The sequence below is a fragment of the Lonchura striata genome, chromosome W (genome assembly GCF_050655825.1).
Source record: "Lonchura striata isolate lonStrDom1 chromosome W, ASM5065582v1, whole genome shotgun sequence".
NCBI classification, from domain to species: Eukaryota; Metazoa; Chordata; class Aves; order Passeriformes; family Estrildidae; genus Lonchura; species Lonchura striata.
Genome location: NC_140743.1, coordinates 21,898,623 through 21,969,196, shown reverse-complemented (window position 1 = coordinate 21,969,196; position 70,574 = coordinate 21,898,623).

Sequence of the window (70,574 nt, the reverse complement as noted above, 5' to 3'; positions counted from 1 at the left end):
CAAACTGACATCAGGAACCTGGACTGCTGAGTTTTCTTTCCCAGGGAAAATGGAAAAAGGATGTGCCCAGGGGCCCCTGGCCCCGACTTCAAAGAATCCTTATATCGAAGGATGGACTCCACACCGAAGTTGTCCCCACCTCAAACTTGTGCTGCCCTGATACACACAAGGGAGCCCTACAAACTGACATCAGGAACCTGGACTGCTGAGTTTTCTTTCCCAGGGAAAATGGAAAAAGGATGTGCCCAGGGGCCCCTGGCCCCGACTTCAAAGAATCCTTATATCGAAGGATGGACCCCACACAGAAGTTGTCCCCACCTCAAACTTGTGCTGCCCTGATAGACTCAAGGGAGCCCTACAAACTGACATAAGCAACCTGGACTGCTGAGTTTTCTTTCCCAGGGAAAATGGAAAAAGGATGTGCCCAGGGGCCCCTGGCCCTCTGCTGAGACCTCACTGCAAAAAATCCGTATATCGAAGGATGGACCCCACACCGAAGTTGTCCCCACCTCAAACTTGTGCTGCCCTGATAGACCAAAGGGAGCCCTACAAACTGACATCAGGAACCTGGACTGCTGAGTTTTCTTTCCCAGGGAAAATGGAAAAAGGATGTGCCCAGGGGCTCCTGGCCCTGGGCTGAGACCTCACTGCAAAGAATCCTTATATCGAAGGATGGACCCCACACCGAAGTTGTCCCCACCTCAAACTTGTGCTGCCCTGATACACACAAGGGAGCCCTACAAACTGACATCAGGAACCTGGACTGCTGAGTTTTCTTTCCCAGGGAAAATGGAAAAAGGATGTGCCCAGGGGCCCCTGGCCCAGACTGCAAAGAATCCTTATATCTAAGGATGGACCCCACACCGAAATTGTCCCCACCTCAAACTTGTGCTGCCCTGATAGACTCAAGGGAGCCCTACAAACTGACATCAGCAACCTGGACTGCTGAGTTTTCTTTCCCAGGGAAAATGGAAAAAGGATGTGCCCAGGGGCCCCTTGCCCTCTGCTGAGACCTCACTGCAAAAAATCCTTATATTGAAGGATGGACCCCACACCGAAGTTGTCCCCACCTCAAACTTGTGCTGCCCTGATAGACCCAAGGGAGCCCTACAAACTGACATCAGGAACCTGGACTGCTGAGTTTTCTTTCCCAGGAAAAATGGAAAAGGGATGTGCCCGGGCGCCCCTGGCCCTGGGAACGGACCTCACTGCAAAAAATCCTTATATCGAAGGCTGGACCCCACACCGAAGTTGTCCCCACCTCAAACTTCTGCTGCACTGATAGACCCAAGGGTGCCCTACAAACTGACATCAGGAACCTGGACTGCTGAGTTTTCTTTCCCAGGGAAAATGGAAAAAGGATGTGCCCAGGGGCCCGAGGACTTGGGCTGGGACCTCACTGCAAAAAATCCTTATATCAAAGGATGGACCCCACACCGAAGTTGTCCCCACCTCAAACTTGTGCTGCCCTGATAGACCCAGGGGAGCCCTACAAACTGACATCAGGAACCTGGACTGCTGAGTTTTCTTTCCCAGGGAAAATGGAAAAAGGATGTGCCCAGGGGCCCCTGGCCAAGACTGCAAAGAATCCTTATATCGAAGGATGGACCCCACACCGAAATTGTCCCCACCTCAAACTTGTGCTGCCCTGATAGACCCAGGGGAGCCCTACAAACTGACATCAGGAACCTGTACTGCTGAGTTTTCTTTCCCAGGGAAAATGGAAAAAGGATGTGCCCAGGGGCCCCTGGCCCCGACTTCAAAGAATCCTTATATCGAAGGATGGACCCCACACCGAAGTTGTCCCCACCTCAAACTTGTGCTGCCCTGATAGACTCAAGGGAGCCCTACAAACTGACATCAGGAACCTGGACTGCTGAGTTTTCTTTCCCAGGGAAAATGGAAAAAGGATGTGCCCAGGGGCCCCTGGCCCTCTGCTGAGACCTCACTGCAAAAAATCCTTATATCGAAGGATGGACCCCACACCGAAGTTGTCCCCACCTCAGACTTGTGCTGCCCTGATACACCCAAGGGAGCCCTGCAAACTGACATCAGGAACCTGGACTGCTGAGTTTTCTTTCACAGGGAAAATGGAAAAAGGATGTGCCCGGGGGCCCCTGGCCCTGGGAACGGACCTCACTGCAAAAAATCCTTATATCGAAGGCTGGACCCCACACCGAAGTTGTCCCCACCTCAAACTTGTGCTGCCCTGATACACCCAAGGGAGCCCTACAAACTGACATCAGGAACCTGGACTGCTGAGTTTTCTTTCCCAGGGAAAATGGAAAAAGGATGTGCCCATGGGCCCCTAGCCGTGGGCTGGGACCTCACTGCAAAAAATCCTTATATAGAAGGATGGACCCCACACCGAAGTTGTCCCCACCTCAAACTTGTGCTGCCCTGATAGGCCCAAGGGAGCCCTACAAACTGACATCAGGAACCTGGACTGCTGAGTTTTCTTTCCCAGGGAAAATGGAAAAAGGATGTGCCCAGGGGCCCCTGGCCCAGACTGCAAAGAATCCTTATATCGAAGGATGGACCCCACACCGAAGTTGTCCCCACCTCAAACTTGTGCTGCCCTGATAGACCCAGGGGAGCCCTACAAACTGACATCAGGAACCTGGACTGCTGAGTTTTCTTTCCCAGGGAAAATGGAAAAAGGATGTGCCCAGGGGCCCCTGGCCCCGACTTCAAAGAATCCTTATATCGAAGGATGGACCCCACACCGAAGTTGTCCCCACCTCAAACTTGTGCTGCCCTGATAGACTCAAGGGAGCCCTACAAACTGACATCAGGAACCTGGACTGCTGAGTTTTCTTTCCCAGGGAAAATGGAAAAAGGATGTGCCCAGGGGCCCCTGGACCTCTGCTGAGACCTCACTGCAAAAAATCCTTATATCGAAGGATGGACCCCACACCGAAGTTGTCCCCACCTCAGACTTGTGCTGCCCTGATAGACCCAAGGGAGCCCTACAAACTGACATCAGGAACCTGGACTGCTGAGTTTTCTTTCACAGGGAAAATGGAAAAAGGATGTGCCCGGGGGCCCCTGGCCCTGGGAACGGATCTCACTGCAAAAAATCCTTATATCGAAGGCTGGACCCCACACCGAAGTTGTCCCCACCTCAAACTTCTGCTGCACTGATAGACCCAAGGGAGCCCTACAAACTGACATCAGGAACCTGGACTGCTGAGTTTTCGTTCCCAGGGAAAATGGAAAAAGGATGTGCCCAGGGGCTCCTGGCCCTGGGCTGAGACCTCACTGCAAAAAATCCATATATCGAAGGATGGACCCCACACCGAAGTTGTCCCCACCTCAAACTTGTGCTGCCCTGATACACCCAAGGGAGCCCTACAAACTGACATCAGGAACCTGGACTGCTGAGTTTTCTTTCCCAGGGAAAATGGAAAAAGGATGTGCCCGGGGGCCCCTGGCCCTGGGAACGGACGTCACTGCAAAAAATGCTTATATCGAAGGCTGGACCCCACACCGAAGTTGTCCCCACCTCAAACTCCTGCTGCACTGATAGACCCAGGGGAGACCTACAAACTGACATCAGGAACCTGGACTGCTGAGTTTTCTTTCCCAGGGAAAATGGAAAAAGGATGTGCCCAGGGGCCCCTGGCCCCGACTTCAAAGAATCCTTATATCGAAGGATGGACCCCACACAGAAGTTGTCCCCACCTCAAACTTGTGCTGCCCTGATAGACTCAAGGGAGCCCTACAAACTGACATAAGCAACCTGGACTGCTGAGTTTTCTTTCCCAGGGAAAATGGAAAAAGGATGTGCCCAGGGGCCCCTGGCCCTGGGCTGAGACCTCACTGCAAAAAATCCGTATATCGAAGGATGGACCCCACACCGAAGTTGTCCCCACCTCAAACTTGTGCTGCCCTGATACACACAAGGGAGCCCTCACAAACTGACATCAGGAACCTGGACTGCTGAGTTTTCTTTCCCAGGGAAAATGGAAAAAGTTTGTGCCCGGGGGCCCCTCACCCTGGGCTGGGACCTCACTGCAAAAAATACTTATATCGAAGGATGGACCCCACACCGAAGTTGTCCCCACCTCAAACTTGTGCTGCCCTGATAGACCAAAGGGAGCCCTACAAACTGACATCAGGAACCTGGACTGCTGAGTTTTCTTTCCCAGGGAAAATGGAAAAAGGATGTGCCCAGGGGCCCCTGGCCCAGACTGCAAAGAATCCTTATATCGAAGGATGGACCCCACACCGAAGTTGTCCCCACCTCAAACTTGTGCTGCCCTGATAGACCCAAGGGAGCCCTACAAACTGACATCAGGAACCTGGACTGCTGAGTTTTCTTTCCCAGGGAAAATGGAAAAAGGATGTGCCCAGGGGCCCCTGGCCCTCTGCTGAGACCTCACTGCAAAAAATCCTTATATCGAAGGATGGACCCCACACCGAAGTTGTCCCCACCTCAAATTTGTGCTGCCCTGATAGACCCAAGGGAGCCCTACAAACTGACATCAGGAACCTGGACTGCTGAGTTTTCTTTCCCAGGAAAAATGGAAAAGGGATGTGCCCGGGCGCCCCTGGCCCTTGGAACGGACCTCACTGCAAAAAATCCTTATATCGAAGGCTGGACCCCACACCGAAGTTGTCCCCACCTCAAACTTCTGCTGCACTGATAGACCCAAGGGTGCCCTACAAACTGACATCAGGAACCTGGACTGCTGAGTTTTCTTTCCCAGGGAAAATGGAAAAAGGATGTGCCCAGGGGCCCCAGGCCTTGGGCTGGGACCTCACTGCAAAAAATCCTTATATCGAAGGATGGACCCCACACCGAAGTTGTCCCCACCTAAAACTTGTGCTGCCCTGATAGACCCAAGGGAGCCCTACAAACTGACATCAGGAATCTGGACTGCTGAGTTTTCTTTCCCAGGGAAAATGGAAAAAGGATGTGCCCAGGGGCCCCTGGTCCAGACTGCAAAGAATCCTTATATCGAAGGATGGACCCCACACCGAAGTTGTCCTCACCTCAAACTTGTGCTGCCCTGATAGACTCAAGGGAGCCCTACAAACTGACATCAGGAACCTGGACTGCTGAGTTTTCTTTCCCAGGGAAAATGGAAAAAGGATGTGCCCAGGGGCCCCTGGCCCTCTGCTGAGACCTCACTGCAAAAAATCCTTATATCGAAGGATGGACCCCACACCGAAGTTGTCCCCACCTCAAACTTGTGCAGCCCTGATAGACCCAAGGGAGCCCTACAAACTGACATCAGGAACCTGGACTGCTGAGTTTTCTTTCCCAGGGGAAATGGCCAAATGATGTGCCCAGTGGCCCGTGGCCGTGGGCTGGGACATCGCTACAAAAAATCCTTATATCGAAGGATGGAGCCCACACCGAAGTTGTCCCATCCTCAAACTTGTGCTGCCCTGATACACCCAAGGGAGCCCTACAAACTGACATCAGGAACCTGGACTGCTGAGTTTTCTTTCCCAGGGAAAATGGAAAAAGGATGTGCCCATGGGCCCCTAGCCCTGGGCTGGGACCTCACTGCAAAAAATCCTTATATCGAAGGATGGACCCCACACCGAAGTTGTCCCCACCTCAAACTTGTGCTGCCCTGATAGACCCAAGGGAGTCCTACAAACTGACATCAGGAACCTGGACTGCTGAGTTTTCTTTCCCAGGGAAAATGGAAAAAGGTTGTGCCCAGGGGCCCCTGGCCCAAACTGCAAAGAATCCTTATATCGAAGGATGGACCCCACACCGAAGTTATCCCCACCTCAAACTTGTGCTGCCCTGATAGACCCAGGGGAGCCCTACAAACTGACATCAGGAACCTGGACTGCTGAGTTTTCTTTCCCAGGGAAAATGGAAAAAGGATGTGCCCAGGGGCCCCTGGCCCAGACTTCAAAGAATCCTTATATCGAAGGATGGACCCCACACCGAAGTTGTCCCCACCTCAAACTTGTGCTGCCCTGATAGACTCAAGGGAGCCCTACGAACTGACATCAGGAACCTGGATTGCTGAGTTTTCTTTCCCAGGGAAAATGGAAAAAGGATGTGCCCAGGGGCCCCTGGCCCTCTGCTGAGACCTCACTGCAAAAAATCCTTATATCGAAGGATGGACCCCACACCGAAGTTGTCCCCACCTCAAACTTGTGCTGCCCTGATAGACCCAAGGGAGCCCTACAAACTGACATCAGGAACCTGGACTGCTGAGTTTTCTTTCACAGGGAAAATGGAAAAAGGATGTGCCCGGGGGCCCCTGGCCCTGGGAACGGACCTCACTGCAAAAAATCCTTATATCGAAGGCTGGACCCCACACCGAAGTTGTCCCCACCTCAAACTTGTGCTGCCCTGATACACCCAAGGGAGCCCTACAAACTGACATCAGGAACCTGGACTGCTGAGTTTTCTTTCCCAGGGAAAATGGAAAAGGGATGTGCCCAGGGGCCCGTGGCCTAGACTGCAAAGAATCCTTATATCGAAGGATGGACCCCACACCGAAGTTGTCCCCACCTCAAACTTCTGCTGCCCTGATACTCTCAAGGGAGCCCTACAAACTGACATCAGGAACCTGGACTGCTGAGTTTTCTTTCCCAGGGAAAATGGAAAAAGGATGTGCCCAGGGGCCCCTGGCCCTGACTGCAAAAAATCCTTATATCGAAGGATGGAGCCCAGACCGAAGTTTTCCCCACCTCAAACTTGTGCTGCCCTGATAGACCCAAGGGAGCCCTACAAACTGACATCAGCAACCTGGACTGCTGAGTTTTCTTTCCCAGGAAAAATGGAAAAGGGATGTGCCCGGGCGCCCCTGGCCCTGGGAACGGACCTCACTGCAAAAAATCCTTATATCGAAGGATGGACCCCACACCGAAGTTGTCCCAACCTCAAACTTCTGCTGCCCTGATACACCCAAGGGAGCCCTACAAACTGACATCAGGAAGCTGGACTGCTGAGTTTTCTTTCCCAGGGAAAATGGCCAAATGATGTGCCTAGGGGCCCCTGGCCCTGGGCTGGGTCCTCACTACAAAAAATCCTTATATCGAAGGATGGACCCCACACCGAAGTTGTCCCCACCTCAAACCTGTGCTGCCCTGATAGACCCAAGGGAGCCCTACAAACTGACATCAGGAACCTGGACTGCTGAGTTTTCTTTCCCAGGGAAAATGGAAAAAGGATGTGCCCAGGGGCCCCTGGCCTAGACTGCAAAGAATCCTTATATCGAAGGATGGACCCCACACCGAAGTTGTCCCCACCTCAAACTTCTGCTGCCCTGATACACACAAGGGAGCCCTACAAACTGACATCAGGAACCTGGACTGCTGAGTTTTCTTTCCCAGGGAAAATGGAAAAAGGATGTGCCCAGGGGCCCCTGGCCCTGACTGCAAAAAATCCTTATATCGAAGGATGGAGCCCAGACCGAAGTTTTCCCCACCTCAAACTTGTGCTGCCCTGATAGACCCAAGGGAGCCCTACAAACTGACATCAGGAACCTGGACTGCTGAGTTTTCTTTCCCAGGAAAAATGGAAAAGGGATGTGCCCGGGCACCCCTGGCCCTGGGAACGGACCTCACTGCAAAAAATCCTTATATCGAAGGATGGAGCCCAGACCGAAGTTTTCCCCACCTCAAACTTGTGCTGCCCTGATACACCCAAGGGAGCCCTACAAACTGACATCAGGAACCTGGACTGCTGAGTTTTCTTTCCCAGGGAAAATGGAAAAAGGATGTGCCCGGGGGCCCCTGGCCCTGAGTGAAAAAAATCCTTATATCGAAGGATGCCCCCGGGCACATCCTTTGGCCAATTTCCCTGGGAAAGAAAACTCACCAGTCCAGGTTCCTGATGCCAGTTTGTAGGGCTTCCTTGGGTCTATCAGGGCAGCTGAAATTTGAGGTGGGGACAACTTCGGTCTGGGGTGCATCCTTTGATATAAGGATTTTTTGGAGACAGGTCCCAGCCCAGGGCCAGGGACCCATGGGAACATCCTTTTTCCATTTTCCCTGGGAAAGAAAATTCACCAGTCCAGGTTCCTGATGTCAATTTGTAGGGCTCCCTTGGGACGATCAGGGCATTACAAATTTGAGATGGGGACAACTTTGGTCTGGGGTCCATCCTTCGATATAAGGATTTTTTGCAGTCAGGTCGCAGCCCATGGCTTGGGGCCCCTGGGCACACCCTTTGGCCATTTTCCCTGTGAAAGAAAACTCACCAGTCCAGGTTCCTGATGTCAGTTTGTAGGGCTCCTTTGGCTCTATCAGGGCAGCACAAGTTTGATGTGGGGACAACTTCGGTCTGGGCTCCATCTTTCAATATAATGATTTTTTGCAGTCAGGACCAGCTGAGTATGGGGGGCCCCTGGGCACATCCTTTGGCCATTTTCCCTGGGAAAGAAAACTCACCAGTCCAGGTTCCTGATGTCAGTTTGTAGGGTTCCCTGGGGTCTATCAGGGCATTACAAATTTGAGGTGGGGACATCTTCGGTCTGGCCTCTATCCTTCGATATAAGGATTTTTTGCAGTCAGGTCCCAGCCCAGTGTGCGGCGCCCCTGGGCACTTTATTTGTCCCTTTTCCCTGGGAAAGAAAACTCACCAGTCCAGGTTCATGATGTCAGGTTGTAGGGCTCGCTTGGGGCTGTCAGGGCAGCAGAATTTTGAGGAGTGGGCAATTTCGGTCTGGAATCCATCCTTCGATATAAGGGTTTTTTGCAGTCAGGTCCCAGCCGAGGGCCAGGGGCCCCTGGGCACATCCCTTGGCCATTTTCCCTGGGAAAGAAAACTCACCAGTCCAGGGTCCTGATGTCAGTTTGTAGGGCTCCCTTGGGTCTATCAGGGCAGCACAAATTTGAGGTGGGGACAATTTCGGTCTGGGCTCCATCCTTCGATATAGTGATTTTTTGCAGTCAGGCGCAGCTGAGTGTGGGGGGGCCCCTGGGCACATCCTTTGGCCAATTTCCCTGGGAAAGAAAGCTCACCAGTCCAGGTTCCTGATGCCAGTTTGTAGGGCCCCCTTGGGTCTATCAGGGCAGCACAGATTTGAGGTGGGGACAACTTTGGTCTGGGGCCCATCTTTTGATATAGGATTTTTTGCAGTCAGGCCCAGCCCAGGGCCAGGGGCCCCTGGGCACATCCCTTGGCCCTTTTCCCTGGGAAAGAAAACTCACCAGTCCGGGTTCCTGTTGTCAGTTTGTAGGGATCCCTTGGGGCTGTCAGGGCAGCAGAATTTTGAGGAGTGGGCAATTTCGGTCTGGAATCCATCCTTTGATATAAGGATTTTTTGCAGTCAGGTCCCAGCCGAGGGCCAGGGGCCCCTGGGCACATCCCTTGGCCATTTTCCCTGGGAAAGAAAACTCACCAGTCCAGGGTCCTGATGTCAGTTTGTAGGGCTCCCTTGCGTCTATCAGGGCAGCACAAATTTGAGGTGGGGACAACTTCGGTCTGGCCTCCATCCTTCAAAATAAAGATTTTTTGCAGTCAGGTACCAGCCGATTGCCAGGGGCCCATGGGCACATTCTTTGGCCATTTTCCCTTGGAAAGAAAACTCACCAGTCCAGGTTCCGGATGTCAGTTTGTAGGGCTCCCTTGGGACTATCAGGACAGCACAGGTCTGATGTGGGGACAACTTCGGTCTGGGGTCCATGCTTCGATATATGGATTTTTTGCAGTGAGGTCCCAGCCCAGGGCCAGGGGCCCCTGGGCACATCCTTTGGCCATTTTCCCTGTGAAAGAAAACTCAGCAGTCCAGGTTCCTTATGTCAGTTTGTAGGGCTCCTTTGGGTCTTTCAGGGCAGCACAAGTTTGATGTGGGGACAACTTCGGTCTGGGCTCCATCCTTCAATATAATGATTTTTTGCAGTCAGGACCAGCTGAGTATGGGGGGCCCCTGGGCACATCCTTTGGCCATTTTCCCTGGGAAAGAAAACTCACCAGTCCAGGTTCCAGATGCCAGTTTGTAGGGCTTCCTTGGGTCTATCAGGGCAGCTGAAATTTGAGGTGGGGACAAATTCGGTCTGGGGTGCATCCTTTGATATAAGGATTTTTTGGAGACAGGTCCCAGCCCAGGGCCAGGGACCCATTGGGACATCCTCTGGCCTTTTTCCCTGGGAAAGAAAACTCACCAGTCCATGTTCCTGATGTCAGTTTGTAGGGCTCCCTTGGGACGATCAGGGCAGTACAAATTTGAGGTGGGGACAACTTTGGTCTTGGGTCCATCCTTCGATATAAGGATTTTTTGCAGTCCGGTCGCAGCCCATGGCTTGGGGCCCCTGGGCACATCCTTTGGCCATTTTCCCTGGGAAAGAAAACTCACCAGTCCAGGTCCCTGATGTCAGTTTGTAGGGCTTCCTTGGGTCTATCAGGGCAGCAGAGGTTTGAGGTGGGGACAACTTCGGTCCGGGGTCCATCCTTCGATACAAGGATTTTTTGCAGTCAGGTCCCAGCCCAGTGTGCGGCGCCCCTGGGCACATCCTTTGGCCTTTTTCCCTGGGAAAGAAAACTCACCAGTCCAGGTTCCTGATGTCAGTTTGTAGGGCTCCCTGGGGTCTATCAGGGCAGCACAAGTTTGAGGTGGGGAAAACTTCGGTCTGGGGTCCTTCCTGCTATATAAGGATTTTTTGCAGTCAGGTCCCAGCCATGGCCGGGGGTACCTAGGCACATCCTTTGGCCATTTTCCCTGGGAAAGAAAACTCCCCAGTCCAGGTTCCTGATGTCAGTTTGTAGGGCTCCCTTGGGTCTATCAGGGCTGCAAAAGTTTGAGGTGGGGACAACTTCAGTGTGGGGTCCATCCTTCGATATAAGGATTTTTTGCAGTCAGGCTCCTGCCCAGGGCCAGGGGCCCCTGGGCACACCCTTTTTTCATTTTCCCTGGGAAAGAAAACTCAGCAGTCCAGGTTCCTGATGTGACTTTGTAGGGCTCCCTTGGGTCTATCAGGGCAGCACAAGTTTGAGGTGGGGACAACTTCGGTGTGGGGTCCATCCTTCGATATAAGGATATTTTGCAGTCAGGGCCAGGGGCCCCTGGGCACATCCTTGGCCATTTTCCCTGGTAAAGAAAACTCAGCAGTCCAGGTTCCTGATGTCAGTTTGTAGGGCTCCCTAGGGTCTATCAGGGCAGCACAAGTTTGAGGTGGGGACAACTTCAGTGTGGGGTCCATCCTTCGATATAAGGATTTTTTGCAGTCAGGTCGCAGCCCATGGCTTGGGGCCCCTGGGCACATACTTTTTCCATTTTCCCTGGGAAAGAAAACTCACCAGTCCAGGTTCCTGATGTCAGTTTGTAGGGCTCCCTTGGGTGTATCAGGGCAGCACAAGTTTGAGGTGGGGACAACTTCGGTGTGGGCTCCATCCTTCGATATAAGGATTTTTTGCAGTCAGGCTCCTGCCCAGGGCCAGGGGCCCCTGGGCACACCCTTTTTTCATTTTCCCTGGGAAAGAAAACTCAGCAGTCCAGGTTCCTGATGTGACTTTGTAGGGCTCCCTTGGGTCTATCAGGGCAGCACAAGTTTGAGGTGGGGACAACTTCGGTGTGGGGTCCATCCTTCGATATAAGGATATTTTGCAGTCAGGGCCAGGGGCCCCTGGGCACATCCTTGGCCATTTTCCCTGGTAAAGAAAACTCAGCAGTCCAGGTTCCTGATGTCAGTTTATAGGGCTCCCTAGGGTCTATCAGGGCAGCACAAGTTTGAGGTGGGGACAACTTCAGTGTGGGGTCCATCCTTCGATATAAGGATTTTTTGCAGTCAGGTCGCAGCCCATGGCTTGGGGCCCCTGGGCACATCCTTTTTCCATTTTCCCTGGGAAAGAAAACTCACCAGTCCATGTTCCTGATGTCAGTTTGTAGGGCCCCCTTGGGTCTATCAGGGCAGCACAGATTTGAGGTGGGAACAACTTCGGTCTGGGGTCCATCCTTTGATATAAGGATTTTTTGCAGTGAGGCCCAGCCCAGGGCCAGGGGCCCCTGGGCACATCCCTTGGTCCTTTTCCCTGGGAAAGAAAACTCACCAGTCCGGGTTCCTGATGTCAGTTTGTAGGGCTCTCTTGCGTCTATCAGGGCAGCACAAATTTGAGGTGGGGACAACTTCGGTCTGGGCTCCATCCTTCGATATAATGATTTTTTGCAATCAGGCCCAGCTGAGTGTGGGGGGCCCCTGGGCACATCCTTTGGCCAATTTCCCTGGGAAAGAAAACTCACCAGTCCAGGTTCCTGATGCCAGTTTGTAGGGCTTCCTTGGGTCTATCAGGGCAGCTGAAATTTGAGGTGTGGACAACTTCGGTCTGGGGTGCATCCTTTGATATAAGGATTTTTTGGAGACAGGTCCCAGCCCAGGGCCAGGGACCCATGGGCACATCCTTTGGCCTTTTTCCCTGGGAAAGAAAACTCACCAGTCCAGGTTCCTGATGTCAGTTTGTAGGGCTCCCTTGGGACTATCAGGGCATTACAAATTTGAGGTGGGGACAACTTTGGTCTTGGGTCCATCCTTCGATATAAGGATTTTTTGCAGTCAGGTCGCAGCCCATGGCTTGGGGCCCCTGGGCACATCCTTTGGCCATTTTCCCTGGGAAAGAAAACTCACCAGTCCAGGTCCCTGATGTCAGTTTGTAGGGCTTCCTTGGGTCTATCAGGGCAGCAGAGGTTTGAGGTGGGGACAACTTCGGTCCAGGGTCCATCCTTCGATACAAGGATTTTTTGCAGTCAGGTCCCAGCCCAGTGTGCGGCGCCCCTGGGCACATCCTTTGGCCTTTTTCCCTGGGAAAGAAAACTCACCAGTCCAGGTTCCAGATGTCAGTTTGTAGGGCTCCCTTGGGACTATCAGGACAGCACAGGTCTGATGTGGGGACAACTTCGGTCTGGGGTGCATCCTTTGATATAAGGATTTTTTGCAGTGAGGTCCCAGCCCAGGGCCAGGGGCCCCTGGGCACATCCTTTGGCCATTTTCCCTGGGAAAGAAAACTCACCAGTCCAGGTTCCAGATGCCAGTTTGTAGGGCTTCCTTGGGTCTATCAGGGCAGCTGAAATTTGAGGTGGGGACAACTTCGGTCTGGGGTGCATCCTTTGATATAAGGATTTTTTGGAGACAGGTCCCAGCCCAGGGCCAGGGACCCATTGGGACATCCTCTGGCCTTTTTCCCTGGGAAAGAAAACTCACCAGTCCAGGTTCCTGATGTCAGTTTGTAGGGCTCCCTTGGGACGATCAGGGCATTACAAATTTGAGGTCGGGACAACTTTGGTCTTGGGTCCATCCTTCGATATAAGGATTTTTTGCAGTCAGGTCGCAGCCCATGGCTTGGGGCCCCTGGGCACATCCTTTGGCCATTTTCCCTGGGAAAGAAAACTCACCAGTCCAGGTCCCTGATGTCAGTTTGTAGGGCTTCCTTGGGTCTATCAGGGCAGCAGAGGTTTGAGGTGGGGACAACTTCGGTCCGGGGTCCATCCTTCGATACAAGGATTTTTTGCAGTCAGGTCCCAGCCCAGTGTGCGGCGCCCCTGGGCACATCCTTTGGCCTTTTTCCCTGGGAAAGAAAACTCACCAGTCCAGGTTCCTGATGTCAGTTTGTAGGGCTCCCTTGGGTGTATCAGGGCAGCACAAGTTTGAGGTGGGGAAAACTTCGGTCTGGGGTCCATCCTGCGATATAAGGATTTTTTGCAGTCAGGTCCCAGCCCAGTGTGCGGCGCCCCTGGGCACATCCTTTGGCCTTTTTCCCTGGGAAAGAAAACTCACCAGTCCAGGTCCCTGATGTCAGTTTGTAGGGCTTCCTTGGGTCTATCAGGGCAGCAGAGGTTTGAGGTGGGGACAACTTCGGTCCGGGGTCCATCCTTCGATACAAGGATTTTTTGCAGTCAGGTCCCAGCCCAGTGTGCGGCGCCCCTGGGCACATCCTTTGGCCTTTTTCCCTGGGAAAGAAAACTCACCAGTCCAGGTTCCTGATGTCAGTTTGTAGGGCTCCCTTGGGTGTATCAGGGCAGCACAAGTTTGAGGTGGGGACAACTTCGGTGTGGGCTCCATCCTTCGATATAAGGATTTTTTGCAGTCAGGGCCAGGGGCCCCTGGGAACATCCTTTTTCCATTTTCCCTGGGAAAGAAAACTCAGCAGTCCAGGTTCCTGATGTCAGTTTGTAGGGCTCCCTTGGGAGTATCAGGGCAGCACAAGTTTGAGGTGGGGACAACTTCGGTGTGGGCTCCATCCTTCGATATAAGGATTTTTTGCAGTCAGGCTCCTGCCCAGGGCCAGGGGCCCCTGGGCACACCCTTTTTTCATTTTCCCTGGGAAAGAAAACTCAGCAGTCCAGGTTCCTGATGTGACTTTGTAGGGCTCCCTTGGGTCTATCAGGGCAGCACAAGTTTGAGGTGGGGACAACTTCAGTGTGGGGTCCATCCTTCGATATAAGGATTTTTTGCAGTCAGGTCGCAGCCCATGGCTTGGGGCCCCTGGGCACATCCTTTTTCCATTTTCCCTGGGAAAGAAAACTCACCAGTCCATGTTCCTGATGTCAGTTTGTAGGGCCCCCTTGGGTCTATCAGGGCAGCACAGATTTGAGGTGGGAACAACTTCGGTCTGGGGTCCATCCTTTGATATAAGGATTTTTTGCAGTCAGGCCCAGCCCAGGGCCAGGGGCCCCTGGGCACATCCCTTGGTCCTTTTCCCTGGGAAAGAAAACTCACCAGTCCGGGTTCCTGATGTCAGTTTGTAGGGCTCCCTTGCGTCTATCAGGGCAGCACAAGTTTGATGTGGGGACAACTTCGGTCTGGGCTCCATCCTTCAATATAATGATTTTTTGCAGTCAGGACCATCTGAGTATGGGGGGCCCCTGGGCACATCCTTTGGCCATTTTCCCTGGGAAAGAAAACTCACCAGTCCAGGTTCCAGATGCCAGTTTGTAGGGCTTCCTTGGGTCTATCAGGGCAGCTGAAATTTGAGGTGGGGACAACTTCGGTCTGGGGTGCATCCTTTGATATAAGGATTTTTTGGAGACAGGTCCCAGCCCAGGGCCAGGGACCCATTGGGACATCCTCTGGCCTTTTTCCCTGGGAAAGAAAACTCACCAGTCCAGGTTCCTGATGTCAGTTTGTAGGGCTCCCTTGGGACGATCAGGGCATTACAAATTTGAGGTGGGGACAACTTTGGTCTTGGGTCCATCCTTCGATATAAGGATTTTTTGCAGTCAGGTCGCAGCCCATGGCTTGGGGCCCCTGGGCACATCCTTTGGCCATTTTCCCTGGGAAAGAAAACTCACCAGTCCAGGTCCCTGATGTCAGTTTGTAGGGCTTCCTTGGGTCTATCAGGGCAGCAGAGGTTTGAGGTGGAGACAACTTCGGTGTGGGCTCCATCCTTCGATACAAGGATTTTTTGCAGTCAGGTCCCAGCCCAGTGTGCGGCGCCCCTGGGCACATCCTTTGGCCTTTTTCCCTGGGAAAGAAAACTCACCAGTCCAGGTTCCTGATGTCAGTTTGTAGGGCTCCCTGGGGTCTATCAGGGCAGCACAAGTTTGAGGTGGGGAAAACTTCGGTCTGGGGTCCATCCTTCGATATAAGGATTTTTTGCAGTCAGGTCCCAGCCATGGCCGGGGGCACCTAGGCACATCCTTTGGCCATTTTCCCTGGGAAAGAAAACTCACCAGTCCAGGTTCCTGATGTCAGTTTGTAGGGCTCCCTTGGGTCTATCAGGGCTGCAAAAGTTTGAGGTGGGGACAACTTCGGTGTGGGCTCCATCCTTCGATATAAGGATTTTTTGCAGTCAGGGCCAGGGGCCCCTGGGAACATCCTTTTTCCATTTTCCCTGGGAAAGAAAACTCAGCAGTCCAGGTTCCTGATGTCAGTTTGTAGGGCTCCCTTGGGAGTATCAGGGCAGCACAAGTTTGAGGTGGGGACAACTTCGGTGTGGGCTCCATCCTTCGATATAAGGATTTTTTGCAGTCAGGCTCCTGCCCAGGGCCAGGGGCCCCTGGGCACACCCTTTTTTCATTTTCCCTGGGAAAGAAAACTCAGCAGTCCAGGTTCCTGATGTGACTTTGTAGGGCTCCCTTGGGTCTATCAGGGCAGCACAAGTTTGAGGTGGGGACAACTTCGGTGTGGGGTCCATCCTTCGATATAAGGATATTTTGCAGTCAGGGCCAGGGGCCCCTGGGCACATCCTTGGCCATTTTCCCTGGTAAAGAAAACTCAGCAGTCCAGGTTCCTGATGTCAGTTTGTAGGGCTCCCTAGGGTGTATCAGGGCAGCACAAGTTTGAGGTGGGGACAACTTCAGTGTGGGGTCCATCCTTCGATATAAGGATTTTTTGCAGTCAGGTCGCAGCCCATGGCTTGGGGCCCCTGGGCACATCCTTTTTCCATTTTCCCTGGGAAAGAAAACTCACCAGTCCAGGTTCCTGATGTCAGTTTGTAGGGCTCCTTTGGTTCAATCAGGGCAGCACAAGTTTGAGGTGGGGACAACTTCGGTCTGGGCTCCATCCTTCAATATAATGATTTTTTGCAGTCAGGACCAGCTGAGTATGGGGGGCCCCTGGGCACATCCTTTGGCCATTTTCCCTGGGAAAGAAAACTCACCAGTCCATGTTCCTGATGTCAGTTTGTAGGGCCCCCTTGGGTCTATCAGGGCAGCACAGATTTGAGGTGGGAACAACTTCGGTCTGGGGTCCATCCTTTGATATAAGGATTTTTTGCAGTCAGGCCCAGCCCAGGGCCAGGGGCCCCTGGGCACATCCCTTGGTCCTTTTCCCTGGGAAAGAAAACTCACCAGTCCGGGTTCCTGATGTCAGTTTGTAGGGCTCCCTTGCGTCTATCAGGGCAGCACAAATTTGAGGTGGGGACAACTTCGGTCTGGGCTCCATCCTTCGATATAATGATTTTTTGCAGTCATGCCCAGCTGAGTGTGGGGGGCCCCTGGGCACATCCTTTGGCCATTTTCCCTGGGAAAGAAAACTCACCAGTCCAGGTCCCTGATGTCAGTTTGTAGGGCTTCCTTGGGTCTATCAGGGCAGCAGAGGTTTGAGGTGGGGACAACTTCGGTCCGGGGTCCATCCTTCGATACAAGGATTTTTTGCAGTCAGGTCCCAGCCCAGTGTGCAGCGCCCCTGGGCACATCCTTTGGCCTTTTTCCCTGGGAAAGAAAACTCACCAGTCCAGGTTCCTGATGTCAGTTTGTAGGGCTCCCTGGGGTCTATCAGGGCAGCACAAGTTTGATGTGGGGAAAACTTCGGTCTGGGGTGCATCCTTTGATATAAGGATTTTTTGGAGACAGGTCCCAGCCCAGGGCCAGGGACGCATGGGCACATCCTTTTTCCATTTTCCCTGGGAAAGAAAACTCACCAGTCCAGGTTCCTGATGTCAGTTTGTAGGGCTCCCTTGGGACGATCAGGGCATTACAAATTTGAGATGGGGACAACTTTGGTCTGGGGTCCATCCTTCAATATAAGGATTTTTTGCAGTCAGGTCGCAGCCCATGGCTTGGGGCCCCTGGGCACATCATTTGGCCATTTTCCCTGGGAAAGAAAACTCACCAGTCCAGGTTCCTGATGTCAGTTTGTAGGGCTCCTTTGGGTATATAAGGGCATCACAAGTTTGATGTGGGGACAACTTCGGTCTGGGCTCCATCCTTCAATATAATGATTTTTTGCAGTCAGGACCAGCTGAGTATGGGGGGCCCCTGGGCACATCATTTGTCCCTTTTCCCTGGGAAAGAAAACTCACCAGTCCAGGTTGCTGATGTCAGTTTGTAGGGCTCCCTTGGGGCTGTCAGGGCAGCAGAATTTTTAGGAGTGGGCAACTTCGGTCTGGAATCCATCCTTCGATATAAGGATTTTTTGCAGTCAGGTCCCAGCCGAGGGCCAGGGGCCCCTGGGCACATCCTTTGGCCATTTTCCCTGGGAAAGAAAACTCACCAGTCCATGTTCCTGATGTCAGTTTGTAGGGCCCCCTTGCGTCTATCAGGGCAGCACAGATTTGAGGTGGGAACAACTTCGGTCTGGGGTCCATCCTTTGATATAAGGATTTTTTGCAGTCAGGCCCAGCCCAGGGCCAGGGGCCCCTGGGCACATCCTTTGGCCTTTTTCCCTGGGAAAGAAAACTCACCAGTCCAGGTTCCTGATGTCAGTTTGTAGGGCTCCCTGGGGTCTATCAGGGCAGCACAAGTTTGAGGTGGGGAAAACTTCGGTCTGGGGTCCATCCTGCGATATAAGGATTTTTTGCAGTCAGGTCCCAGCCATGGCCGGGGGCACCTAGGCACATCCTTTGGCCATTTTCCCTGGGAAAGAAAACTCACCAGTCCAGGTTCCTGATGTCAGTTTGTAGGGCTCCCTTGGGTCTATCAGGGCTGCAAAAGTTTGAGGTGGGGACAACTTCGGTGTGGGCTCCATCCTTCGATATAAGGATTTTTTGCAGTCAGGGCCAGCCGCCCCTGGGCACATCCTTTGGCCATTTTCCCTGGGAAAGAAAACTCAGCAGTCCAGGTTCCTGATGTCAGTTTGTAGGGCTCCCTTGGGTCTATCAGGGCAGCACAAGTTTGAGGTGGGGACAAGTTCGGTGTGGGGTCCATCCTTCGATATAAGGATTTTTTGCAGTGAGGTCCCAGCCCAGGACCAGGGGCCCCTGGGAACATCCTTTTTCCATTTTCCCTGGGAAAGAAAACTCAGCAGTCCAGGTTCCTGATGTCAGTTTGTAGGGCTCCCTTGGGTGTATCAGGGCAGCACAAGTTTGAGGTGGGGACAACTTCGGTGTGGGCTCCATCCTTCGATATAAGGATTTTTTGCAGTCAGGCCCCTGCCCAGGGCCAGGGGCCCCTGGGCACACCCTTTTTTCATTTTCCCTGGGAAAGAAAACTCAGCAGTCCAGGTTCCTGATGTGACTTTGTAGGGCTCCCTTGGGTCTATCAGGGCAGCACAAGTTTGAGGTGGGGACAACTTCGGTGTGGGGTCCATCCTTCGATATAAGGATATTTTGCAGTCAGGGCCAGGGGCCCCTGGGCACATCCTTGGCCATTTTCCCTGGTAAAGAAAACTCAGCTGTCCAGGTTCCTGATGTCAGTTTGTAGGGCTCCCTAGGGTGTATCAGGGCAGCACAAGTTTGAGGTGGGGACAACTTCAGTGTGGGGTCCATCCTTCGATATAAGGATTTTTTGCAGTCAGGTCGCAGCCCATGGCTTGGGGCCCCTGGGCACATCCTTTTTCCATTTTCCCTGGGAAAGAAAACTCACCAGTCCAGGTTCCTGATGTAAGTTTGTAGGGCTCCTTTGGGTCAATCAGGGCAGCACAAGTTTGAGGTGGGGACAACTTCGGTCTGGGCTCCATCCTTCAATATAATGATTTTTTGCAGTCAGGACCAGCTGAGTATGGGGGGCCCCTGGGCACATCCTTTGGCCATTTTCCCTGGGAAAGAAAACTCACCAGTCCAGGTTCCTGATGTCAGTTTGTAGGGCTCCCTTGGGGCTGTCAGGGCAGCGGAATTTTTAGGTGTGGGCAACTTCGGTCTGGAATCCATCCTTCGATATAAGGATTTTTTGCAGTCAGGTCCCAGCCGAGGGCCAGGGTCCCCTGGGCACACCCTTTCGCCATTTTCCCTGGGAAAGAAAACTCACCAGTCCATGTTCCTGATGTCAGTTTGTAGGGCCCCCTTGGGTCTATCAGGGCAGCACAGATTTGAGGTGGGAACAACTTCGGTCTGGGGTCCATCCTTTGATATAAGGATTTTTTGCAGTCAGGCCCAGCCCAGGGCCAGGGGCCCCTGGGCACATCCCTTGGTCCTTTTCCCTGGGAAAGAAAACTCACCAGTCCGGGTTCCTGATGTCAGTTTGTAGGTGTCTTGGTTCGACAAGACAGGAGTCTGTGAAAGAGGGCAAAGCCTCCTGTGCAATGGAGAACGGCAAACCCCCCTCCCTCTGAATTACCAGGATCTTTAAATTAAAAGGCTCTCAGGCAAAGATATGGGAGTGGGAGTAACAATTCTTTACTAGGAGAAAACTAGACAACAATTTAAAAAGGCAAATGCAATCGGTACAAACAAAACCAGTGAAAGAAAAAAGTCCAGAACCTGCGGGGTGCCAGTATCAGTTCTACTGGGACAATTTGCTTCCCTTGCAGTGGCTGGTGAATTGTAGCTGCAGTGGTGATCTCTAGAAGGGTATAGTTTCCCTCTGAAGATCTGGTGGCAGTGGGGCCGGTCTTCCTCTGCGCCGGGGTTGCCTCTGAGCTCCGCCGCCGTCGGCTCAACGCGCTGGCTGCTTCGCTGCGAGTGCCGCCGAAGAGAGAGCGAGAGAGAGCTGCTTCCCCAGGAATCCCGCGAAGAGAGAGAGAGAGCTGCTTTCCCCGGGAATCCCGCGCAGAGAGAGAGAGAGCCGCTTCTCTCGGAGTCCCGCGAAGAAGAGGGAGAGAGCTGCTTCTCTCGGAGTCCCGCGAAGAAGAAGAAGAAGAGAGCTGCTTCCCCCCTCTGGGTGGGACCCCTCACCGTGTTACATTTTTTCAGCCCTTCATTGAATCAGTCGAAGGTGTATACACAAACCATTGTCTCTGAGAGAGATAACAAAAAACCTGTCCAACCGGTTCGCCTTCGACAGATGGCAAATGGAATACAAGCTTATCTTACAACCCAGGACATTATCCACCCCTTATTCTATTTCCATCTGCACACCATGAAATCTTACACCCAGTTCTCTCTTAAGACCAAGTTTCCCTGTGGTACACAGCGGGTCTCCCCATCTTCCTGCATTACCCACCAAGTGTAACCAGGTCCTTGAGCAAAGACAATCCCACGAATGGGTTGGTCTTTGCCTGAGGTGGGATTAATCCAAACAGTTTTCCCTAAAATACCTTTCATATGTACTACAGGGACCTTATCTCCATCTACTGCGTGTAAGGGTTCTGACTGAGCAGGGCCAGCTCGATTGACAGACCCCCGGGTGTTGACCATCCAGGTTGCTTTTGCCAGGTTAATTTCCCAGTTTCTAAATGTTCCCCCACCAAGTGCCTTCAGGGTAGTCTTAAGGAGTCCGTTGCACCGTTCAACTTTGCCGGCAGCTGGAGCATGATAGGGAATATGATATATCCATTCGATACCATGTTCTCTGGCCCAGGTGTTGATAAGGCTGTTCTTGAAATGGGTGCCGTTGTCAGACTCAATTCTCTCAGGGGTGCCGTGTCTCCACAGGACTTGCTTTTCCAAGCCTAAGATGGTGTTCCGGGCAGTGGCATGAGGTACAGGGAAAGTCTCCAGCCATCCAGTGGTGGCTTCCACCATGGTCAGCACGTAGCGCTTGCCTTGGCGTGTCTGGGGCAGTGTGATATAGTCAATCTGCCAGGCCTCCCCATACTTGTACTTGGACCACCGCCCACCATACCATAGGGGCTTCACTCTCTTGGCCTGTTTGATGGCAGCACACGTCTCACAGTCATGGATAACCTGGGAAACACTGTCCATGGTTAGATCCACCCCTCGGTCTCGTGCCCACTTGTAGGTGGCATCTCTGCCCTGATGACCTGAGGCATCATGAGCCCATCGAGCCAGGAACAACTCCCCCTTATGGTGCCAATCTAAGTCTATCTTTGACACCTCTATTTTTGCTGCCTGATCTACCTGCTCGTTGTTTCGGTGCTCCTCATTAGCCCGACTTTTGGGGACATGGGCATCTACATGACGGACTTTCACCGTCAGCTTTTCCACCCGAGAGGCAATGTCTTTCCATATATCAGCAGCCCAGATTGGCTTTCCTCTACGTTGCCAGTTGGCCTTCCTCCACCTTCCCAGCCAGCCCCACAGAGCATTGGCTACCATCCATGAATCAGTATAAAGGTAGAGCTTTGGCCACTTCTCCCTTTCAGCAATGTCCAGAGCCAGCTGAACGGCCTTGAGTTCGGCGAGTTGGCTCGATCCACCTTCTCCTTCGGTAGCTTGTGCAACTTGGCGTGTGGGGCTCCATACGGCTGCTTTCCACTTCCGGTTCATCCCTACAATGCGACAGGAACCATCAGTGAAAAGAGCGTAGCAGGTCTCTTCTGCTGGTAGTTGGTTGTATGGTGGAGCCTCTTCAGCCCTTGTCACTTGTACCTGCTCCTCATCATCAGTGAGACCAAAGTTTTCACCTTCTGGCCAGTTCGTAATTATCTCCAAAATCCCAGGGCGATTCAGGTTTCCAATACGGGCGCGTTGAGTGATGAGGGCAATCCATTTGCTCCATGTTGCGTCAGTGGCATGGTGGGTAGTAGGAACCTTTCCTTTAAACATCCACCCCAGCACCGGTAGTCGGGGTGCCAGGAGGAGTTGTGTTTCTGTGCCAATTACCTCCGAGGCGGCTTGAACTCCTTCAAAGGCAGCCAAGATTTCCTTCTCTGTGGGAGTGTAGTTGGCTTCAGACCCTCTGTAACTTCGGCTCCAGAATCCCAGTGGTCGGCCTCGAGTCTCCCCAGGCACTTTCTGCCAAAGGCTCCAGGACAACCCATGGTTCCCGGCTGCAGAGTAGAGCACATTCTTGACCTCTGGTCCCGTTCTGACTGGGCCAAGGGCTACAGCATGAGCGATCTCCTGCTTGATCTGGGTGAAGGCTTGTTGCTGCTCAGGGCCCCAGTGGAAATCATTCTTCTTTCGGGTAACCAGATAAAGAGGGCTCACAATCTGGCTATACTCAGGAATGTGCATTCTCCAGAAACCTATGGCACCCAGGAAAGCTTGTGTTTCCTTTTTGCTGGTTGGTGGGGACATAGCTGTGATCTTGTTGATGACCTCAGTGGGAATCTGGCGCCGTCCATCTTGCCATTTCACTCCCAGGAACTGGATCTCTCGGGCAGGTCCCTTGACTTTGCTCTTCTTGATGGCAAAGCCAGCTTCTAGTAGTATCTGGATGATCCTCTCACCTTTCTCAAACACTTCTGCCGCTGTGCTCCCCCACACAATGATGTCATCAATGTATTGCAGGTGTTCTGGAGCCTCACCCTTTTCCAGTGCAGCCTGGATCAGTCCATGGCAGATGGTGGGGCTGTGTTTCCACCCCTGGGGCAGTCGGTTCCAGGTGTACTGCACGCCCCTCCAGGTGAAAGCGAACTGAGGCCTGCATTCTGCTGCCAGAGGAATGGAGAAAAACGCATTAGCAATATCAATGGTGGCATACCACTTTGCTGCCTTGGACTCCAGCTCGTACTGGAGTTCCAGCATGTCCGGCACAGCAGCGCTCAGCGGTGGAGTCACTTCATTTAAGCCACGATAGTCCACAGTCAATCTCCATTCTTTGTCAGATTTGCGCACAGGCCAGATGGGGCTGTTGAAGGGTGAGTGGGTTTTGCTGACCACCCCTTGGCTCTCCAGCTCCCGAATCATTTTGTGGATGGGGATCACGGCATCTCGATCCGTCCGATACTGCCGGCGGTGCACTGTCGAGGTCGCAATTGGCACGCGTTGTTCTTCCACCCTTAGGAGTCCTACTGCAGAGGGGTTTTCTGACAGTCCAGGCAAGGTGTTCAATTGCTTAATGTCTTCTGCCTCTACAGCGGCTATTCCAAAAGCCCACCTGAGTCCCTTTGGGTCTTTGTAATATCCGTTCCGGAGGAAGTCTATGCCTAGGATACACGGAGCATCTGGGCCAGTCACTATAGGGTGTTTCTTCCACTCCTTCCCAGTCAGGCTCACCTCAGCTTCCACCAGAGTCAATTGTTGTGATCCCCCTGTCACACCAGCAATGGAAACAGGCTCTGCCCCCACATGTCCCGATGGTATCAGAGTACACTGTGCACCAGTATCAACTAAAGCATCATATTTTTGTGGCTCTGATGTGCCAGGCCATCGGATCCACACTGTCCAGAAGATCCGGTTTTCCCGTGCCTCTCCCTGGCTAGAGACAGGGCCCCTCTAACACTGGTTATCATTCCTTCCCTGGGCATACATACTAGAGGTCCCTTCAAGGGGGTCTGACAGATCGTACCCACAAGCTTGGTCACGGGAGGTTGAGGCTACCTTCACTTTGGTGGAACTCCCCCGGTTAGAGTTTCCCTCCTTGAGTTGACGGACCCGTGCTGCCAGGACAGAAGTGGGTTTCCCATCCCACCTCCCCATGTCTTCCCCATGGTCACGCAGGAAGAACCACAGATTAGCCCTTGGGGTGTACCCTCTCTCTCTAGCTGGGGATTGTTGGGTGCTGATTCTGGGGCCTGTGACTCTCACGGGTGCTGTATTAACCTTCCTTATCTCCTCCCTCATCTCCTCTTTAAACTCCTTAATCACAGCTGAGATATGAGCCTGCATTGGGCCATTAATCATACTCTCATAATTCCTAAGTTTGTTGGCAACAGAACCTATTGTCTCCCGGTGGGTGTCAGCATTGATCGTTGCAATGAAGGTGGCGTATTGAGATGGCCCAAGATTTGCCAGACTCCACAGCATTTGTCCCGTACACCTGACCTTGTCAGGATCATTATTGTGTCGTCCATCCCTCCCAAAGAGTACCTCCAATACTGCCACTTCTCTCAGCTGTTGGATCCCTTCCTCGAGGGTCTTCCAGCGCATTCTATGATGGTGCTCTTGCATTCTCTCTCTGTGGATAAACCTCTCCCTGACACTCATTAAGAGCCGCTCCCAGAGAGAAAGGGACCCTGGTTCCCTTACAAAAACCTGATTTATACCCGAGTCCTGGGTCAAGGGTCCCAAGTTCCTTGCCTCACCACCGTCCAGCTGCACGCCTGTACCCATAAGATCCCAAACCCGGAGTAGCCAGGTAGCATAAGCCTCACGCCCTCGTCGCACAATGTCTTTATGCAGATTGCGAAGACTTTCGTACGTCAGGGACTCGGTGATGATAGCAATCTCTGGCTCCCCTGTGGGTTGTGAGGTTCCTCCATTCCTGTCCCTATCTGCAGGGTGCTCTGCTTTCACCTTAGACTTCCTTGTTTCTACCGGGGCCACTGCTGCTGACCGTGACTGCCCTTGTGGTTCAGCTGGAACCTGGACAGTTGTAACATTAGTGGGTTCCACAGCTGTACTATTAGACTGTCCCTCCTCAAGGCAAAGGGCCGGTTTCTCACCAGCTGGGGAAATGCACTCCTTCAGCATCTCTCGTATCTCCTTAACCAGAACCCTCACCCAATCTGGGCGGTTCATTTCTGAGGTGGGCTGTGGGGCAGGGTCAGGCTCTGGAGCAGCAGCATCTCGAGTCTGTGGTGTAGGTGTGAGGGTAGTTATCCAGGTTAATCTTCCCTTATCTCTGAATGCTAAATATAACAGGACTATCAGCAACACCACCCATTGTATGGTATCATTAGCACTTATAAAGGATCTTAACCCTTTGAGAACTGGTGGAGCAGACCCAAAAAGATGGTTAAAAGGTTGAGAGAAAGTTTGCCCAGGTGCTATTTCCTCGCAGTAGGTACCGTTATTAAAGTAACCCCAAAAACATACAGTTAACGTGTGATAGCTATGAATCCATGTACCTGCCTTCCAGAGGAAATTAAAGATCCATGAATTCCTCACCCAATTAACCCAGAAGCCAAACTTGATAACAGACACCGTAGCCTTAGTTATAGGACCCATTTTTAGATAAGGGTCTGCAAATGGGAAAAGTATAGCTACGATCACATGCCACCCAAACCAAGGTAAACTAGACCACATGGTGATGCTGAAGATGTTTTTACACACAACAAAACCAAATTACTTAAGAACTGTTAATCCTTTTTCCCTCTCAATGCCCTCGGGCCTCACGTTGATGCGCCAAATTCTGTCTTGGTTCGACAAGACAGGAGTCTGTGAAAGAGGGCAAAGCCTCCTGTGCAATGGAGAACGGCAAACCCCCCTCCCTCTGAATTACCAGGATCTTTAAATTAAAAGGCTCTCAGGCAAAGATATGGGAGTGGGAGTAACAATTCTTTACTAGGAGAAAACTAGACAACAATTTAAAAAGGCAAATGCAATCGGTACAAACAAAACCAGTGAAAGAAAAAAGTCCAGAACCTGCGGGGTGCCAGTATCAGTTCTACTGGGACAATTTGCTTCCCTTGCAGTGGCTGGTGAATTGTAGCTGCAGTGGTGATCTCTAGAAGGGTATAGTTTCCCTCTGAAGATCTGGTGGCAGTGGGGCCGGTCTTCCTCTGCGCCGGGGTTGCCTCTGAGCTCCGCCGCCGTCGGCTCAACGCGCCGGCTGCTTCGCTGCGAGTGCCACCGAAGAGAGAGCGAGAGAGAGCTGCTTCCCCAGGAATCCCGCGAAGAGAGAGAGAGAGCTGCTTTCCCCGGGAATCCCGCGCAGAGAGAGAGAGAGCCGCTTCTCTCGGAGTCCCGCGAAGAAGAGGGAGAGAGCTGCTTCTCTCGGAGTCCCGCGAAGAAGAAGAAGAGAGCTGCTTCCCCCCTCTGGGTGGGACCCCTCACCGTGTCACATTTTTTCAGCCCTTCATTGAATCAGTCGAAGGTGTATACACAAACCATTGTCTCTGAGAGAGATAACAAAAAACCTGTCCAACCGGTTCGCCTTCGACAGATGGCAAATGGAATACAAGCTTATCTTACAACCCAGGACAGTAGGGCTCCCTTGCGTCTATCAGGGCAGCACAAATTTGAGGTGGGGACAACTTCGGTCTGGGCTCCATCCTTCGATATAATGATTTTTTGCAGTCAGGCCCAGCTGAGTGTGGGGGGCCCCTGGGCACATCCTTTGGCCAATTTCCCTGGGAAAGAAAACTCACCAGTCCAGGTTCCTGATGCCAGTTTGTAGGGCTTCCTTGGGTCTATCAGGGCAGCTGAAATTTGAGGTGTGGACAACTTCGGTCTGGGGTGCATCCTTTGATATAAGGATTTTTTGGAGACAGGTCCCAGCCCAGGGCCAGGGACCCATGGGCACATCCTTTGGCCTTTTTCCCTGGGAAAGAAAACTCACCAGTCCAGGTTCCTGATGTCAGTTTGTAGGGCTCCCTTGGGACGATCAGGGCATTACAAATTTGAGGTGGGGACAACTTTGGTCTTGGGTCCATCCTTCGATATAAGGATTTTTTGCAATCAGGTCGCAGCCCATGGCTTGGGGCCCCTGGGCACATCCTTTGGCCATTTTCCCTGGGAAAGAAAACTCACCAGTCCAGGTCCCTGATGTCAGTTTGTAGGGCTTCCTTGGGTCTATCAGGGCAGCAGAGGTTTGAGGTGGGGACAATTTCGGTCTGGGGTCCATCTTTCGATATATGGCATTTTTGCAGTCAGGTCACAGCCGTGGCCGGGGGCACCTAGGCACATCCTTTGTCCCTTTTCCCTGGGAAAGAAAACTCAGCAGTCCAGGTTCCTGATGTCAGTTTGTAGGGCTCCCTTGGGGCTGTCAGGGCAGCAGAATTTTTAGGAGTGGGCAACTTCGGTCTGGAATCCATCCTTCGATATAAGGATTTTTTGCAGTCAGGCTCCTGCCCAGGGCTAGGGGCCCCTGGGCACACCCTTTTTTCATTTTCCCTGGGAAAGAAAACTCAGCAGTCCAGGTTCTTGATGTGACTTTGTAGGGCTCCCTTGGGTCTATCAGGGCAGCACAAGTTTGAGGTGGGGACAACTTCGGTGTGGGGTCCATCCTTCGATATAAGGATATTTTGCAGTCAGGGCCAGGGGCCCCTGGGCACATCCTTGGCCATTTTCCCTGGTAAAGAAAACTCAGCAGTCCAGGTTCCTGATGTCAGTTTGTAGGGCTCCCTAGGGTGTATCAGGGCAGCACAAGTTTGAGGTGGGGACAACTTCAGTGTGAGGTCCATCCTTCGATATAAGGATTTTTTGCAGTCAGGTCGCAGCCCATGGCTTGGGGCCCCTGGGCACATCCTTTTTCCATTTTCCCTGGGAAAGAAAACTCACCAGTCCAGGTTCCTGATGTAAGTTTGTAGGGCTCCTTTGGGTCAATCAGGGCAGCACAAGTTTGAGGTGGGGACAACTTCGGTCTGGGCTCCATCCTTCAATATAATGATTTTTTGCAGTCAGGACCAGCTGAGTATGGGGGGCCCCTGGGCACATCCTTTGGCCATTTTCCCTGGGAAAGAAAACTCACCAGTCCAGGTTCCTGATGTCAGTTTGTAGGGCTCCCTTGGGGCTGTCAGGGCAGCAGAATTTTTAGGTGTGGGCAACTTCGGTCTGGAATCCATCCTTCGATATAAGGATTTTTTTGCAGTCAGGTCCCAGCCGAGGGCCAGGGGCCCCTGGGCACATCCCTTCGTCCTTTTCCCTGGGAAAGAAAACTCACCAGTCCGGGTTCCTGATGTCAGTTTGTAGGGCTCCCTTGCGTCTATCAGGGCAGCACAAATTTGAGGTGGGGACAACTTCGGTCTGGGCTCCATCCTTCGATATAATGATTTTTTGCAGTCAGGCCCAGCTGAGTGTGGGGGGCCCCTGGGCACATCCTTTGGCCTTTTTCCCTGGGAAAGAAAACTCACCAGTCCAGGTTCCTGATGCCAGTTTGTAGGGCTTCCTTGGGTCTATCAGGGCAGCTGAAATTTGAGGTGTGGACAACTTCGGTCTGGGGTGCATCCTTTGATATAAGGATTTTTTGGAGACAGGTCCCAGCCCAGGGCCAGGGACCCATGGGCACATCCTTTGGCCTTTTTCCCTGGGAAAGAAAACTCACCAGTCCAGGTTCCTGATGTCAGTTTGTAGGGCTCCCTTGGGACGATCGGGGCATTACAAATTTGAGATGGGGACAACTTTGGTCTGGGGTCCATCCTTCGATATAAGGATTTTTTGCAGTCAGGTCGCAGCCCATGGCTTGGGGCCCCTGGGCACATCCTTTGGCCATTTTCCCTGGGAAAGAAAACTCACCAGTCCAGGTTCCTGATGTCAGTTTGTAGGGCTCCTTTGGGTATATCAGGGCATCACAAGTTTGATGTGGGGACAACTTCGGTCTGGGCTCCATCCTTCAATATAATGATTTTTTGCAGTCAGGACCAGTTAGGTATGGGGGGCCCCTGGGCACATCCTTTGGCCAATTTCCCGGGGAAAGAAAACTCACCAGTCCAGGTTCCTGATGTCAGTTTGTAGGGCTCCCTTGGGGCTGTCAGGGCAGCAGAATTTTTAGGAGTGGGCAACTTCGGTCTGGAATCCATCCTTCGATATAAGGATATTTTGCAGTCAGGGCCAGGGGCCCCTGGGCACATCCTTTGGCCATTTTCCCTGGTAAAGAAAACTCAGCAGTCCAGGTTCCTGATGTCAGTTTGTAGGGCTCCCTAGGGTGTATCAGGGCAGCACAAGTTTGAGGTGGGGACAACTTCAGTGTGGGGTCCATCCTTCGATATAAGGATTTTTTGCAGTCAGGTCGCAGCCCATGGCTTGGGGCCCCTGGGCACATCCTTTTTCCATTTTCCCTGGGAAAGAAAACTCACCAGTCCAGGTTCCTGATGTCAGTTTGTAGGGCTCCTTTGGTTCAATCAGGGCAGCACAAGTTTGAGGTGGGGACAACGTCGGTCTGGGCTCCATCCTTCAATATAATGATTTTTTGCAGTCAGGACCAGCTGAGTATGGGGGGCCCCTGGGCACATCCTTTGGCCATTTTCCCTGGGAAAGAAAACTCACCAGTCCATGTTCCTGATGTCAGTTTGTAGGGCCCCCTTGGGTCTATCAGGGCAGCACAGATTTGAGGTGGGAACAACTTCGGTCTGGGGTCCATCCTTTGATATAAGGATTTTTTGCAGTCAGGCCCAGCCCAGGGCCAGGGGCCCCTGGGCACATCCCTTGGTCCTTTTCCCTGGGAAAGAAAACTCACCAGTCCGGGTTCCTGATGTCAGTTTGTAGGGCTCCCTTGCGTCTATCAGGGCAGCACAAATTTGAGGTGGGGACAACTTCGGTCTGGGCTCCATCCTTCGATATAATGATTTTTTGCAGTCATGCCCAGCTGAGTGTGGGGGGCCCCTGGGCACATCCTTTGGCCATTTTCCCTGGGAAAGAAAACTCACCAGTCCAGGTCCCTGATGTCAGTTTGTAGGGCTTCCTTGGGTCTATCAGGGCAGCAGAGGTTTGAGGTGGGGACAACTTCGGTCCGGGGTCCATCCTTCGATACAAGGATTTTTTGCAGTCAGGTCCCAGCCCAGTGTGCAGCGCCCCTGGGCACATCCTTTGGCCTTTTTCCCTGGGAAAGAAAACTCACCAGTCCAGGTTCCTGATGTCAGTTTGTAGGGCTCCCTGGGGTCTATCAGGGCAGCACAAGTTTGAGGTGGGGAAAACTTCGGTCTGGGGTCCATCCTGCGATATAAGGATTTTTTGCAGTCAGGTCCCAGCCATGGCTGGGGGCACCTAGGCACATCCTTTGGCCATTTTCCCTGGGAAAGAAAACTCACCAGTGCAGGTTCCTGATGTCAGTTTGTAGGGCTCCCTTGGGTCTATCAGGGCTGCAAAAGTTTGAGGTGGGGACAACTTTGGTCTGGGCTCCATCCTTCGATATAAGGATTTTTTGCAGTCAGGGCCAGGGGCCCTTGGGCACATCCTTTGGCCATTTTCCCTGGGAAAGAAAACTCAGCAGTACAGGTTCCTGATGTCAGTTTGTAGGGCTCCCTTGGGTCTATCAGGGCAGCACAAGTTTGAGGTGGGGACAAGTTCGGTGTGTGGTCCATCCTTCGATATAAGGATTTTTTGCAGTGAGGTCCCAGCCCAGGGCCAGGGGCCCCTGGGAACATCCTTTTTCCATTTTCCCTGGGAAAGAAAACTCAGCAGTCCAGGTTCCTGATGTCAGTTTGTAGGGCTCCCTTGGGTGTATCAGGGCAGCACAAGTTTGAGGTGGGGACAACTTCGGTGTGGGCTCCATCCTTCGATATAAGGATTTTTTGCAGTCAGGCTCCTGCCCAGGGCCAGGGGCCCCTGGGCACAACCTTTTTTCATTTTCCCTGGGAAAGAAAACTCAGCAGTCCAGGTTCCTGATGTCAGTTTGTAGGGCCCCCTTGGGTCTATCAGGGCAGCACAGATTTGAGGTGGGAACAACTTCGGTCTGGGGCCCATCCTTTGATATAAGGATTTTTTGCAGTCAGGCCCAGCCCAGGGCCAGGGGCCCCTGGGCACATCCCTTGGTCCTTTTCCCTGGGAAAGAAAACTCACCAGTCCGGGTTCCTGATGTCAGTTTGTAGGGCTCCCTTGCGTCTATCAGGGCAGCACAAATTTGAGGTGGGGACAACTTCGGTCTGGGCTCCATCCTTCGATAAAATGATTTTTTGCAGTCAGGCCCAGCTGAGTGTGGGGGGCCCCTGGGCACATCCTTTGGCCAATTTCCCTGGGAAAGAAAACTCACCAGTCCAGGTTCCTGATGCCAGTTTGTAGGTCTTCCTTGGGTCTATCAGGGCAGCTGAAATTTGAGGTGTGGACAACTTCGGTCTGGGGTGCATCCTTTGATATAAGGATTTTTTGGAGACAGGTCCCAGCCCAGGGCCAGGGACGCATGGGCACATCCTTTTTCCATTTTCCCTGGGAAAGAAAACTCACCAGTCCAGGTTCCTGATGTCAGTTTGTAGGGCTCCCTTGGGACGATCAGGGCATTACAAATTTGAGATGGGGACAACTTTGGTCTGGGGTCCATCCTTCAATATAAGGATTTTTTGCAGTCAGGTCGCAGCCCATGGCTTGGGGCCCCTGGGCACATTATTTGGCCATTTTCCCTGGGAAAGAAAACTCACCAGTCCAGGTTCCTGATGTCAGTTTGTAGGGCTCCTTTGGGTATATAAGGGCATCACAAGTTTGATGTGGGGACAACTTCGGTCTGGGCTCCATCCTTCAATATAATGATTTTTTGCAGTCAGGACCAGCTGAGTATGGGGGGCCCCTGGGCACATCCTTTGTCCCTTTTCCCTGGGAAAGAAAACTCACCAGTCCAGGTTCCTGATGTCAGTTTGTAGGGCTCCCTTGGGGCTGTCAGGGCAGCAGAATTTTTAGGAGTGGGCAACTTCGGTCTGGAATCCATCCTTCGATATAAGGATATTTTGCAGTCAGGTCCCAGCCGAGGGCCAGGGGCCCCTGGGCACATCCTTTGGCCATTTTCCCTGGGAAAGAAAACTCACCAGTCCATGTTCCTGATGTCAGTTTGTAGGGCCCCCTTGGGTCTATCAGGGCAGCACAGATTTGAGGTGGGAACAACTTCGGTCTGGGGTCCATCCTTTGATATAAGGATTTTTTGCAGTCAGGCCCAGCCCAGGGCCAGGGGCCCCTGGGCACATCCTTTGGCCTTTTTCCCTGGGAAAGAAAACTCACCAGTCCAGGTTCCTGATGTCAGTTTGTAGGGCTCCCTGGGGTCTATCAGGGCAGCACAAGTTTGAGGTGGGGAAAACTTCGGTCTGGGGTCCATCCTGCGATATAAGGATTTTTTGCAGTCAGGTCCCAGCCATGGCCGGGGGCACCTAGGCACATCCTTTGGCCATTTTCCCTGGGAAAGAAAACTCACCAGTCCAGGTTCCTGATGTCAGTTTGTAGGGCTCCCTTGGGTCTATCAGGGCTGCAAAAGTTTGAGGTGGGGACAACTTCGGTGTGGGCTCCATCCTTCGATATAAGGATTTTTTGCAGTCAGGGCCAGCCGCCCCTGGGCACATCCTTTGGCCATTTTCCCTGGGAAAGAAAACTCAGCAGTCCAGGTTCCTGATGTCAGTTTGTAGGGCTCCCTTGGGTCTATCAGGGCAGCACAAGTTTGAGGTGGGGACAAGTTCGGTGTGGGGTCCATCCTTCGATATAAGGATTTTTTGCAGTGAGGTCCCAGCCCAGGGCCAGGGGCCCCTGGGAACATCCTTTTTCCATTTTCCCTGGGAAAGAAAACTCAGCAGTCCAGGTTCCTGATGTCAGTTTGTAGGGCTCCCTTGGGTGTATCAGGGCAGCACAAGTTTGAGGTGGGGACAACTTCGGTGTGGGCTCCATCCTTCGATATAAGGATTTTTTGCAGTCAGGCCCCTGCCCAGGGCCAGGGGCCCCTGGGCACACCCTTTTTTCATTTTCCCTGGGAAAGAAAACTCAGCAGTCCAGGTTCCTGATGTGACTTTGTAGGGCTCCCTTGGGTCTATCAGGGCAGCACAAGTTTGAGGTGGGGACAACTTCGGTGTGGGGTCCATCCTTCGATATAAGGATATTTTGCAGTCAGGGCCAGGGGCCCCTGGGCACATCCTTGGCCATTTTCCCTGGTAAAGAAAACTCAGCAGTCCAGGTTCCTGATGTCAGTTTGTAGGGCTCCCTAGGGTGTATCAGGGCAGCACAAGTTTGAGGTGGGGACAACTTCAGTGTGGGGTCCATCCTTCGATATAAGGATTTTTTGCAGTCAGGTCGCAGCCCATGGCTTGGGGCCCCTGGGCACATCCTTTTTCCATTTTCCCTGGGAAAGAAAACTCACCAGTCCAGGTTCCTGATGTAAGTTTGTAGGGCTCCTTTGGGTCAATCAGGGCAGCACAAGTTTGAGGTGGGGACAACTTCGGTCTGGGCTCCATCCTTCAATATAATGATTTTTTGCAGTCAGGACCAGCTGAGTATGGGGGGCCCCTGGGCACATCCTTTGGCCATTTTCCCTGGGAAAGAAAACTCACCAGTCCAGGTTCCTGATGTCAGTTTGTAGGGCTCCCTTGGGGCTGTCAGGGCAGCGGAATTTTTAGGTGTGGGCAACTTCGGTCTGGAATCCATCCTTCGATATAAGGATTTTTTGCAGTCAGGTCCCAGCCGAGGGCCAGGGTCCCCTGGGCACACCCTTTCGCCATTTTCCCTGGGAAAGAAAACTCACCAGTCCATGTTCCTGATGTCAGTTTGTAGGGCCCCCTTGGGTCTATCAGGGCAGCACAGATTTGAGGTGGGAACAACTTCGGTCCTGGGTCCATCCTTTGATATAAGGATTTTTTGCAGTCAGGCCCAGCCCAGGGCCAGGGGCCCCTGGGCACATCCCTTGGTCCTTTTCCCTGGGAAAGAAAACTCACCAGTCCGGGTTCCTGATGTCAGTTTGTAGGGCTCCCTTGCGTCTATCAGGGCAGCACAAATTTGAGGTGGGGACAACTTCGGTCTGGGCTCCATCCTTCGATATAATGATTTTTTGCAGTCAGGCCCAGCTGAGTGTGGGGGGCCCCTGGGCACATCCTTTGGCCAATTTCCCTGGGAAAGAAAACTCACCAGTCCAGGTTCCTGATGCCAGTTTGTAGGGCTTCCTTGGGTCTATCAGGGCAGCTGAAATTTGAGGTGTGGACAACTTCGGTCTGGGGTGCATCCTTTGATATAAGGATTTTTTGGAGACAGGTCCCAGCCCAGGGCCAGGGACCCATGGGCACATCCTTTGGCCTTTTTCCCTGGGAAAGAAAACTCACCAGTCCAGGTTCCTGATGTCAGTTTGTAGGGCTCCCTTGGGACGATCAGGGCATTACAAATTTGAGGTGGGGACAACTTTGGTCTTGGGTCCATCCTTCGATATAAGGATTTTTTGCAATCAGGTCGCAGCCCATGGCTTGGGGCCCCTGGGCACATCCTTTGGCCATTTTCCCTGGGAAAGAAAACTCACCAGTCCAGGTCCCTGATGTCAGTTTGTAGGGCTTCCTTGGGTCTATCAGGGCAGCAGAGGTTTGAGGTGGGGACAACTTCGGTCTGGGGTCCATCTTTCGATATAAGGCATTTTTGCAGTCAGGTCACAGCCGTGGCCGGGGGCACCTAGGCACATCCTTTGTCCCTTTTCCCTGGGAAAGAAAACTCAGCAGTCCAGGTTCCTGATGTCAGTTTGTAGGGCTCCCTTGGGGCTGTCAGGGCAGCAGAATTTTTAGGAGTGGGCAACTTCGGTCTGGAATCCATCCTTCGATATAAGGATTTTTTGCAGTCAGGCTCCTGCCCAGGGCTAGGGGCCCCTGGGCACACCCTTTTTTCATTTTCCCTGGGAAAGAAAACTCAGCAGTCCAGGTTCTTGATGTGACTTTGTAGGGCTCCCTTGGGTCTATCAGGGCAGCACAAGTTTGAGGTGGGGACAACTTCGGTGTGGGGTCCATCCTTCGATATAAGGATATTTTGCAGTCAGGGCCAGGGGCCCCTGGGCACATCCTTGGCCATTTTCCCTGGTAAAGAAAACTCAGCAGTCCAGGTTCCTGATGTCAGTTTGTAGGGCTCCCTAGGGTGTATCAGGGCAGCACAAGTTTGAGGTGGGGACAACTTCAGTGTGAGGTCCATCCTTCGATATAAGGATTTTTTGCAGTCAGGTCGCAGCCCATGGCTTGGGGCCCCTGGGCACATCCTTTTTCCATTTTCCCTGGGAAAGAAAACTCACCAGTCCAGGTTCCTGATGTAAGTTTGTAGGGCTCCTTTGGGTCAATCAGGGCAGCACAAGTTTGAGGTGGGGACAACTTCGGTCTGGGCTCCATCCTTCAATATAATGATTTTTTGCAGTCAGGACCAGCTGAGTATGGGGGGCCCCTGGGCACATCCTTTGGCCATTTTCCCTGGGAAAGAAAACTCACCAGTCCAGGTTCCTGATGTCAGTTTGTAGGGCTCCCTTGGGGCTGTCAGGGCAGCAGAATTTTTAGGTGTGGGCAACTTCGGTCTGGAATCCATCCTTCGATATAAGGATTTTTTGCAGTCAGGTCCCAGCCGAGGGCCAGGGTCCCCTGGGCACACCCTTTCGCCATTTTCCCTGGGAAAGAAAACTCACCAGTCCATGTTCCTGATGTCAGTTTGTAGGGCCCCCTTGGGTCTATCAGGGCAGCACAGATTTGAGGTGGGAACAACTTCGGTCTGGGGTCCATCCTTTGATATAAGGATTTTTTGCAGTCAGGCCCAGCCCAGGGCCAGGGGCCCCTGGGCACATCCCTTGGTCCTTTTCCCTGGGAAAGAAAACTCACCAGTCCGGGTTCCTGATGTCAGTTTGTAGGGCTCCCTTGCGTCTATCAGGGCAGCACAAATTTGAGGTGGGGACAACTTCGGTCTGGGCTCCATCCTTCGATATAATGATTTTTTGCAGTCAGGCCCAGCTGAGTGTGGGGGGCCCCTGGGCACATCCTTTGGCCTTTTTCCCTGGGAAAGAAAACTCACCAGTCCAGGTTCCTGATGCCAGTTTGTAGGGCTTCCTTGGGTCTATCAGGGCAGCTGAAATTTGAGGTGTGGACAACTTCGGTCTGGGGTGCATCCTTTGATATAAGGATTTTTTGGAGACAGGTCCCAGCCCAGGGCCAGGGACCCATGGGCACATCCTTTGGCCTTTTTCCCTGGGAAAGAAAACTCACCAGTCCAGGTTCCTGATGTCAGTTTGTAGGGCTCCCTTGGGACAATCGGGGCATTACAAATTTGAGATGGGGACAACTTTGGTCTGGGGTCCATCCTTCGATATAAGGATTTTTTGCAGTCAGGTCGCAGCCCATGGCTTGGGGCCCCTGGGCACATCCTTTGGCCATTTTCCCTGGGAAAGAAAACTCACCAGTCCAGGTTCCTGATGTCAGTTTGTAGGGCCCCCTTGGGTCTATCAGGGCAGCACAGATTTGAGGTGGGAACAACTTCGGTCTGGGGTCCATCCTTTGATATAAGGATTTTTTGCAGTCAGGCCCAGCCCAGGGCCAGGGGCCCCTGGGCACATCCTTTGGCCTTTTTCCCTGGGAAAGAAAACTCACCAGTCCAGGTTCCTGATGTCAGTTTGTAGGGCTCCCTGGGGTCTATCAGGGCAGCACAAGTTTGAGGTGGGGAAAACTTCGGTCTGGGGTCCATCCTGCGATATAAGGATTTTTTACAGTCAGGTCCCAGCCATGGCCGGGGGCACCTAGGCACATCCTTTGGCCATTTTCCCTGGGAAAGAAAACTCACCAGTCCAGGTTCCTGATGTCAGTTTGTAGGGCTCCCTTGGGTCTATCAGGGCTGCAAAAGTTTGAGGTGGGGACAACTTCGGTGTGGGCTCCATCCTTCGATATAAGGATTTTTTGCAGTCAGGGCCAGCCGCCCCTGGGCACATCCTTTGGCCATTTTCCCTGGGAAAGAAAACTCAGCAGTCCAGGTTCCTGATGTCAGTTTGTAGGGCTCCCTTGGGTCTATCAGGGCAGCACAAGTTTGAGGTGGGGACAAGTTCGGTGTGGGGTCCATCCTTCGATATAAGGATTTTTTGCAGTGAGGTCCCAGCCCAGGGCCAGGGGCCCCTGGGAACATCCTTTTTCCATTTTCCCTGGGAAAGAAAACTCAGCAGTCCAGGTTCCTGATGTCAGTTTGTAGGGCTCCCTTGGGTGTATCAGGGCAGCACAAGTTTGAGGTGGGGACAACTTCGGTGTGGGCTCCATCCTTCGATATAAGGATTTTTTGCAGTCAGGCCCCTGCCCAGGGCCAGGGGCCCCTGGGCACACCCTTTTTTCATTTTCCCTGGGAAAGAAAACTCAGCAGTCCAGGTTCCTGATGTGACTTTGTAGGGCTCCCTTGGGTCTATCAGGGCAGCACAAGTTTGAGGTGGGGACAACTTCGGTGTGGGGTCCATCCTTCGATATAAGGATATTTTGCAGTCAGGGCCAGGGGCCCCTGGGCACATCCTTGGCCATTTTCCCTGGTAAAGAAAACTCAGCAGTCCAGGTTCCTGATGTCAGTTTGTAGGGCTCCCTAGGGTGTATCAGGGCAGCACAAGTTTGAGGTGGGGACAACTTCAGTGTGGGGTCCATCCTTCGATATAAGGATTTTTTGCAGTCAGGTCGCAGCCCATGGCTTGGGGCCCCTGGGCACATCCTTTTTCCATTTTCCCTGGGAAAGAAAACTCACCAGTCCAGGTTCCTGATGTAAGTTTGTAGGGCTCCTTTGGGTCAATCAGGGCAGCACAAGTTTGAGGTGGGGACAACTTCGGTCTGGGCTCCATCCTTCAATATAATGATTTTTTGCAGTCAGGACCAGCTGAGTATGGGGGGCCCCTGGGCACATCCTTTGGCCATTTTCCCTGGGAAAGAAAACTCACCAGTCCAGGTTCCTGATGTCAGTTTGTAGGGCTCCCTTGGGGCTGTCAGGGCAGCGGAATTTTTAGGTGTGGGCAACTTCGGTCTGGAATCCATCCTTCGATATAAGGATTTTTTGCAGTCAGGTCCCAGCCGAGGGCCAGGGTCCCCTGGGCACACCCTTTCGCCATTTTCCCTGGGAAAGAAAACTCACCAGTCCATGTTCCTGATGTCAGTTTGTAGGGCCCCCTTGGGTCTATCAGGGCAGCACAGATTTGAGGTGGGAACAACTTCGGTCCTGGGTCCATCCTTTGATATAAGGATTTTTTGCAGTCAGGCCCAGCCCAGGGCCAGGGGCCCCTGGGCACATCCCTTGGTCCTTTTCCCTGGGAAAGAAAACTCACCAGTCCGGGTTCCTGATGTCAGTTTGTAGGGCTCCCTTGCGTCTATCAGGGCAGCACAAATTTGAGGTGGGGACAACTTCGGTCTGGGCTCCATCCTTCGATATAATGATTTTTTGCAGTCAGGCCCAGCTGAGTGTGGGGGGCCCCTGGGCACATCCTTTGGCCAATTTCCCTGGGAAAGAAAACTCACCAGTCCAGGTTCCTGATGCCAGTTTGTAGGGCTTCCTTGGGTCTATCAGGGCAGCTGAAATTTGAGGTGTGGACAACTTCGGTCTGGGGTGCATCCTTTGATATAAGGATTTTTTGGAGACAGGTCCCAGCCCAGGGCCAGGGACCCATGGGCACATCCTTTGGCCTTTTTCCCTGGGAAAGAAAACTCACCAGTCCAGGTTCCTGATGTCAGTTTGTAGGGCTCCCTTGGGACGATCAGGGCATTACAAATTTGAGGTGGGGACAACTTTGGTCTTGGGTCCATCCTTCGATATAAGGATTTTTTGCAATCAGGTCGCAGCCCATGGCTTGGGGCCCCTGGGCACATCCTTTGGCCATTTTCCCTGGGAAAGAAAACTCACCAGTCCAGGTCCCTGATGTCAGTTTGTAGGGCTTCCTTGGGTCTATCAGGGCAGCAGAGGTTTGAGGTGGGGACAACTTCGGTCTGGGGTCCATCTTTCGATATAAGGCATTTTTGCAGTCAGGTCACAGCCGTGGCCGGGGGCACCTAGGCACATCCTTTGTCCCTTTTCCCTGGGAAAGAAAACTCAGCAGTCCAGGTTCCTGATGTCAGTTTGTAGGGCTCCCTTGGGGCTGTCAGGGCAGCAGAATTTTTAGGAGTGGGCAACTTCGGTCTGGAATCCATCCTTCGATATAAGGATTTTTTGCAGTCAGGCTCCTGCCCAGGGCTAGGGGCCCCTGGGCACACCCTTTTTTCATTTTCCCTGGGAAAGAAAACTCAGCAGTCCAGGTTCTTGATGTGACTTTGTAGGGCTCCCTTGGGTCTATCAGGGCAGCACAAGTTTGAGGTGGGGACAACTTCGGTGTGGGGTCCATCCTTCGATATAAGGATATTTTGCAGTCAGGGCCAGGGGCCCCTGGGCACATCCTTGGCCATTTTCCCTGGTAAAGAAAACTCAGCAGTCCAGGTTCCTGATGTCAGTTTGTAGGGCTCCCTAGGGTGTATCAGGGCAGCACAAGTTTGAGGTGGGGACAACTTCAGTGTGAGGTCCATCCTTCGATATAAGGATTTTTTGCAGTCAGGTCGCAGCCCATGGCTTGGGGCCCCTGGGCACATCCTTTTTCCATTTTCCCTGGGAAAGAAAACTCACCAGTCCAGGTTCCTGATGTAAGTTTGTAGGGCTCCCTTGCGTCTATCAGGGCAGCACAAGTTTGAGGTGGGGACAACTTCGGTCTGGGCTCCATCCTTCAATATAATGATTTTTTGCAGTCAGGACCAGCTGAGTATGGGGGGCCCCTGGGCACATCCTTTGGCCATTTTCCCTGGGAAAGAAAACTCACCAGTCCAGGTTCCTGATGTCAGTTTGTAGGGCTCCCTTGGGGCTGTCAGGGCAGCAGAATTTTTAGGTGTGGGCAACTTCGGTCTGGAATCCATCCTTCGATATAAGGATTTTTTGCAGTCAGGTCCCAGCCGAGGGCCAGGGTCCCCTGGGCACACCCTTTCGCCATTTTCCCTGGGAAAGAAAACTCACCAGTCCATGTTCCTGATGTCAGTTTGTAGGGCCCCCTTGGGTCTATCAGGGCAGCACAGATTTGAGGTGGGAACAACTTCGGTCTGGGGTCCATCCTTTGATATAAGGATTTTTTGCAGTCAGGCCCAGCCCAGGGCCAGGGGCCCCTGGGCACATCCCTTGGTCCTTTTCCCTGGGAAAGAAAACTCACCAGTCCGGGTTCCTGATGTCAGTTTGTAGGGCTCCCTTGCGTCTATCAGGGCAGCACAAATTTGAGGTGGGGACAACTTCGGTCTGGGCTCCATCCTTCGATATAATGATTTTTTGCAGTCAGGCCCAGCTGAGTGTGGGGGGCCCCTGGGCACATCCTTTGGCCTTTTTCCCTGGGAAAGAAAACTCACCAGTCCAGGTTCCTGATGCCAGTTTGTAGGGCTTCCTTGGGTCTATCAGGGCAGCTGAAATTTGAGGTGTGGACAACTTCGGTCTGGGGTGCATCCTTTGATATAAGGATTTTTTGGAGACAGGTCCCAGCCCAGGGCCAGGGACCCATGGGCACATCCTTTGGCCTTTTTCCCTGGGAAAGAAAACTCACCAGTCCAGGTTCCTGATGTCAGTTTGTAGGGCTCCCTTGGGACAATCGGGGCATTACAAATTTGAGATGGGGACAACTTTGGTCTGGGGTCCATCCTTCGATATAAGGATTTTTTGCAGTCAGGTCGCAGCCCATGGCTTGGGGCCCCTGGGCACATCCTTTGGCCATTTTCCCTGGGAAAGAAAACTCACCAGTCCAGGTTCCTGATGTCAGTTTGTAGGGCTCCTTTGGGTATATCAGGGCATCACAAGTTTGATGTGGGGACAACTTCGGTCTGGGCTCCATCCTTCAATATAATGATTTTTTGCAGTCAGGACCAGTTAGGTATGGGGGGCCCCTGGGCACATCCTTTGGCCAATTTCCCGGGGAAAGAAAACTCACCAGTCCAGGTTCCTGATGTCAGTTTGTAGGGCTCCCTTGGGGCTGTCAGGGCAGCAGAATTTTTAGGAGTGGGCAACTTCGGTCTGGAATTCATCCTTCCATATAAGGATTTTTTGCAGTCAGGCTCCTGCCCAGGGCTAGGGGCCCCTGGGCACACCCTTTTTTCATTTTCCCTGGGAAAGAAAACTCAGCAGTCCAGGTTCCTGATGTGACTTTGTAGGGCTCCCTTGGGTCTATCAGGGCAGCACAAGTTTGAGGTGGGGACAACTTCGGTGTGGGGTCCATCCTTCGATATAAGGATATTTTGCAGTCAGGGCCAGGGGCCCCTGGGCACATCCTTGGCCATTTTCCCTGGTAAAGAAAACTCAGCAGTCCAGGTTCCTGATGTCAGTTTGTAGGGCTCCCTAGGGTGTATCAGGGCAGCACAAGTTTGAGGTGGGGACAACTTCAGTGTGGGGTCCATCCTTCGATATAAGGATTTTTTGCAGTCAGGTCGCAGCCCATGGCTTGGGGCCCCTGGGCACATCCTTTTTCCATTTTCCCTGGGAAAGAAAACTCACCAGTCCAGGTTCCTGATGTCAGTTTGTAGGGCTCCTTTGGGTCAATCAGGGCAGCACAAGTTTGAGGTGGGGACAACTTCGGTGTGGGGTCCATCCTTCAATATAATGATTTTTTGCAGTCAGGACCAGCTGAGTATGGGGGGCCCCTGGGCACATCCTTTGGCCATTTTCCCTGGGAAAGAAAACTCACCAGTCCATGTTCCTGATGTCAGTTTGTAGGGCCCCCTTGGGTCTATCAGGGCAGCACAGATTTGAGGTGGGAACAACTTCGGTCTGGGGTCCATCCTTTGATATAAGGATTTTTTGCAGTCAGGCCCAGCCCAGGGCCAGGGGCCCCTGGGCACATCCCTTGGTCCTTTTCCCTGGGAAAGAAAACTCAGCAGTCCGGGTTCCTGATGTCAGTTTGTAGGGCTCCCTTGGGTCTATCAGGGCAGCTGAAATTTGAGGTGTGGACAACTTCGGTCTGGGGTGCATCCTTTGATATAAGGATTTTTTGGAGACAGGTCCCAGCCCAGGGCCAGGGACCCATGGGCACATCCTTTGGCCTTTTTCCCTGGGAAAGAAAACTCACCAGTCCAGGTTCCTGATGTCAGTTTGTAGGGCTCCCTTGGGACGATCAGGGCATTACAAATTTGAGGTGGGGACAACTTTGGTCTTGGGTCCATCCTTCGATATAAGGATTTTTTGCAATCAGGTCGCAGCCCATGGCTTGGGGCCCCTGGGCACATCCTTTGGCCATTTTCCCTGGGAAAGAAAACTCACCAGTCCAGGTCCCTGATGTCAGTTTGTAGGGCTTCCTTGGGTCTATCAGGGCAGCAGAGGTTTGAGGTGGGGACAACTTCGGTCTGGGGTCCATCTTTCGATATAAGGCATTTTTGCAGTCAGGTCACAGCCGTGGCCGGGGGCACCTAGGCACATCCTTTGTCCCTTTTCCCTGGGAAAGAAAACTCAGCAGTCCAGGTTCCTGATGTCAGTTTGTAGGGCTCCCTTGGGGCTGTCAGGGCAGCAGAATTTTTAGGAGTGGGCAACTTCGGTCTGGAATCCATCCTTCGATATAAGGATTTTTTGCAGTCAGGCTCCTGCCCAGGGCTAGGGGCCCCTGGGCACACCCTTTTTTCATTTTCCCTGGGAAAGAAAACTCAGCAGTCCAGGTTCTTGATGTGACTTTGTAGGGCTCCCTTGGGTCTATCAGGGCAGCACAAGTTTGAGGTGGGGACAACTTCGGTGTGGGGTCCATCCTTCGATATAAGGATATTTTGCAGTCAGGGCCAGGGGCCCCTGGGCACATCCTTGGCCATTTTCCCTGGTAAAGAAAACTCAGCAGTCCAGGTTCCTGATGTCAGTTTGTAGGGCTCCCTAGGGTGTATCAGGGCAGCACAAGTTTGAGGTGGGGACAACTTCAGTGTGAGGTCCATCCTTCGATATAAGGATTTTTTGCAGTCAGGTCGCAGCCCATGGCTTGGGGCCCCTGGGCACATCCTTTTTCCATTTTCCCTGGGAAAGAAAACTCACCAGTCCAGGTTCCTGATGTAAGTTTGTAGGGCTCCTTTGGGTCAATCAGGGCAGCACAAGTTTGAGGTGGGGACAACTTCGGTCTGGGCTCCATCCTTCAATATAATGATTTTTTGCAGTCAGGACCAGCTGAGTATGGGGGGCCCCTGGGCACATCCTTTGGCCATTTTCCCTGGGAAAGAAAACTCACCAGTCCAGGTTCCTGATGTCAGTTTGTAGGGCTCCCTTGGGGCTGTCAGGGCAGCAGAATTTTTAGGTGTGGGCAACTTCGGTCTGGAATCCATCCTTCGATATAAGGATTTTTTGCAGTCAGGTCCCAGCCGAGGGCCAGGGTCCCCTGGGCACACCCTTTCGCCATTTTCCCTGGGAAAGAAAACTCACCAGTCCATGTTCCTGATGTCAGTTTGTAGGGCCCCCTTGGGTCTATCAGGGCAGCACAGATTTGAGGTGGGAACAACTTCGGTCTGGGGTCCATCCTTTGATATAAGGATTTTTTGCAGTCAGGCCCAGCCCAGGGCCAGGGGCCCCTGGGCACATCCCTTGGTCCTTTTCCCTGGGAAAGAAAACTCACCAGTCCGGGTTCCTGATGTCAGTTTGTAGGGCTCCCTTGCGTCTATCAGGGCAGCACAAATTTGAGGTGGGGACAACTTCGGTCTGGGCTCCATCCTTCGATATAATGATTTTTTGCAGTCAGGCCCAGCTGAGTGTGGGGGGCCCCTGGGCACATCCTTTGGCCTTTTTCCCTGGGAAAGAAAACTCACCAGTCCAGGTTCCTGATGCCAGTTTGTAGGGCTTCCTTGGGTCTATCAGGGCAGCTGAAATTTGAGGTGTGGACAACTTCGGTCTGGGGTGCATCCTTTGATATAAGGATTTTTTGGAGACAGGTCCCAGCCCAGGGCCAGGGACCCATGGGCACATCCTTTGGCCTTTTTCCCTGGGAAAGAAAACTCACCAGTCCAGGTTCCTGATGTCAGTTTGTAGGGCTCCCTTGGGACAATCGGGGCATTACAAATTTGAGATGGGGACAACTTTGGTCTGGGGTCCATCCTTCGATATAAGGATTTTTTGCAGTCAGGTCGCAGCCCATGGCTTGGGGCCCCTGGGCACATCCTTTGGCCATTTTCCCTGGGAAAGAAAACTCACCAGTCCAGGTTCCTGATGTCAGTTTGTAGGGCTCCTTTGGGTATATCAGGGCATCACAAGTTTGATGTGGGGACAACTTCGGTCTGGGCTCCATCCTTCAATATAATGATTTTTTGCAGTCAGGACCAGTTAGGTATGGGGGGCCCCTGGGCACATCCTTTGGCCAATTTCCCGGGGAAAGAAAACTCACCAGTCCAGGTTCCTGATGTCAGTTTGTAGGGCTCCCTTGGGGCTGTCAGGGCAGCAGAATTTTTAGGAGTGGGCAACTTCGGTCTGGAATTCATCCTTCCATATAAGGATTTTTTGCAGTCAGGCTCCTGCCCAGGGCTAGGGGCCCCTGGGCACACCCTTTTTTCATTTTCCCTGGGAAAGAAAACTCAGCAGTCCAGGTTCCTGATGTGACTTTGTAGGGCTCCCTTGGGTCTATCAGGGCAGCACAAGTTTGAGGTGGGGACAACTTCGGTGTGGGGTCCATCCTTCGATATAAGGATATTTTGCAGTCAGGGCCAGGGGCCCCTGGGCACATCCTTGGCCATTTTCCCTGGTAAAGAAAACTCAGCAGTCCAGGTTCCTGATGTCAGTTTGTAGGGCTCCCTAGGGTGTATCAGGGCAGCACAAGTTTGAGGTGGGGACAACTTCAGTGTGGGGTCCATCCTTCGATATAAGGATTTTTTGCAGTCAGGTCGCAGCCCATGGCTTGGGGCCCCTGGGCACATCCTTTTTCCATTTTCCCTGGGAAAGAAAACTCACCAGTCCAGGTTCCTGATGTCAGTTTGTAGGGCTCCTTTGGGTCAATCAGGGCAGCACAAGTTTGAGGTGGGGACAACTTCGGTGTGGGGTCCATCCTTCAATATAATGATTTTTTGCAGTCAGGACCAGCTGAGTATGGGGGGCCCCTGGGCACATCCTTTGGCCATTTTCCCTGGGAAAGAAAACTCACCAGTCCATGTTCCTGATGTCAGTTTGTAGGGCCCCCTTGGGTCTATCAGGGCAGCACAGATTTGAGGTGGGAACAACTTCGGTCTGGGGTCCATCCTTTGATATAAGGATTTTTTGCAGTCAGGCCCAGCCCAGGGCCAGGGGCCCCTGGGCACATCCCTTGGTCCTTTTCCCTGGGAAAGAAAACTCAGCAGTCCGGGTTCCTGATGTCAGTTTGTAGGGCTCCCTTGGGTCTATCAGGGCAGCTGAAATTTGAGGTGTGGACAACTTCGGTCTGGGGTGCATCCTTTGATATAAGGATTTTTTGGAGACAGGTCCCAGCCCAGGGCCAGGGAAGCATGGGCACATCCTTTGGCCTTTTTCCCTGGGAAAGAAAACTCACCAGTCCAGGTTCCTGATGTCAGTTTGTAGGGCTCCCTTGGGACGATCAGGGAATTACAAATTTGAGGTGGGGACAACTTTGGTCTTGGGTCCATCCTTCGATATAAGGATTTTTTGCAGTCAGGTCGCAGCCCATGGCTTGGGGCCCCTGGGCACATCCTTTGGCCATTTTCCCTGGGAAAGAAAACTCACCAGTCCAGGTCCCTGATGTCAGTTTGTAGGGCTTCCTTGGGTCTATCAGGGCAGCAGAGGTTTGAGGTGGGGACAACTTCGGTCCGGGGTCCATCCTTCGATACAAGGATTTTTTGCAGTCAGGTCCCAGCCCAGTGTGCGGCGCCCCTGGGCACATCCTTTGGCCTTTTTCCCTGGGAAAGAAAACTCACCAGTCCAGGTTCCTGATGTCAGTTTGTAGGGCTCCCTGGGGTCTATCAGGGCAGCACAAGTTTGAGGTGGGGAAAACTTCGGTCTGGGGTCCATCCTGCGATATAAGGATTTTTTGCAGTCAGGTCCCAGCCATGGCTGGGGGCCCCTGGGCACATCCTTTGGCCATTTTCCCTGGGAAAGAAAACTCACCAGTCCAGGTTCCTGATGTCAGTTTGTAGGGCTCCCTTGGGTCTATCAGGGCTGCAAAAGTTTGAGGTGGGGACAACTTCGGTGTGGGCTCCATCCTTCGATATAAGGATTTTTTGCAGTCAGGGCCAGGGGCCCTTGGGCACATCCTTTGGCCATTTTCCCTGGGAAAGAAAACTCAGCAGTACAGGTTCCTGATGTCAGTTTGTAGGGCTCCCTTGGGTCTATCAGGGCAGCACAAGTTTGAGGTGGGGACAAGTTCGGTGTGGGGTCCATCCTTCGATATAAGGATGTTTTGCAGTCAGGTCGCAGCCCATGGCTTGGGGCCCCTGGGCACATCCTTTTTCCATTTTCCCTGGGAAAGAAAACTCACCAGTCCATGTTCCTGATGTCAGTTTGTAGGGCCCCCTTGGGTCTATCAGGGCAGCACAGATTTGAGGTGGGAACAACTTCGGTCTGGGGTCCATCCTTTGATATAAGGATTTTTTGCAGTCAGGCCCAGCCCAGGGCCAGGGGCCCCTGGGCACATCCCTTGGTCCTTTTCCCTGGGAAAGAAAACTCACCAGTCCGGGTTCCTGATGTCAGTTTGTAGGGCTCCCTTGCGTCTATCAGGGCAGCACAAATTTGAGGTGGGGACAACTTCGGTCTGGGCTCCATCCTTCGATATAATGATTTTTTGCAGTCAGGCCCAGCTGAGTGTGGGGGGCCCCTGGGCACATCCTTTGGCCAATTTCCCTGGGAAAGAAAACTCACCAGTCCAGGTTCCTGATGCCAGTTTGTAGGTCTTCCTTGGGTCTATCAGGGCAGCTGAAATTTGAGGTGTGGACAACTTCGGTCTGGGGTGCATCCTTTGATATAAGGATTTTTTGGAGACAGGTCCCAGCCCAGGGCCAGGGACGCATGGGCACATCCTTTTTCCATTTTCCCTGGGAAAGAAAACTCACCAGTCCAGGTTCCTGATGTCAGTTTGTAGGGCTCCCTTGGGACGATCAGGGCAGCACAAGTTTGAGGTGGGGACAACTTCGGTGTGGGGTCCATCCTTCGATATAAGGATTTTTTGCAGTGAGGTCCCAGCCCAGGGCCAGGGGCCCCTGGGAACATCCTTTTTCCATTTTCCCTGGGAAAGAAAACTCAGCAGTCCAGGTTCCTGATGTCAGTTTGTAGGGCTCCCTTGGGTGTATCAGGGCAGCACAAGTTTGAGGTGGGGACAATTTCGGTGTGGGCGCCATCCTTCGATATAAGGATTTTTTTCAGTCAGGCCCCTGCCCAGGGCCAGGGGCCCCTGGGCACACCCTTTTTTCATTTTCCCTGGGAAAGAAAACTCAGCAGTCCAGGTTCCTGATGTCAGTTTGTAGGGCTCCCTTGGGTGTATCAGGGCAGCACAAGTTTGAGGTGGGGACAACTTCGGTGTGGGGTCCATCCTTCGATATAAGGATATTTTGCAGTCAGGGCCAGGGGCCCCTGGGCACATCCTTGGCCATTTTCCCTGGGAAAGAAAACTCACCAGTCCAGGTTCCTGATGTCAGTTTGTAGGGCTCCCTTGGGGCTGTCAGGGCAGCAGAATTTTTAGGTGTGGGCAACTTCGGTCTGGAATCCATCCTTCGATATAAGGATTTTTTGCAGTCAGGTCCCAGCCGAGGGCCAGGGTCCCCTGGGCACACCCTTTGGCCATTTTCCCTGGGAAAGAAAACTCACCAGTCCATGTTCCTGATGTCAGTTTGTAGGGCCCCCTTGGGTCTATCAGGGCAGCACAGATTTGAGGTGGGAACAATTTCGGTCTGGGGTCCATCCTTTGATATAAGGATTTTTTGCAGTCAGGCCCAGCCCAGGGCCTGGGGCCCCTGGGCACATCCCTTGGTCCTTTTCCCTGGGAAAGAAAACTCACCAGTCCGGGTTCCTGATGTCAGTTTGTAGGGCTCCCTTGCGTCTATCAGGGCAGCACAAATTTGAGGTGGGGACAACTTCGGTCTGGGCTCCATCCTTCGATATAATGATTTTTTGCAGTCAGGCCCAGCTGAGTGTGGGGGGCCCCTGGGCACATCCTTTGGCCAATTTCCCTGGGAAAGAAAACTCACCAGTCCAGGTTCCTGATGCCAGTTTGTAGGGCTTCCTTGGGTCTATCAGGGCAGCTGAAATTTGAGGTGTGGACAACTTCGGTCTGGGGTGCATCCTTTGATATAAGGATTTTTTGGAGACAGGTCCCAGCCCAGGGCCAGGGACCCATGGGCACATCCTTTGGCCTTTATCCGTGGGAAAGAAAACTCACCAGTCCAGGTTCCTGATGTCAGTTTGTAGGGCTCCCTTGGGACGATCGGGGCATTACAAATTTGAGATGGGGACAACTTTGGTCTGGGGTCCATCCTTCGATATAAGGATTTTTTGCAGTCAGGTCGCAGCCCATGGCTTGGGGCCCCTGGGCAAATCCTTTGGCCATTTTCCCTGGGAAAGAAAACTCACCAGTCCAGGTTCCTGATGTCAGTTTGTAGGGCTCCTTTGGGTTTATCAGGGCATCACAATTTTGATGTGGGGACAACTTCGGTCTGGGCTCCATCCTTCAATATAATGATTTTTTGCAGTCAGGACCAGCTGAGTATGGGGGGCCCCTGGGCACATGCTTTGGCCAATTTCCCGGGGAAAGAAAACTCACCAGTCCAGGTTCCTGATGTCAGTTTGTAGGGCTTCCTTGGGTCTATCAGGGCAGCTGAAATTTGAGGTGGGGACAACTTCGGTCTGGGGTGCATCCTTTGATATAAGGATTTTTTGGAGACAGGTCCCAGCCCAGGGCCAGGGACCCATGGGCACATCCTTTGGCCTTTTTCCCTGGGAAAGAAAACTCACCAGTCCAGGTTCCTGATGTCAGTTTGTAGGGCTCCCTTGGGACGATCAGGGCATTACAAATTTGAGGTGGGGACAACTTTGGTCTTGGGTCCATCCTTCGATATAAGGATTTTTTGCAATCAGGTCGCAGCCCATGGCTTGGGGCCCCTGGGCACATCCTTTGGCCATTTTCCCTGGGAAAGAAAACTCACCAGTCCAGGACCCTGATGTCAGTTTGTAGGGCTTCCTTGGGTCTATCAGGGCAGCAGAGGTTTGAGGTGGGGACAACTTCGGTCTGGGGTCCATCTTTCGATATAAGGCATTTTTGCAGTCAGGTCACAGCCGTGGCCGGGGGCACCTAGGCACATCCTTTGTCCCTTTTCCCTGGGAAAGAAAACTCAGCAGTCCAGGTTCCTGATGTCAGTTTGTAGGGCTCCCTTGGGGCTGTCAGGGCAGCAGAATTTTTAGGAGTGGGCAACTTCGGTCTGGAATCCATCTTTCGATATAAGGATTTTTTGCAGTCAGGTCCCAGCCGAGGGCCAGGGGCCCCTGGGCACATCCTTTGGCCAATTTCCCTGGGAAAGAAAACTCTCCAGTCCAGGTTCCTGATGTCAGTTTGTAGGGCTCCCTGGGGTCTATCAGGGCAGCACAAGTTTGAGGTGGGGAAAACTTCGGTCTGGGGTCCATCCTGCGATATAAGGATTTTTTGCAGTCAGGTCCCAGCCATGGCTGGGGGCACCTAGGCACATCCTTTGGCCATTTTCCCTGGGAAAGAAAACTCACCAGTGCAGGTTCCTGATGTCAGTTTGTAGGGCTCCCTTGGGTCTATCAGGGCTGCAAAAGTTTGAGGTGGGGACAACTTTGGTCTGGGCTCCATCCTTCGATATAAGGATTTTTTGCAGTCAGGGCCAGGGGCCCTTGGGCACATCCTTTGGCCATTTTCCCTGGGAAAGAAAACTCAGCAGTACAGGTTCCTGATGTCAGTTTGTAGGGCTCCCTTGGGTCTATCAGGGCAGCACAAGTTTGAGGTGGGGACAAGTTCGGTGTGTGGTCCATCCTTCGATATAAGGATTTTTTGCAGTGAGGTCCCAGCCCAGGGCCAGGGGCCCCTGGGCACATCCTTTTTCCATTTTCCCTGGGAAAGAAAACTCAGCAGTCCAGGTTCCTGATGTCAGTTTGTAGGGCTCCCTTGGGTGTATCAGGGCAGCACAAGTTTGAGGTGGGGACAACTTCGGTGTGGGCTCCATCCTTCGATATAAGGATTTTTTGCAGTCAGGCTCCTGCCCAGGGCCAGGGGCCCCTGGGCACAACCTTTTTTCATTTTCCCTGGGAAAGAAAACTCAGCAGTCCAGGTTCCTGATGTCAGTTTGTAGGGCCCCCTTGGGTCTATCAGGGCAGCACAGATTTGAGGTGGGAACAACTTCGGTCTGGGGCCCATCCTTTGATATAAGGATTTTTTGCAGTCAGGCCCAGCCCAGGGCCAGGGGCCCCTGGGCACATCCCTTGGTCCTTTTCCCTGGGAAAGAAAACTCACCAGTCCGGGTTCCTGATGTCAGTTTGTAGGGCTCCCTTGCGTCTATCAGGGCAGCACAAATTTGAGGTGGGGACAACTTCGGTCTGGGCTCCATCCTTCGATAAAATGATTTTTTGCAGTCAGGCCCAGCTGAGTGTGGGGGGCCCCTGGGCACATCCTTTGGCCAATTTCCCTGGGAAAGAAAACTCACCAGTCCAGGTTCCTGATGCCAGTTTGTAGGTCTTCCTTGGGTCTATCAGGGCAGCTGAAATTTGAGGTGTGGACAACTTCGGTCTGGGGTGCATCCTTTGATATAAGGATTTTTTGGAGACAGGTCCCAGCCCAGGGCCAGGGACGCATGGGCACATCCTTTTTCCATTTTCCCTGGGAAAGAAAACTCACCAGTCCAGGTTCCTGATGTCAGTTTGTAGGGCTCCCTTGGGACGATCAGGGCATTACAAATTTGAGATGGGGACAACTTTGGTCTGGGGTCCATCCTTCAATATAAGGATTTTTTGCAGTCAGGTCGCAGCCCATGGCTTGGGGCCCCTGGGCACATTATTTGGCCATTTTCCCTGGGAAAGAAAACTCACCAGTCCAGGTTCCTGATGTCAGTTTGTAGGGCTCCTTTGGGTATATAAGGGCATCACAAGTTTGATGTGGGGACAACTTCGGTCTGGGCTCCATCCTTCAATATAATGATTTTTTGCAGTCAGGACCAGCTGAGTATGGGGGGCCCCTGGGCACATCCTTTGTCCCTTTTCCCTGGGAAAGAAAACTCACCAGTCCAGGTTCCTGATGTCAGTTTGTAGGGCTCCCTTGGGGCTGTCAGGGCAGCAGAATTTTTAGGAGTGGGCAACTTCGGTCTGGAATCCATCCTTCGATATAAGGATATTTTGCAGTCAGGTCCCAGCCGAGGGCCAGGGGCCCCTGGGCACATCCTTTGGCCATTTTCCCTGGGAAAGAAAACTCACCAGTCCAGGTTCCTGATGTCAGTTTGTAGGGCCCCCTTGGGTCTATCAGGGCAGCACAGATTTGAGGTGGGAACAACTTCGGTCTGGGGTCCATCCTTTGATATAAGGATTTTTTGCAGTCAGGCCCAGCCCAGGGCCAGGGGCCCCTGGGCACATCCTTTGGCCTTTTTCCCTGGGAAAGAAAACTCACCAGTCCAGGTTCCTGATGTCAGTTTGTAGGGCTCCCTGGGGTCTATCAGGGCAGCACAAGTTTGAGGTGGGGAAAACTTCGGTCTGGGGTCCATCCTGCGATATAAGGATTTTTTGCAGTCAGGTCCCAGCCATGGCCGGGGGCACCTAGGCACATCCTTTGGCCATTTTCCCTGGGAAAGAAAACTCACCAGTCCAGGTTCCTGATGTCAGTTTGTAGGGCTCCCTTGGGTCTATCAGGGCTGCAAAAGTTTGAGGTGGGGACAACTTCGGTGTGGGCTCCATCCTTCGATATAAGGATTTTTTGCAGTCAGGGCCAGCCGCCCCTGGGCACATCCTTTGGCCATTTTCCCTGGGAAAGAAAACTCAGCAGTCCAGGTTCCTGATGTCAGTTTGTAGGGCTCCCTTGGGTCTATCAGGGCAGCACAAGTTTGAGGTGGGGACAAGTTCGGTGTGGGGTCCATCCTTCGATATAAGGATTTTTTGCAGTGAGGTCCCAGCCCAGGGCCAGGGGCCCCTGGGAACATCCTTTTTCCATTTTCCCTGGGAAAGAAAACTCAGCAGTCCAGGTTCCTGATGTCAGTTTGTAGGGCTCCCTTGGGTGTATCAGGGCAGCACAAGTTTGAGGTGGGGACAACTTCGGTGTGGGCTCCATCCTTCGATATAAGGATTTTTTGCAGTCAGGCCCCTGCCCAGGGCCAGGGGCCCCTGGGCACACCCTTTTTTCATTTTCCCTGGGAAAGAAAACTCAGCAGTCCAGGTTCCTGATGTGACTTTGTAGGGCTCCCTTGGGTCTATCAGGGCAGCACAAGTTTGAGGTGGGGACAACTTCGGTGTGGGGTCCATCCTTCGATATAAGGATATTTTGCAGTCAGGGCCAGGGGCCCCTGGGCACATCCTTGGCCATTTTCCCTGGTAAAGAAAACTCAGCAGTCCAGGTTCCTGATGTCAGTTTGTAGGGCTCCCTAGGGTGTATCAGGGCAGCACAAGTTTGAGGTGGGGACAACTTCAGTGTGGGGTCCATCCTTCGATATAAGGATTTTTTGCAGTCAGGTCGCAGCCCATGGCTTGGGGCCCCTGGGCACATCCTTTTTCCATTTTCCCTGGGAAAGAAAACTCACCAGTCCAGGTTCCTGATGTAAGTTTGTAGGGCTCCTTTGGGTCAATCAGGGCAGCACAAGTTTGAGGTGGGGACAACTTCGGTCTGGGCTCCATCCTTCAATATAATGATTTTTTGCAGTCAGGACCAGCTGAGTATGGGGGGCCCCTGGGCACATCCTTTGGCCATTTTCCCTTGGAAAGAAAACTCACCAGTCCAGGTTCCTGATGTCAGTTTGTAGGGCTCCCTTGGGGCTGTCAGGGCAGCGGAATTTTTAGGTGTGGGCAACTTCGGTCTGGAATCCATCCTTCGATATAAGGATTTTTTGCAGTCAGGTCCCAGCCGAGGGCCAGGGTCCCCTGGGCACACCCTTTCGCCATTTTCCCTGGGAAAGAAAACTCACCAGTCCATGTTCCTGATGTCAGTTTGTAGGGCCCCCTTGGGTCTATCAGGGCAGCACAGATTTGAGGTGGGAACAACTTCGGTCCTGGGTCCATCCTTTGATATAAGGATTTTTTGCAGTCAGGCCCAGCCCAGGGCCAGGGGCCCCTGGGCACATCCCTTGGTCCTTTTCCCTGGGAAAGAAAACTCACCAGTCCGGGTTCCTGATGTCAGTTTGTAGGGCTCCCTTGCGTCTATCAGGGCAGCACAAATTTGAGGTGGGGACAACTTCGGTCTGGGCTCCATCCTTCGATATAATGATTTTTTGCAGTCAGGCCCAGCTGAGTGTGGGGGGCCCCTGGGCACATCCTTTGGCCAATTTCCCTGGGAAAGAAAACTCACCAGTCCAGGTTCCTGATGCCAGTTTGTAGGGCTTCCTTGGGTCTATCAGGGCAGCTGAAATTTGAGGTGTGGACAACTTCGGTCTGGGGTGCATCCTTTGATATAAGGATTTTTTGGAGACAGGTCCCAGCCCAGGGCCAGGGACCCATGGGCACATCCTTTGGCCTTTTTCCCTGGGAAAGAAAACTCACCAGTCCAGGTTCCTGATGTCAGTTTGTAGGGCTCCCTTGGGACGATCAGGGCATTACAAATTTGAGGTGGGGACAACTTTGGTCTTGGGTCCATCCTTCGATATAAGGATTTTTTGCAATCAGGTCGCAGCCCATGGCTTGGGGCCCCTGGGCACATCCTTTGGCCATTTTCCCTGGGAAAGAAAACTCACCAGTCCAGGTCCCTGATGTCAGTTTGTAGGGCTTCCTTGGGTCTATCAGGGCAGCAGAGGTTTGAGGTGGGGACAACTTCGGTCTGGTGTCCATCTTTCGATATAAGGCATTTTTGCAGTCAGGTCACAGCCGTGGCCGGGGGCACCTAGGCACATCCTTTGTCCCTTTTCCCTGGGAAAGAAAACTCAGCAGTCCAGGTTCCTGATGTCAGTTTGTAGGGCTCCCTTGGGGCTGTCAGGGCAGCAGAATTTTTAGGAGTGGGCAACTTCGGTCTGGAATCCATCCTTCGATATAAGGATTTTTTGCAGTCAGGCTCCTGCCCAGGGCTAGGGGCCCCTGGGCACACCCTTTTTTCATTTTCCCTGGGAAAGAAAACTCAGCAGTCCAGGTTCTTGATGTGACTTTGTAGGGCTCCCTTGGGTCTATCAGGGCAGCACAAGTTTGAGGTGGGGACAACTTCGGTGTGGGGTCCATCCTTCGATATAAGGATATTTTGCAGTCAGGGCCAGGGGCCCCTGGGCACATCCTTGGCCATTTTCCCTGGTAAAGAAAACTCAGCAGTCCAGGTTCCTGATGTCAGTTTGTAGGGCTCCCTAGGGTGTATCAGGGCAGCACAAGTTTGAGGTGGGGACAACTTCAGTGTGAGGTCCATCCTTCGATATAAGGATTTTTTGCAGTCAGGTCGCAGCCCATGGCTTGGGGCCCCTGGGCACATCCTTTTTCCATTTTCCCTGGGAAAGAAAACTCACCAGTCCAGGTTCCTGATGTAAGTTTGTAGGGCTCCTTTGGGTCAATCAGGGCAGCACAAGTTTGAGGTGGGGACAACTTCGGTCTGGGCTCCATCCTTCAATATAATGATTTTTTGCAGTCAGGACCAGCTGAGTATGGGGGGCCCCTGGGCACATCCTTTGGCCATTTTCCCTGGGAAAGAAAACTCACCAGTCCAGGTTCCTGATGTCAGTTTGTAGGGCTCCCTTGGGGCTGTCAGGGCAGCAGAATTTTTAGGTGTGGGCAACTTCGGTCTGGAATCCATCCTTCGATATAAGGATTTTTTGCAGTCAGGTCCCAGCCGAGGGCCAGGGTCCCCTGGGCACACCCTTTCGCCATTTTCCCTGGGAAAGAAAACTCACCAGTCCATGTTCCTGATGTCAGTTTGTAGGGCCCCCTTGGGTCTATCAGGGCAGCACAGATTTGAGGTGGGAACAACTTCGGTCTGGGGTCCATCCTTTGATATAAGGATTTTTTGCAGTCAGGCCCAGCCCAGGGCCAGGGGCCCCTGGGCACATCCCTTGGTCCTTTTCCCTGGGAAAGAAAACTCACCAGTCCGGGTTCCTGATGTCAGTTTGTAGGGCTCCCTTGCGTCTATCAGGGCAGCACAAATTTGAGGTGGGGACAACTTCGGTCTGGGCTCCATCCTTCGATATAATGATTTTTTGCAGTCAGGCCCAGCTGAGTGTGGGGGGCCCCTGGGCACATCCTTTGGCCAATTTCCCTGGGAAAGAAAACTCACCAGTCCAGGTTCCTGATGCCAGTTTGTAGGGCTTCCTTGGGTCTATCAGGGCAGCTGAAATTTGAGGTGTGGACAACTTCGGTCTGGGGTGCATCCTTTGATATAAGGATTTTTTGGAGACAGGTCCCAGCCCAGGGCCAGGGACCCATGGGCACATCCTTTGGCCTTTTTCCCTGGGAAAGAAAACTCACCAGTCCAGGTTCCTGATGTCAGTTTGTAGGGCTCCCTTGGGACAATCGGGGCATTACAAATTTGAGATGGGGACAACTTTGGTCTGGGGTCCATCCTTCGATATAAGGATTTTTTGCAGTCAGGTCGCAGCCCATGGCTTGGGGCCCCTGGGCACATCCTTTGGCCATTTTCCCTGGGAAAGAAAACTCACCAGTCCAGGTTCCTGATGTCAGTTTGTAGGGCTCCTTTGGGTATATCAGGGCATCACAAGTTTGATGTGGGGACAACTTCGGTCTGGGCTCCATCCTTCAATATAATGATTTTTTGCAGTCAGGACCAGTTAGGTATGGGGGGCCCCTGGGCACATCCTTTGGCCAATTTCCCGGGGAAAGAAAACTCACCAGTCCAGGTTCCTGATGTCAGTTTGTAGGGCTCCCTTGGGGCTGTCAGGGCAGCAGAATTTTTAGGAGTGGGCAACTTCGGTCTGGAATTCATCCTTCCATATAAGGATTTTTTGCAGTCAGGCTCCTGCCCAGGGCTAGGGGCCCCTGGGCACACCCTTTTTTCATTTTCCCTGGGAAAGAAAACTCAGCAGTCCAGGTTCCTGATGTGACTTTGTAGGGCTCCCTTGGGTCTATCAGGGCAGCACAAGTTTGAGGTGGGGACAACTTCGGTGTGGGGTCCATCCTTCGATATAAGGATATTTTGCAGTCAGGGCCAGGGGCCCCTGGGCACATCCTTGGCCATTTTCCCTGGTAAAGAAAACTCAGCAGTCCAGGTTCCTGATGTCAGTTTGTAGGGCTCCCTAGGGTGTATCAGGGCAGCACAAGTTTGAGGTGGGGACAACTTCAGTGTGGGGTCCATCCTTCGATATAAGGATTTTTTGCAGTCAGGTCGCAGCCCATGGCTTGGGGCCCCTGGGCACATCCTTTTTCCATTTTCCCTGGGAAAGAAAACTCACCAGTCCAGGTTCCTGATGTCAGTTTGTAGGGCTCCTTTGGGTCAATCAGGGCAGCACAAGTTTGAGGTGGGGACAACTTCGGTGTGGGGTCCATCCTTCAATATAATGATTTTTTGCAGTCAGGACCAGCTGAGTATGGGGGGCCCCTGGGCACATCCTTTGGCCATTTTCCCTGGGAAAGAAAACTCACCAGTCCATGTTCCTGATGTCAGTTTGTAGGGCCCCCTTGGGTCTATCAGGGCAGCACAGATTTGAGGTGGGAACAACTTCGGTCTGGGGTCCATCCTTTGATATAAGGATTTTTTGCAGTCAGGCCCAGCCCAGGGCCAGGGGCCCCTGGGCACATCCCTTGGTCCTTTTCCCTGGGAAAGAAAACTCACCAGTCCGGGTTCCTGATGTCAGTTTGTAGGGCTCCCTTGCGTCTATCAGGGCAGCACAAATTTGAGGTGGGGACAACTTCGGTCTGGGCTCCATCCTTCGATATAATGATTTTTTGCAGTCAGGCCCAGCTGAGTGTGGGGGGCCCCTGGGCACATCCTTTGGCCAATTTCCCTGGGAAAGAAAACTCACCAGTCCAGGTTCCTGATGCCAGTTTGTAGGTCTTCCTTGGGTCTATCAGGGCAGCTGAAATTTGAGGTGTGGACAACTTCGGTCTGGGGTGCATCCTTTGATATAAGGATTTTTTGGAGACAGGTCCCAGCCCAGGGCCAGGGACGCATGGGCACATCCTTTTTCCATTTTCCCTGGGAAAGAAAACTCACCAGTCCAGGTTCCTGATGTCAGTTTGTAGGGCTCCCTTGGGTCTATCAGGGCAGCACAAGTTTGAGGTGGGGACAACTTCGGTGTGGGGTCCATCCTTCGATATAAGGATTTTTTGCAGTGAGGTCCCAGCCCAGGGCCAGGGGCCCCTGGGAACATCCTTTTTCCATTTTCCCTGGGAAAGAAAACTCAGCAGTCCAGGTTCCTGATGTCAGTTTGTAGGGCTCCCTTGGGTGTATCAGGGCAGCACAAGTTTGAGGTGGGGACAATTTCAGTGTGGGCGCCATCCTTTGATATAAGGATTTTTTTCAGTCAGGCCCCTGCCCAGGGCCAGGGGCCCCTGGGCACACCCTTTTTTCATTTTCCCTGGGAAAGAAAACTCAGCAGTCCAGGTTCCTGATGTCAGTTTGTAGGGCTCCCTTGGGTGTATCAGGGCAGCACAAGTTTGAGGTGGGGACAACTTCGGTGTGGGGTCCATCCTTCGATATAAGGATATTTTGCAGTCAGGGCCAGGGGCCCCTGGGCACATCCTTGGCCATTTTCCCTGGGAAAGAAAACTCACCAGTCCAGGTTCCTGATGTCAGTTTGTAGGGCTCCCTTGGGGCTGTCAGGGCAGCAGAATTTTTAGGTGTGGGCAACTTCGGTCTGGAATCCATCCTTCGATATAAGGATTTTTTGCAGTCAGGTCCCAGCCGAGGGCCAGGGTCCCCTGGGCACACCCTTTGGCCATTTTCCCTGGGAAAGAAAACTCACCAGTCCATGTTCCTGATGTCAGTTTGTAGGGCCCCCTTGGGTCTATCAGGGCAGCACAGATTTGAGGTGGGAACAATTTCGGTCTGGGGTCCATCCTTTGATATAAGGATTTTTTGCAGTCAGGCCCAGCCCAGGGCCTGGGGCCCCTGGGCACATCCCTTGGTCCTTTTCCCTGGGAAAGAAAACTCACCAGTCCGGGTTCCTGATGTCAGTTTGTAGGGCTCCCTTGCGTCTATCAGGGCAGCACAAATTTGAGGTGGGGACAACTTCGGTCTGGGCTCCATCCTTCGATATAATGATTTTTTGCAGTCAGGCCCAGCTGAGTGTGGGGGGCCCCTGGGCACATCCTTTGGCCAATTTCCCTGGGAAAGAAAACTCACCAGTCCAGGTTCCTGATGCCAGTTTGTAGGGCTTCCTTGGGTCTATCAGGGCAGCTGAAATTTGAGGTGTGGACAACTTCGGTCTGGGGTGCATCCTTTGATATAAGGATTTTTTGGAGACAGGTCCCAGCCCAGGGCCAGGGACCCATGGGCACATCCTTTGGCCTTTATCCGTGGGAAAGAAAACTCACCAGTCCAGGTTCCTGATGTCAGTTTGTAGGGCTCCCTTGGGACGATCGGGGCATTACAAATTTGAGATGGGGACAACTTTGGTCTGGGGTCCATCCTTCGATATAAGGATTTTTTGCAGTCAGGTCGCAGCCCATGGCTTGGGGCCCCTGGGCACATCCTTTGGCCATTTTCCCTGGGAAAGAAAACTCACCAGTCCAGGTTCCTGATGTCAGTTTGTAGGGCTCCTTTGGGTTTATCAGGGCATCACAATTTTGATGTGGGGACAACTTCGGTCTGGGCTCCATCCTTCAATATAATGATTTTTTGCAGTCAGGACCAGCTGAGTATGGGGGGCCCCTGGGCACATGCTTTGGCCAATTTCCCGGGGAAAGAAAACTCACCAGTCCAGGTTCCTGATGTCAGTTTGTAGGGCTTCCTTGGGTCTATCAGGGCAGCTGAAATTTGAGGTGGGGACAACTTCGGTCTGGGGTGCATCCTTTGATATAAGGATTTTTTGGAGACAGGTCCCAGCCCAGGGCCAGGGACCCATGGGCACATCCTTTGGCCTTTTTCCCTGGGAAAGAAAACTCACCAGTCCAGGTTCCTGATGTCAGTTTGTAGGGCTCCCTTGGGACGATCAGGGCATTACAAATTTGAGGTGGGGACAACTTTGGTCTTGGGTCCATCCTTCGATATAAGGATTTTTTGCAATCAGGTCGCAGCCCATGGCTTGGGGCCCCTGGGCACATCCTTTGGCCATTTTCCCTGGGAAAGAAAACTCACCAGTCCAGGACCCTGATGTCAGTTTGTAGGGCTTCCTTGGGTCTATCAGGGCAGCAGAGGTTTGAGGTGGGGACAACTTCGGTCTGGGGTCCATCTTTCGATATAAGGCATTTTTGCAGTCAGGTCACAGCCGTGGCCGGGGGCACCTAGGCACATCCTTTGTCCCTTTTCCCTGGGAAAGAAAACTCAGCAGTCCAGGTTCCTGATGTCAGTTTGTAGGGCTCCCTTGGGGCTGTCAGGGCAGCAGAATTTTTAGGAGTGGGCAACTTCGGTCTGGAATCCATCTTTCGATATAAGGATTTTTTGCAGTCAGGTCCCAGCCGAGGGCCAGGGGCCCCTGGGCACATCCTTTGGCCAATTTCCCTGGGAAAGAAAACTCACCAGTCCAGGTTCCTGATGCCAGTTTGTAGGGCTTCCTTGGGTCTATCAGGGCAGCTGAAATTTGAGGTGGGGACAACTTCGGTCTGGGGTGCATCCTTTGATATAAGGATTTTTTGGAGACAGGTCCAAGCCCAGGGCCAGGGACCCATGGGCACATCCTTTGGCCTTTTTCCCTGGGAAAGAAAACTCACCAGTCCAGGTTCCTGATGTCAGTTTGTAGGGCTCCCTTGGGACGATCAGGGCATTACAAATTTGAGGTGGGGACAACTTTGGTCTGGGGTCCATCCTTCGATATAAGGATTTTTTGCAGTCAGGTCGCAGCCCATGGCTTGGGGCCCCTGGGCACATCCTTTGGCCTTTTTCCCTGGGAAAGAAAACTCACCAGTCCAGGTTCCTGATATCAGTTTGTAGAGCTTCCTTGGGTCTATCAGGGCAGGAGAGGTTTGAGGTGGGGACAACTTCGGTCCGGGGTCCATCCTTCGATACAAGGATTTTTTGCAGTCAGGTCCCAGCCCAGTGTGCGGCGCCCCTGGGCACATCCTTTGGCCTTTTTCCCTGGGAAAGAAAACTCACCAGTCCAGGTTCCTGATGTCAGTTTGTAGGGCTCCCTGGGGTCTATCAGGGCATTACAAATTTGAGGTGGGGACAACATCGGTCTGGCCTCCATCCTTCGAAATAAAGATTTTTTGCAGTCAGGTCCCAGCCGATTGCCAGGGGCCCATGGACACATTCTTTGTCCCTTTTCCCTGGGAAAGAAAACTCACCAGTCCAGGTTCCTGATGTCAGTTTGTAGGGCTCCCTTGGGACTATCAGGACAGCACAGGTCTGATGTGGGGACAACTTCGGTCTGGGGTCCATCCTTCGATATAAGGCATTTTTGCAGTCAGGTCACAGCCGTGGCCGGGGGCACCTAGGCACATCCTTTGGCCATTTTCCCTGGGAAAGAAAACTCACCAGTCCAGGTTCCGGATGTCAGTTTGTAGGGCTCCCTTGGGACTATCAGGACAGCACAGGTCTGATGTGGGGACAACTTCGGTCTGTGGTCCATCCTTCGATATAAGGATTTTTTGCAGTCAGGTCCCAGCCCAGGGCCAGGGGCCCCTGGGCACATCCTTTGGCCATTTTCCCTGTGAAAGAAAACTCAGCAGTCCAGGTTCCTGATGTCAGTTTGTAGGGCTCCTTTGGGTCTATCAGGGCAGCACAAGTTTGAGGTGGGGACAAGTTCGGTGTGGGCTCCATCCTTCGATATAAGGATTTTTTGCAGTCAGGGCCAGGGGCCCCTGGGCACATCCTTGGCCATTTTCCCTGGTAAAGAAAACTCAGCCGTCCAGGTTCCTGATGTCAGTTTGTAGGGATCCCTAGGGTGTATCAGGGCAGCACAAGTTTGAGGTGGGGACAACTTCAGTGTGCGGTCCATCCTTCGATATAAGGATTTTTTGAAGTCAGGTCCAGGGGCCGAGGGCCAGGGGCCCCTGGGCACATCCTTTTTCCATTTTCCCTGGGAAAGAAAACTCAGCAGTCCAGGTTAGTGATGTCAGTTTGTAGGGCTCCCTTGGTTCTATCAGGGCAGCACAAGTTTGAGGTGGGGACAACTTCGTTGTGGGGTCCATCCTTCGATATAAGGATTTTTTGCAGTGAGGTCCCTGCCCAGGGCCAGAGGCCCCTGGGCACATCCTTTTTCCATTTTCCCTGGGAAAGAAAACTCAGCAGTCCAGGTTCCTGATGTGACTTTGTAGGGCTCCCTTGGGTCTATCAGGGCAGCACAAATTTGAGGTGGGGACAACATCGGTCTGGCCAACATCCTTCGATATAAAGATTTTTTGCAGTCAGGCCCAGCCATGTCCGGGGTCACCTAGGAACATCCTTTGTCCCTTTTCCCTGGGAAAGAAAACTCAGCAGTCCAGGTTCCTGATGTCAGTTTGTAGGGCTCCTTTGGGTCTATCAGGGCAGCACATGTTTGATGTGGGTACAACTTCGGTCTGGGCTCCATCCTTCAATATAAGGATTTTTTGCAGTCAGGACCAGCTGAGTATGGGGGGCCCCTGGGCACATCCTTTGGCCAATTTCCCTGGGAAAGAAAGCTCACCAGTCCAGGTTCCTGATGCCAGTTTGTAGGGCTTCCTTGGGTCTATCAGGGCAGCAGAAATTTTAAGTGGGGGCAATTTCGGTGTGGGGTGCATCCTTCTATATAAGGATTTTTTGCATTCAGGTCCCAGCCGAGGGCCAGGGGCCCCTGGGCACACCCTTTGGCCATTTTCCCTGGGAAAAAAAACTCACCAGTCCATGTTCCTGATGCCAGTTTGTAGGGCCCCCTTGGGTCTATCAGGGCAGCACAGATTTGAGGTGGGAACAACTTCGGTCTAGGGTCCATCCTTTGATATAGGATTTTTTGCTGTCAGGCCCAGCCCAGGGCCAGGGGCCCCTGGGCACATCCCTTGGCCCTTTTCCCTGGGAAAGAAAACTCACCAGTCCGGTTTCCTGATGTCAGTTTGTAGAGCTCCCTTGCGTCTATCAGGGCAGCACAAATTTGAGGTGGGGACAACTTCGGTCTGGGCTCCGTCCTTCGATATAATGATTTTTTGCAGTCAGGTCCAGCTGAGTGTGGGGGGCCCCTGGGCACATCCTTTGGCCAATTTCCCTGGGAAAGAAAACTCACCAGTCCAGGTTCCTGATGCCAGTCTGTAGGGCTTCCTTGGGTCTGTCAGGGCAGATGAAATTTGAGGTGGGGGACAACTTCGGTGTGGGGTGCATCCTTTGATATTAGGATTTTTTGGAGACAGGTCCCAGCCCAGGGCCAGGGACCCATGGGCACATCCTTTGGCCTTTTTCCCTGCGAAAGAAAACTCACCAGTCCAGGTTCCTGATGTCATTTTGTAGGGCTCCCTTGGGACGATCAGGGCATTACAAATTTGAGGTGGGGGCAACTTTGGTCTGGGGTCCATCCTTCGATATAAGGATTTTTTGCAGTCAGGCCCAGCCCATGGCTTGGGGCCCCTCGGCACATCCTTTGGCCCTTTTCCCTGGGAAAGAAAACTCACCAGTCCGGGTTCCTGATGTCAGTTTGTAGGGCTCCCTTGGGACTATCAGGACAGCACAAGTCTGACGTGGGGACAACTTCGGTCTGGGGTCCATCTTTAGATAGAAGGATTTTTTGGAGTCCGGTCCCGGCCCAGGGCCAGGGGCCCCTGGGCACATCCTTTGGCCATTTTCCCTGTGAAAGAAAACTCAGCGGTCCAGGTTCCTCATGTCAGTTTGTAGGGCTCTTTTGGGTCTATCAGGGCAGCACAAGTTTGATGTGGGGACAACTTCGGTCTGGCCTCCATCCTTCGAAATAAAGATTTTTTGCAGTCAGGTCCCAGCCGATTGCCAGGGGCCCATGGACACATTCTTTGTCCCTTTTCCCTGGGAAAGAAAACTCACCTGTCCAGGTTCCTGATGTCAGTTTTTAGGGCTCCCTTGGGACTATCAGGGCAGCACAGGTCTGATGTGGGGACAACTTCGGTCTGGGGTCCATCCTTCGATATAAGGATTTTTTGCAGTCAGGACCAGCTGAGTATGGGGGGCCCCTGGGCACATCCTTTGGCCAATTTCCCTGGGAAAGAAAACTCACCAGTCCAGGTTCCTGATGTCAGTTTGTAGGGCTCCCTTGGGTGTATCAGGGCAGCACAAGTTTGAGGTGGGGACAACTTCGGTGTGGGGTCCATCCTTCGATATAAGGATATTTTGCAGTCAGGGCCAGGGGCCCCTGGGCACATCCTTGGCCATTTTCCCTGGTAAAGAAAACTCAGCAGTCCAGGTTCCTGATGTCAGTTTGTAGGGCTCCCTAGGGTGTATCAGGGCAGCACAAGTTTGAGGTGGGGACAACTTCAGTGTGGGGTCCATCCTGCGATATAAGGATTTTTTGCAGTCAGGTCGCAGCCCATGGCTTGGGGCCCCTGGGCACATCCTTTTTCCATTTTCCCTGGGAAAGAAAACTCACCAGTCCAGGTTCCTGATGTAAGTTTGTAGGGCTCCTTTGGGTCAATCAGGGCAGCACAAGTTTGAGGTGGGGACAACTTCGGTCTGGGGTGCATCCTTTGATATAATGATTTTTTGCAGTCAGGACCAGCTGAGTATGGGGGGCCCCTGGGCACATCCTTTGGCCATTTTCCCTGGGAAAGAAAACTCACCAGTCCAGGTTCCTGATGTCAGTTTGTAGGGCTCCCTTGGGGCTGTCAGGGCAGCAGAATTTTTAGGTGTGGGCAACTTCGGTCTGGAATCCATCCTTCGATATAAGGATTTTTTGCAGTCAGGTCCCAGCCGAGGGCCAGGGTCCCCTGGGCACACCCTTTGGCCATTTTCCCTGGGAAAGAAAACTCACCAGTCCATGTTCCTGATGTCAGTTTGTAGGGCCCCCTTGGGTCTATCAGGGCAGCACAGATTTGAGGTGGGAACAACTTCGGTCTGGGGTCCATCCTTTGATATAAGGATTTTTTGCAGTCAGGCCCAGCCCAGGGCCTGGGGCCCCTGGGCACATCCCTTGGTCCTTTTCCCTGGGAAAGAAAACTCACCAGTCCGGGTTCCTGATGTCAGTTTGTAGGGCTCCCTTGCGTCTATCAGGGCAGCACAAATTTGAGGTGGGGACAACTTTGGTCTGGGGTCCATCCTTCGATATAATGATTTTTTGCAGTCAGGCCCACCTGAGTGTGGGGGGCCCCTGGGCACATCCTTTGGCCAATTTCCCTGGGAAAGAAAACTCACCAGTCCAGGTTCCTGATGCCAGTTTGTAGGGCTTCCTTGGGTCTATCAGGGCAGCTGAAATTTGAGGTGTGGACAACTTCGGTCTGGGGTGCATCCTTTGATATAAGGATTTTTTGGAGACAGGTCCCAGCCCAGGGCCAGGGACCCATGGGCACATCCTTTGGCCTTTATCCGTGGGAAAGAAAACTCACCAGTCCAGGTTCCTGATGTCAGTTTGTAGGGCTCCCTTAGGACGATCGGGGCATTACAAATTTGAGATGGGGACAACTTTGGTCTGGGGTCCATCCTTCGATATAAGGATTTTTTGCAGTCAGGTCGCAGCCCATGGCTTGGGGCCCCTGGGCACATCCTTTGGCCATTTTCCCTGGGAAAGAAAACTCACCAGTCCAGGTTCCTGATGTCAGTTTGTAGGGCTCCTTTGGGTATATCAGGGCATCACAATTTTGATGTGGGGACAACTTCGGTGTGGACTCCATCCTTCAATATAATGATTTTTTGCAGTCAGGACCAGCTGAGTATGGGGGGCCCCTGGGCACATGCTTTGGCCAATTTCCCGGGGAAAGAAAACTCACCAGTCCAGGTTCCTGATGTCAGTTTGTAGGGCTTCCTTGGGTCTATCAGGGCAGCTGAAATTTGAGGTGGGGACAACTTCGGTCTGGGGTGCATCCTTTGATATAAGGATTTTTTGGAGACAGGTCCCAGCCCAGGGCCAGGGACCCATGGGCACATCCTTTGGCCTTTTTCCCTGGGAAAGAAAACTCACCAGTCCAGGTTCCTGATGTCAGTTTGTAGGGCTCCCTTGGGACGATCAGGGCATTACAAATTTGAGGTGGGGACAACTTTGGTCTTGGGTCCATCCTTCGATATAAGGATTTTTTGCAATCAGGTCGCAGCCCATGGCTTGGGGCCCCTGGGCACATCCTTTGGCCATTTTCCCTGGGAAAGAAAACTCACCAGTCCAGGTCCCTGATGTCAGTTTGTAGGGCTTCCTTGGGTCTATCAGGGCAGCAGAGGTTTGAGGTGGGGACAACTTCGGTCTGGGGTCCATCTTTCGATATAAGGCATTTTTGCAGTCAGGTCACAGCCGTGGCCGGGGGCACCTAGGCACATCCTTTGTCCCTTTTCCCTGGGAAAGAAAACTCAGCAGTCCAGGTTCCTGATGTCAGTTTGTAGGGCTCCCTTGGGGCTGTCAGGGCAGCAGAATTTTTAGGAGTGGGCAACTTCGGTCTGGAATCCATCTTTCGATATAAGGATTTTTTGCAGTCAGGTCCCAGCCGAGGGCCAGGGGCCCCTGGGCACATCCTTTGGCCAATTTCCCTGGGAAAGAAAACTCACCAGTCCAGGTTCCTGATGCCAGTTTGTAGGGCTTCCTTGGGTCTATCAGGGCAGCTGAAATTTGAGGTGGGGACAACTTCGGTCTGGGGTGCATCCTTTGATATAAGGATTTTTTGGAGACAGGTCCCAGCCCAGGGCCAGGGACCCATGGGCACATCCTTTGGCCTTTTTCCCTGGGAAAGAAAACTCACCAGTCCAGGTTCCTGATGTCAGTTTGTAGGGCTCCCTTGGGACGATCAGGGCATTACAAATTTGAGGTGGGGACAACTTTGGTCTGGGGTCCATCCTTCGATATAAGGATTTTTTGCAGTCAGGTCGCAGCCCATGGCTTGGGGCCCCTGGGCACATCCTTTGGCCATTTTCCCTGGGAAAGAAAACTCACCAGTCCAGGTTCCTGATGTCAGTTTGTAGGGCTTCCTTGGGTCTATCAGGGCAGGAGAGGTTTGAGGTGGGGACAACTTCGGTCCGGGGTCCATCCTTCGATACAAGGATTTTTTGCAGTCATGTCCCAGCCCAGTGTGCGGCGCCCCTGGGCACATCCTTTGGCCTTTTTCCCTGGGAAAGAAAACTCACCAGTCCAGGTTCCTGATGTCAGTTTGTAGGGCTCCCTGGGGTCTATCAGGGCATTACAAATTTGAGGTGGGGACAACATCGGTCTGGCCTCCATCCTTCGAAATAAAGATTTTTTGCAGTCAGGTCCCAGCCGATTGCCAGGGGCCCATGGACACATTCTTTGTCCCTTTTCCCTGGGAAAGAAAACTCACCAGTCCAGGTTCCTGATGTCAGTTTTTAGGGCTCCCTTGGGACTATCAGGGCAGCACAGGTTTCATGTGGGGAAAACTTCGGTCTGGGGTCCATCTTTCGATATAAGGCATTTTTGCAGTCAGGTCACAGCCGTGGCCGGGGGCACCTAGGCACATCCTTTGGCCATTTTCCCTGGGAAAGAAAACTCACCAGTCCAGGTTCCGGATGTCAGTTTGTAGGGCTCCCTTGGGACTATCAGGACAGCACAGGTCTGATGTGGGGACAACTTCGGTCTGGGGTCCATCCTTCGATATAAGGATTTTTTGCAGTCAGGTCCCAGCCCAGGGCCAGGGGCCCCTGGGCACATCCTTTGGCCATTTTCCCTGTGAAAGAAAACTCAGCAGTCCAGGTTCCTGATGTCAGTTTGTAGGGCTCCTTTGGGTCTATCAGGGCAGCACAAGTTTGAGGTGGGGACAAGTTCGGTGTGGGCTCCATCCTTCGATATAAGGATTTTTTGCAGTCAGGGCCAGGGGCCCCTGGGCACATCCTTTGGCCTTTTTCCCTGGGAAAGAAAACTCACCAGTCCAGGTTCCTGATGTCAGTTTGTAGGGCTCCCTTGGGACGATCAGGGCATTACAAATTTGAGGTGGGGACAACTTTGGTCTTGGGTCCATCCTTCGATATAAGGATTTTTTGCAATCAGGTCGCAGCCCATGGCTTGGGGCCCCTGGGCACATCCTTTGGCCATTTTCCCTGGGAAAGAAAACTCACCAGTCCAGGTCCCTGATGTCAGTTTGTAGGGCTTCCTTGGGTCTATCAGGGCACCAGAGGTTTGAGGTGGGGACAACTTCGGTCTGGGGTCCATCTTTCGATATAAGGCATTTTTGCAGTCAGGTCACAGCCGTGGCCGGGGGCACCTAGGCACATCCTTTGTCCCTTTTCCCTGGGAAAGAAAACTCAGCAGTCCAGGTTCCTGATGTCAGTTTGTAGGGCTCCCTTGGGGCTGTCAGGGCAGCAGAATTTTTAGGAGTGGGCAACTTCGGTCTGGAATCCATCTTTCGATATAAGGATTTTTTGCAGTCAGGTCCCAGCCGAGGGCCAGGGGCCCCTGGGCACATCCTTTGGCCAATTTCCCTGGGAAAGAAAACTCACCAGTCCAGGTTCCTGATGCCAGTTTGTAGGGCTTCCTTGGGTCTATCAGGGCAGCTGAAATTTGAGGTGGGGACAACTTCGGTCTGGGGTGCATCCTTTGATATAAGGATTTTTTGGAGACAGGTCCCAGCCCAGGGCCAGGGACCCATGGGCACATCCTTTGGCCTTTTTCCCTGGGAAAGAAAACTCACCAGTCCAGGTTCCTGATGTCAGTTTGTAGGGCTCCCTTGGGACGATCAGGGCATTACAAATTTGAGGTGGGGACAACTTTGGTCTGGGGTCCATCCTTCGATATAAGGATTTTTTGCAGTCAGGTCGCAGCCCATGGCTTGGGGCCCCTGGGCACATCCTTTGGCCATTTTCCCTGGGAAAGAAAACTCACCAGTCCAGGTTCCTGATGTCAGTTTGTAGGGCTCCTTTGGGTATATCAGGGCATCACAATTTTGATGTGGGGACAACTTCGGTCTGGGCTCCATCCTTCAATATAATGATTTTTTGCAGTCAGGACCAGCTGAGTATGGGGGGCCCCTGGGCACATGCTTTGGCCAATTTCCCGGGGAAAGAAAACTCACCAGTCCAGGTTCCTGATGCCAGTTTGTAGGGCTTCCTTGGGTCTATCAGGGCAGCTGAAATTTGAGGTGGGGACAACTTCGGTCTGGGGTGCATCCTTTGATATAAGGATTTTTTGGAGACAGGTCCCAGCCCAGGGCCAGGGACCCATGGGCACATCCTTTGGCCTTTTTCCCTGGGAAAGAAAACTCACCAGTCCAGGTTCCTGATGTCAGTTTGTAGGGCTCCCTTGGGACGATCAGGGCATTACAAATTTGAGGTGGGGACAACTTTGGTCTTGGGTCCATCCTTCGATATAAGGATTTTTTGCAATCAGGTCGCAGCCCATGGCTTGGGGCCCCTGGGCACATCCTTTGGCCATTTTCCCTGGGAAAGAAAACTCACCAGTCCAGGTCCCTGATGTCAGTTTGTAGGGCTTCCTTGGGTCTATCAGGGCAGCAGAGGTTTGAGGTGGGGACAACTTCGGTCTGGGGTCCATCTTTCGATATAAGGCATTTTTGCAGTCAGGTCACAGCCGTGGCCGGGGGCACCTAGGCACATCCTTTGTCCCTTTTCCCTGGGAAAGAAAACTCAGCAGTCCAGGTTCCTGATGTCAGTTTGTAGGGCTCCCTTGGGGCTGTCAGGGCAGCAGAATTTTTAGGAGTGGGCAACTTCGGTCTGGAATCCATCTTTCGATATAAGGATTTTTTGCAGTCAGGTCCCAGCCGAGGGCCAGGGGCCCCTGGGCACATCCTTTGGCCAATTTCCCTGGGAAAGAAAACTCACCAGTCCAGGTTCCTGATGCCAGTTTGTAGGGCTTCCTTGGGTCTATCAGGGCAGCTGAAATTTGAGGTGGGGACAACTTCGGTCTGGGGTGCATCCTTTGATATAAGGATTTTTTGGAGACAGGTCCCAGCCCAGGGCCAGGGACCCATGGGCACATCCTTTGGCCTTTTTCCCTGGGAAAGAAAACTCACCAGTCCAGGTTCCTGATGTCAGTTTGTAGGGCTCCCTTGGGACGATCAGGGCATTACAAATTTGAGGTGGGGACAACTTTGGTCTGGGGTCCATCCTTCGATATAAGGATTTTTTGCAGTCAGGTCGCAGCCCATGGCTTGGGGCCCCTGGGCACATCCTTTGGCCATTTTCCCTGGGAAAGAAAACTCACCAGTCCAGGTTCCTGATGTCAGTTTGTAGGGCTTCCTTGGGTCTATCAGGGCAGGAGAGGTTTGAGGTGGGGACAACTTCGGTCCGGGGTCCATCCTTCGATACAAGGATTTTTTGCAGTCAGGTCCCAGCCCAGTGTGCGGCGCCCCTGGGCACATCCTTTGGCCTTTTTCCCTGGGAAAGAAAACTCACCAGTCCAGGTTCCTGATGTCAGTTTGTAGGGCTCCCTGGGGTCTATCAGGGCATTACAAATTTGAGGTGGGGACAACATCGGTCTGGCCTCCATCCTTCGAAATAAAGATTTTTTGCAGTCAGGTCCCAGCCGATTGCCAGGGGCCCATGGACACATTCTTTGTCCCTTTTCCCTGGGAAAGAAAACTCACCAGTCCAGGTTCCTGATGTCAGTTTTTAGGGCTCCCTTGGGACTATCAGGGCAGCACAGATTTCATGTGGGGAAAACTTCGGTCTGGGGTCCATCTTTCGATATAAGGCATTTTTGCAGTCAGGTCACAGCCGTGGCCGGGGGCACCTAGGCACATCCTTTGGCCATTTTCCCTGGGAAAGAAAACTCACCAGTCCAGGTTCCGGATGTCAGTTTGTAGGGCTCCCTTGGGACTATCAGGACAGCACAGGTCTGATGTGGGGACAACTTCGGTCTGGGGTCCATCCTTCGATATAAGGATTTTTTGCAGTCAGGTCCCAGCCCAGGGCCAGGGGCCCCTGGGCACATCCTTTGGCCATTTTCCCTGTGAAAGAAAACTCAGCAGTCCAGGTTCCTGATGTCAGTTTGTAGGGCTCCTTTGGGTCTATCAGGGCAGCACAAGTTTGAGGTGGGGACAAGTTCGGTGTGGGCTCCATCCTTCGATATAAGGATTTTTTGCAGTCAGGGCCAGGGGCCCCTGGGCACATCCTTGGCCATTTTCCCTGGTAAAGAAAACTCAGCCGTCCAGGTTCCTGATGTCAGTTTGTAGGGATCCCTAGGGTGTATCAGGGCAGCACAAGTTTGAGGTGGGGACAACTTCAGTGTGCGGTCCATCCTTCGATATAAGGATTTTTTGAAGTCAGGTCCAGGGGCCGAGGGCCAGGGGCCCCTGGGCACATCCTTTTTCCATTTTCCCTGGGAAAGAAAACTCACCAGTCCAGGTTAGTGATGTCAGTTTGTAGGGCTCCCTTGGTTCTATCAGGGCAGCACAAGTTTGAGGTGGGGACAACTTCGTTGTGGGGTCCATCCTTCGATATAAGGATTTTTTGCAGTGAGGTCCCTGCCCAGGGCCAGAGGCCCCTGGGCACATCCTTTTTCCATTTTCCCTGGGAAAGAAAACTCAGCAGTCCAGGTTCCTGATGTGACTTTGTAGGGCTCCCTTG